The 72,089-nt window shown below is 43.6% G+C and overlaps 1 pseudogene; it reads right to left on the minus strand.

The window, feature by feature from the left end:
- Positions 1-10,046: 10,046 nt before the first annotated feature.
- LOC126543421 (tyrosine-protein phosphatase 10D-like) lies at positions 10,047-57,363 on the minus strand (annotated as a pseudogene).
- Between the last annotated feature and the right edge of the window lie 14,726 nt (positions 57,364-72,089).

Here is a 72,089-nt window from a genome sequence, read left to right on the forward strand (position 1 = left end):
CGCGATAAATAAACGAATGGGGACAGATTAATTTTCTCGAGAAAAATGGAAAAACACCAAGGCTATAGCCCATGAAATTATTCATTTTCGACGGGTAAAATGAGATCCCTCGAAAGACCCCGTAGTTCGTATATATCACTCCCCACGCATGTGCCGATGCGTATTTACGCGATAAATAAACGAATGGGGACAGATTAATTTTCTCGAGAAAAATGGAAAAACACCAAGGCTATAGGCCATGAAATTATTCATTTTCGACGGGTAAAATGAGATCCCTCGAAAGACCCCGTAGTTCGTATATATCACTCCCCACGCATGCGCCGATGCGTATTTACACGATAAATAAATGAATGGGGACAGATTAATTTTCTCGAGAAAAATGGAAAAACACCAAGGCATAGCCCATGAAATTATTCATTTTTGACGGGTAAAATGAAATCCCTCGAAAGACCTCGTTGTTCGCATATATCACTCCCCACGCATGTGCCGATGCGTATTTACGCGATAAATAAACGAATGGGGACAGAATAATTTCCCGAGATAAATGGAAAAACACCAAGGCTATAGCCCATGAAATTATTCATTTTCGACGGGTAAAATGAGATCCCTCGAAAGACCCCGTAGTTCGTATATATCACTCCCCACGCATGCGCCGATGCGTATTTACACGATAAATAAACGAATGGGGACAGATTAATTTTCTCGAGAAAAATGGAAAAACACCAAGGCATAGCCCATGAAATTATTCATTTTCGACGGGTAAAATGAGATCCCTCGAAAGACCCCGTAATTCGTATATATCACTCCCCACGCATGCGCCGATGCGTATTTACGCGATAAATAAAGGAAAGGGAACAGATTAATTTTCTCGAGAAAAATGGAAAAACACCAAGGCATAGCCCATGAAATTATTCATTTTCGACGGGTAAAATGAGATCCCTCGAAAGACCCCGTAGTTCGTATATATCACTCCCCACGCATGTGCCGATGCGTATTTACGCGATAAATAAACGAATGGGGACAGATTAATTTTCTCGAGAAAAATGGAAAAACACCAAGGCTATAAAATTATTCATTTTCGACAGGTAAATTGAGATCCCTCGAAAGACCCCGTAGTTCGTATATATCACTCCCCACGCATGCGCCGATGCGTATTTACGCGATAAATAAACGAATGGGGACAGATTAATTTTCTCGAGAAAAATGGAAAAACACCAAGGCTATAGCCCATGAAATTATTCATTTTCGACGGGTAAAATGAGATCCCTCGAAAGACCCCGTAGTTCGTATATATCACTCCCCACGCATGCGCCGATGCGTATTTACGCGATAAATAAACGAATGGGGACAGATTAATTTTCTCGAGAAAAATGGAAAAACACCAAGGCTATAGGCCATGAAATTATTCATTTTCGACGGGTAAAATGAGATCCCTCGAAAGACCCCGTAGTTCGTATATATCACTCCCCACGCATGTGCCGATGCGTATTTACGCGATAAATAAACGAATGGGGACAGATTAATTTCCCGAGATAAATGGAAAAACACCAAGGCTATAGCCCATGAAATTATTCATTTTCGACGGGTAAAATGAGATCCCTCGAAAGACCCCGTAGTTCGTATATATCACTCCCCACGCATGTGCCGATGCGTATTTACGCGATAAATAAACGAATGGGGACAGATTAATTTTCTCGAGAAAAATGGAAAAACACCAAGGCTATAGGCCATGAAATTATTCATTTTCGACGGGTAAAATGAGATCCCTCGAAAGACCCCGTAGTTCGTATATATCACTCCCCACGCATGCGCCGATGCGTATTTACACGATAAATAAATGAATGGGGACAGATTAATTTTCTCGAGAAAAATGGAAAAACACCAAGGCATAGCCCATGAAATTATTCATTTTTGACGGGTAAAATGAAATCCCTCGAAAGACCTCGTTGTTCGCATATATCACTCCCCACGCATGTGCCGATGCGTATTTACGCGATAAATAAACGAATGGGGACAGAATAATTTCCCGAGATAAATGGAAAAACACCAAGGCTATAGCCCATGAAATTATTCATTTTCGACGGGTAAATTGAGATCCCTCGAAAGACCCCGTAGTTCGTATATATCACTCCCCACGCATGCGCCGATGCGTATTTACACGATAAATAAACGAATGGGGACAGATTAATTTTCTCGAGAAAAATGGAAAAACACCAAGGCATAGCCCATGAAATTATTCATTTTCGACGGGTAAAATGAGATCCCTCGAAAGACCCCGTAGTTCGTATATATCACTCCCCACGCATGCGCCGATGCGTATTTACGCGATAAATAAAGGAAAGGGAACAGATTAATTTTCTCGAGAAAAATGGAAAAACACCAAGGCATAGCCCATGAAATTATTCATTTTCGACGGGTAAAATGAGATCCCTCGAAAGACCCCGTAGTTCGTATATATCACTCCCCACGCATGTGCCGATGCGTATTTACGCGATAAATAAACGAATGGGGACAGATTAATTTCCCGAGATAAATGGAAAAACACCAAGGCTATAGCCCATGAAATTATTCATTTTCGACGGGTAAAATGAGATCCCTCGAAAGACCCCGTAGTTCGTATATATCACTCCCCACGCATGCGCCGATGCGTATTTACACGATAAATTAACGAATGGGGACAGATTAATTTTCTCGAGAAAAATGGAAAAACACCAAGGCATAGCCAATGAAATTATTCATTTTCGACGGGTAAAATGAGATCCCTCGAAAGACCCCGTAGTTCGTATATATCACTCCCCACGCATGTGCCGATGCGTATTTACGCGATAAATAAACGAATGGGGACAGATTAATTTCCCGAGATAAATGGAAAAACACCAAGGCATAGCCCATGAAATTATTCATTTTCGACGGGTAAAGTGAGATCCCTCGAAAGACCCCGTAGTTCGTATATATCACTCCCCACGCATGTGCCGATGCGTATTTACGCGATAAATAAACGAATGGGGACAGATTAATTTCCCGAGATAAATGGAAAAACACCAAGGCTATAGCCCATGAAATTATTCATTTTCGACGGGTAAAATGAGATCCCTCGAAAGACCCCGTAGTTCGTATATATCACTCCCCACGCATGCGCCGATGCGTATTTACACGATAAATAAACGAATGGGGACAGATTAATTTTCTCGAGAAAAATGGAAAAACACCAAGGCATAGCCCATGAAATTATTCATTTTCGACGGGTAAAATGAGATCCCTCGAAAGACCCCGTAGTTCGTATATATCACTCCCCACGCATGTGCCGATGCGTATTTACGCGATAAATAAACGAATGGGGACAGATTAATTTCCCGAGATAAATGGAAAAACACCAAGGCTATAGCCCATGAAATTATTCATTTTCGACGGGTAAAATGAGATCCCTCGAAAGACCCCGTAGTTCGTATATATCACTCCCCACGCATGTGCCGATGCGTATATACGCGATAAATAAACGAATGGGGACAGATTAATTTCCCGAGATAAATGGAAAAACACCAAGGCATAGCCCATGAAATTATTCATTTTCGACGGGTAAAATGAGATCCCTCGAAAGACCCCGTAGTTCGTATATATCACTCCCCACGCATGCGCCGATGCGTATTTACACGATAAATAAACGAATGGGGACAGATTAATTTTCTCGAGAAAAATGGAAAAACACCAAGGCATAGCCCATGAAATTATTCATTTTCGACGGGTAAAATGAGATCCCTCGAAAGACCCCGTAGTTCGTATATATCACTCCCCACGCATGTGCCGATGCGTATTTACGCGATAAATAAACGAATGGGGACAGATTAATTTCCCGAGATAAATGGAAAAACACCAAGGCATAGCCCATGAAATTATTCATTTTCGACGGGTAAAATGAGATCCCTCGAAAGACCCCGTAGTTCGTATATATCACTCCCCACGCATGCGCCGATGCGTATTTACACGATAAATAAACGAATGGGGACAGATTAATTTTCTCGAGAAAAATGGAAAAACACCAAGGCATAGCCCATGAAATTATTCATTTTCGACGGGTAAAGTGAGATCCCTCGAAAGACCCCGTAGTTCGTATATATCACTCCCCACGCATGTGCCGATGCGTATTTACGCGATAAATAAACGAATGGGGACAGATTAATTTCCCGAGATAAATGGAAAAACACCAAGGCTATAGCCCATGAAATTATTCATTTTCGACAGGTAAAATGAGATCCCTCGAAAGACCCCGTAGTTCGTATATATCACTCCCCACGCATGCGCCGATGCGTATTTACACGATAAATAAACGAATGGGGACAGATTAATTTTCTCGAGAAAAATGGAAAAACACCAAGGCATAGCCCATGAAATTATTCATTTTCGACGGGTAAAATGAGATCCCTCGAAAGACCCCGTAGTTCGTATATATCACTCCCCACGCATGTGCCGATGCGTATTTACGCGATAAATAAACGAATGGGGACAGATTAATTTCCCGAGATAAATGGAAAAACACCAAGGCTATAGCCCATGAAATTATTCATTTTCGACGGGTAAAATGAGATCCCTCGAAGGACCCCGTAGTTCGTATATATCACTCCCCACGCATGTGCCGATGCGTATTTACGCGATAAATAAACGAATGGGGACAGATTAATTTCCCGAGATAAATGGAAAAACACCAAGGCATAGCCCATGAAATTATTCATTTTCGACGGGTAAAATGAGATCCCTCGAAAGACCCCGTAGTTCGTATATATCACTCCCCACGCATGCGCCGATGCGTATTTACACGATAAATAAACGAATGGGGACAGATTAATTTTCTCGAGAAAAATGGAAAAACACCAAGGCTATAGGCCATGAAATTATTCATTTTCGACGGGTAAAATGAGATCCCTCGAAAGACCCCGTAGTTCGTATATATCACTCCCCACGCATGCGCCGATGCGTATTTACACGATAAATAAATGAATGGGGACAGATTAATTTTCTCGAGAAAAATGGAAAAACACCAAGGCATAGCCCATGAAATTATTCATTTTTGACGGGTAAAATGAAATCCCTCGAAAGACCTCGTTGTTCGCATATATCACTCCCCACGCATGTGCCGATGCGTATTTACGCGATAAATAAACGAATGGGGACAGAATAATTTCCCGAGATAAATGGAAAAACACCAAGGCTATAGCCCATGAAATTATTCATTTTCGACGGGTAAAATGAGATCCCTCGAAAGACCCCGTAGTTCGTATATATCACTCCCCACGCATGCGCCGATGCGTATTTACACGATAAATAAACGAATGGGGACAGATTAATTTTCTCGAGAAAAATGGAAAAACACCAAGGCATAGCCCATGAAATTATTCATTTTCGACGGGTAAAATGAGATCCCTCGAAAGACCCCGTAATTCGTATATATCACTCCCCACGCATGCGCCGATGCGTATTTACGCGATAAATAAAGGAAAGGGAACAGATTAATTTTCTCGAGAAAAATGGAAAAACACCAAGGCATAGCCCATGAAATTATTCATTTTCGACGGGTAAAATGAGATCCCTCGAAAGACCCCGTAGTTCGTATATATCACTCCCCACGCATGTGCCGATGCGTATTTACGCGATAAATAAACGAATGGGGACAGATTAATTTTCTCGAGAAAAATGGAAAAACACCAAGGCTATAAAATTATTCATTTTCGACAGGTAAATTGAGATCCCTCGAAAGACCCCGTAGTTCGTATATATCACTCCCCACGCATGCGCCGATGCGTATTTACGCGATAAATAAACGAATGGGGACAGATTAATTTTCTCGAGAAAAATGGAAAAACACCAAGGCTATAGCCCATGAAATTATTCATTTTCGACGGGTAAAATGAGATCCCTCGAAAGACCCCGTAGTTCGTATATATCACTCCCCACGCATGCGCCGATGCGTATTTACGCGATAAATAAACGAATGGGGACAGATTAATTTTCTCGAGAAAAATGGAAAAACACCAAGGCTATAGGCCATGAAATTATTCATTTTCGACGGGTAAAATGAGATCCCTCGAAACACCCCGTAGTTCGTATATATCACTCCCCACGCATGTGCCGATGCGTATTTACGCGATAAATAAACGAATGGGGACAGATTAATTTCCCGAGATAAATGGAAAAACACCAAGGCTATAGCCCATGAAATTATTCATTTTCGACGGGTAAAATGAGATCCCTCGAAAGACCCCGTAGTTCGTATATATCACTCCCCACGCATGTGCCGATGCGTATTTACGCGATAAATAAACGAATGGGGACAGATTAATTTTCTCGAGAAAAATGGAAAAACACCAAGGCTATAGGCCATGAAATTATTCATTTTCGACGGGTAAAATGAGATCCCTCGAAAGACCCCGTAGTTCGTATATATCACTCCCCACGCATGCGCCGATGCGTATTTACACGATAAATAAATGAATGGGGACAGATTAATTTTCTCGAGAAAAATGGAAAAACACCAAGGCATAGCCCATGAAATTATTCATTTTTGACGGGTAAAATGAAATCCCTCGAAAGACCTCGTTGTTCGCATATATCACTCCCCACGCATGTGCCGATGCGTATTTACGCGATAAATAAACGAATGGGGACAGAATAATTTCCCGAGATAAATGGAAAAACACCAAGGCTATAGCCCATGAAATTATTCATTTTCGACGGGTAAATTGAGATCCCTCGAAAGACCCCGTAGTTCGTATATATCACTCCCCACGCATGCGCCGATGCGTATTTACACGATAAATAAACGAATGGGGACAGATTAATTTTCTCGAGAAAAATGGAAAAACACCAAGGCATAGCCCATGAAATTATTCATTTTCGACGGGTAAAATGAGATCCCTCGAAAGACCCCGTAGTTCGTATATATCACTCCCCACGCATGCGCCGATGCGTATTTACGCGATAAATAAAGGAAAGGGAACAGATTAATTTTCTCGAGAAAAATGGAAAAACACCAAGGCATAGCCCATGAAATTATTCATTTTCGACGGGTAAAATGAGATCCCTCGAAAGACCCCGTAGTTCGTATATATCACTCCCCACGCATGTGCCGATGCGTATTTACGCGATAAATAAACGAATGGGGACAGATTAATTTCCCGAGATAAATGGAAAAACACCAAGGCTATAGCCCATGAAATTATTCATTTTCGACGGGTAAAATGAGATCCCTCGAAAGACCCCGTAGTTCGTATATATCACTCCCCACGCATGCGCCGATGCGTATTTACACGATAAATAAACGAATGGGGACAGATTAATTTTCTCGAGAAAAATGGAAAAACACCAAGGCATAGCCCATGAAATTATTCATTTTCGACGGGTAAAGTGAGATCCCTCGAAAGACCCCGTAGTTCGTATATATCACTCCCCACGCATGCGCCGATGCGTATTTACGCGATAAATAAATGAATGGGGACAGATTAATTTTCTCGAGAAAAATGGAAAAACACCAAGGCATAGCCCATGAAATTATTCATTTTTGACGGGTAAAATGAAATCCCTCGAAAGACCTCGTTGTTCGCATATATCACTCCCCACGCATGTGCCGATGCGTATTTACGCGATAAATAAACGAATGGGGACAGAATAATTTCCCGAGATAAATGGAAAAACACCAAGGCTATAGCCCATGAAATTATTCATTTTCGACGGGTAAAATGAGATCCCTCGAAAGACCCCGTAGTTCGTATATATCACTCCCCACGCATGTGCCGATGCGTATTTACGCGATAAATAAACGAATGGGGACAGATTAATTTCCCGAGATAAATGGAAAGACACCAAGGCTATAGCCCATGAAATTATTCATTTTCGACGGGTAAAATGAGATCCCTCGAAAGACCCCGTAGTTCGTATATATCACTCCCCACGCATGTGCCGATGCGTATTTACGCGATAAATAAACGAATGGGGACAGATTAATTTCCCGAGATAAATGGAAAAACACCAAGGCATAGCCCATGAAATTATTCATTTTCGACGGGTAAAATGAGATCCCTCGAAAGACCCCGTAGTTCGTATATATCACTCCCCACGCATGCGCCGATGCGTATTTACACGATAAATAAACGAATGGGGACAGATTAATTTTCTCGAGAAAAATGGAAAAACACCAAGGCATAGCCCATGAAATTATTCATTTTCGACGGGTAAAATGAGATCCCTCGAAAGACCCCGTAGTTCGTATATATCACTCCCCACGCATGTGCCGATGCGTATTTACGCGATAAATAAACGAATGGGGACAGATTAATTTCCCGAGATAAATGGAAAAACACCAAGGCATAGCCCATGAAATTATTCATTTTCGACGGGTAAAATGAGATCCCTCGAAAGACCCCGTAGTTCGTATATATCACTCCCCACGCATGCGCCGATGCGTATTTACACGATAAATAAACGAATGGGGACAGATTAATTTTCTCGAGAAAAATGGAAAAACACCAAGGCATAGCCCATGAAATTATTCATTTTCGACGGGTAAAATGAGATCCCTCGAAAGACCTCGTTGTTCGCATATATCACTCCCCACGCATGCGCCGATGCGTATTTACGCGATAAATAAACGAATGGGGACAGAATAATTTCCTCGAGAAAACTGGAAAAACGCCAAGGCTATAGCCCATGAAATTATTCATTTTCGACAGGTAAATTGAGATCCCTCGAAAGACCCCGTTGTTCGTATATATCGTATTTACGCGATAAATATAGACGAATGGGGACAGATTAATTTTCTCGAGTAATGTGACAAATCGCCAAGGCATTGCCCATAAAATTAATCATTTTTTACCCACGCACGCGCCAATGCGTATTTACGAGGTAAATCCCAAACAGCCCCAAATAAATGGATTGACCAAATGCCTGTACAAAACGATCGCGGATATGCTATCAATGTATGTACCCATTGACCACAAGAACTGGGACGATGTCCTTCCTTACATTACTTTTGCGTACAATACTGCAATTTAAGAAAGAACAGAATTCACGCCTTTTCACTTAGTCGAGGGTTGTGGGATCACCACAATGCTCCATGCGCTGCTCCTGCCCGACAACTCGGGAATGTTTCAGACGGATGCTGCTATGTGCGCTCAGCGCGGCGAGGAGGCCGTCAACTCGAGCGCTGACGTATTCAGTTTTGCCAAACCGGACACGCATGCCGCTACAACCTTTTTGAGCACTATGTTACCTACAACCCTGACGATGAAGTGTTGGTGTGGACCCCCATCCAACAACGTGGCAGGTCCAAAAAGTTGCTGCGTCGGCACTTCGGTCTTTACAAGTTTGTAGAGCGACTCAGCGACGTTACCTAGGAGGTTCTCCCAGAAGGCGCCTCAAGAAACTCCCATCGGCTTCTTCAAACTAATGTTGTTCATATTTCAAAGCTCGAACTATATTTTTCGCGCTGTGACTCGATCGTCGAATGACTTTACTACATTGAAGACAAAACATAATTCTTTTTGTTGTTTTTTGTTTGCTTTTGTAGTGTCCTGTCTCTTTTTCTTATATTCCTTCTTTGACAGCTACGGATTGTTATTTCGCATGACGACACATTTCCTTCATTTTTTTTTCTTTTACCTTTATATACAGCATTGCGATGACGCTTCATTAGAAGGGGGGTCATGACACATGCCATGGCATAAGTGCCATCCACTGTGGCACATACACACTTCAGGGGTTGGAAGAGCAGAACGTTTTCGTTGTCTATTTTCTGTTAAAGACGTGAACTCCTGGCTGTCTCTGTTTCTCTTGTGACAATATGTATGTACTCTTGACTACGACCCAGTATGTATAGACTGTTGCGCTGGTGGGTGAAAGCCCTTTATCTTTAATGATATACTTACCTCTTGCTATCACACTTAATTTGCTGCTCACATTGGTCAACAAGACAAATAGAGGATGTTTATTGGGACACATGACAATTTCGCGTATGACATGCTTGTTTTCAGCTGATCCTTAAGAAGCAAAGGACAATGCAGGGTAATTCAGTGTAACTTTTATTGTTCATTCACTCCCATCACTTCTGATTGCATTCGCTAGTCAAAGCATTGAACGAGTAACGGGCAGTATCCAGGTCTTCATGCTTACAGAGGTCTACAGTGTAAAATTTACAGAAGAAATGAAGAAGCCAACATGCACAAAGAATGCGAAAGTGCACTGAATATGAACAAAGCTTAAAACTTAACAAAAATAGTCGACATCTGTTAGTACTAAATTTGAAACGCGAAGGACAACAATGCACATCTTTGAGATTTAGGTGAACTCCTGAATTCAACTAAAATAGTTTCCTAGTTGATAGTCCTTCAGATATAATTGCAAATAGAAGTTAAGGCTGTAAGAAGCATTATAGTTACATCATGGTGATCTGTTACAGCACTCATCCAGTAGCAGACGCTAAACTACTTTGTCATGAGCCTATTCTAAGCTGCCTCAACTGTCTAGTTTCCAGTTTACAAAAGAACAAAATTCTGAGCTCTCAGCAGTTATAGCAAAAGTTGCTGTTGGCACGTGACATTGACTCTCAGTCAAATGCTCTGTGACATCATCGGAAAACCTGCTTAAGGTCAATCTCACGAGGCTTTGTCACTCATTGAAAACACGTTTCATGATCATCAGTCAGTAATGCAAAATACATCCTCTGCAGATAGGTGCTGTCTGTGCGTGATCACTTAAAGCAAACAAGAACATCTCATAAAGATTTTTTCATTATTTCTTTCATTCATAACCCCAATCAATTTTCATATATTACACAGCAGTGACAACAAACTCATGATTTCTTGAATATTATGGTCAACAATAAGTATAAGGATTAGGAACATGCAATGAAAATTCTCTAAAATACCACCAATGCAATTTCAGCACTAAAGAACAGTGATAACGACAGTTTTGTATGAACACCTCAAATACAGCTATAAAGAGTTTTGCATATCATTATATTCGAAAAAAAAGAAACGATGTAATAAGGCTTGCAATAAGATTTTCTGCAGTTTAATTAAACGTGTCGCAAGTTTTTAAGCAAGCTCTCGATGCAGCAACTTACACATGCTTATAATCACTCTTCGAAGTTACAATACGAAGTTTCCGTCGAACCTCTCAGATGTGTCGAAAGTGCTCTAGCAGAGATTGGCGCCTGTGAGATTCGAAGTGGATGCTCTCAGCATGAGCATCTTAAAGCAATCATTTTCTCTAGATACGTACTTACCACCTCTCTAAGCACTTACATTGTTACATTATTTTAGAGACTACAGCTATAAATTATACGCAGCCTCAGTACGGAAATGTGAACTGATCCAAGGAAAATGTGCATATTTGATAAATTGTGAACCTTTTAAGACCTACTCCTACTCTAAGTTTACCTATACTATGGTAGCTTGGCAACATTGAAAATTATCTTACGACATGTCTAGAATAAACAGTGGTGTTCAGTTTTGAATTGCAAGACAATAAGCCAACATCAGTAGAATAGTCCCACTCAGTATATATATAAATACACACGCACCTGACTGACACATTTAGTTCGAAATACATGAACTTGAATAGAAAGTGGTAATATACTGAATTATGTGTCCTCATATGAACAGATATGCCCAAAAAACAATGTACTGTGTAATCTATTATTAAAGGGAACATCCAATTTATATTTGAATACCAACTACAGCTGAATCTTGGCATGACAGCATGTAAACTATTTATTAATGCACCTATTAATAATGCACCTATTCAAGAATGCACCATTAATGCAACTATTCATTAATGCACCTGTCATTATTGTACTATTCTCTCCTTACAATGTTTAATGCTGCACTCAACAGGACTTTGAAAACTGCGAATGTTTTTAGAAGAAACATTGTTAAAAGCACTAAGTATCTCGACACTATATGTCCACGCAATCATCAGACTTTCCAGTAGCCTTCAAGCTTCATGCAGGCTCCCAGTCACAATACTGTTACGCACACAAAGTTCTGGCACGTCCGAGATAAAGTTCAGCGATAAATTACTCGTTGTATTTACACGCACACACTTGAACACACGCACAAAAAGTCTGCCTTGAAGGTTGCGAAGGGTTCGTTTTTTTCTTTCTTCTTCCACATCACCTCCCCACCACACCACTGTAGAAACCATAGGTTTCTTTGTTGTTTGTACCACGCACAGCCCTGTTTGGCGTTTTCCTTGGCTTGGATACTAATGAACACGTCTTAAGGAATAAAAAGGGGAGGATGAAGGAGTGGTCGTTATTGCTCCCGAGTCAACTGCAACATGGCAGCCAAGGGTCTATAGGCCAGGAAGTGAGTGAAGTCCACAAGGAGACGACGTCTTGGCTTGCGTAGATCGCACGAACAAGTCGCTTTGCGGGCATCCTAGTGGGGCGCTTTAAGGTCATATTCCAGATTCGGCTATCCCTTCGTCATCTGCAGAAAGAAAAGAATCAAAAAGGCAAACTGAATTTTCTTTTGCTTTTTCTGGGGCCAAACAGATTCTAAATCACAAATGTTGCCACTCGTAAGCATGCAGGTGAAGTTACAGTCTAGACCAGCGACAGAGGACCTGTAACTGAAAATTGATAATAAGCTATTTATACAAAGGTTCCCGAGTTACATAATCAGAAACCAAGTGTCGAAGCCAAATTTCTTTTTTATTATTATTTTCAATGTTACTATCTGCGAATATATTTGCATTGACAAACAATGCACTTCGGCACTGTCAGGGCTTTCTTTTTTTTTGCAAGATTACAGCTATTTGGCACTTACAATATTGTCACGTGGTGGTGACGTTAAGAACACAGTGGCGATACTGTGAAAGGCAAAACTAGATTTTATTGGGCGAACCTGTGCCCACAAAACAGGCTACACTTATAGCACAACGAAAGCGGCGAACACAGTCGGCGATCGTCGAAAATCTGATCAGCGGGTCAAGCGCGTCGGCTTTTACACAGAATCATCGAATGTTCCAGACTAATCGTTAGGACCCGCGTGCCTTCCACAAAGTTCTACAGCATTCGCGTTAGGCGAATAAATCAGATAACACAAGGTTGGGCGACAACAGACTGCGGATAGAAGCACCGATAACTTTCCAGAAACTTCGGATACATGCAAGCGCGTCCCGCGCTGTGCGATAAGATTTGTTAGGCGGCGAAACGGGGTCGCCCGATAAAGATAAGTACACGTGTCAATACCCCCCTCTTAAAAAGCATCGTCCCGATGCTACAAATGTACGAGAGCGAAACACAAAAGGACACTTATTAAACATAAGTAACAAAACAACGAAAAGAATTCAAATCCAAAGGGCAGTTACGCGAAGTCCCAAAGTTCGTCAACGCTGGTGGTACGGCTTGAGTCGCACAACGTGGACAATTTCAGGTCGTGAGCGGCGCCGCTGTGACAGCGAAATGCCGTCTGGCACGACCTCATAGTCCAGTGCGCCAATACGTCGGATGATCTTGTACGGTCCGAAATAGCGACGCAAGAGCTTCTCGCTCAGTCCTCGTCGGCGTATAGGGGTCCAAACCCAAACACGGTCACCGGGCTGGTACTCGACAAAGCGTCGTCGGAGGTTGTAGTGTCGGCTGTCGGTCTTCTGCTGGTTCTTGATCCACAGGCGGGCGAGCTGTCGGGCTTCTTCGGCGCGCTGGAGATAGCTAGCGACGTCAAGATTTTCCTCGTCAGTGACGTGCGGCAGCATGGCGTCGAGCGTCGTCGTCGGGTTCCTGCCGTAGACCAGCTTGAACGGCGTGATCTGTGTTGTTTCTTGTACCGCCGTGTTGTACGCATAGGTTACGTACGGCAGGACCGCGTCCCACGTCTTGTGTTCGACGTCGACGTACATTGCTAGCATGTCGGCGAGGGTCTTGTTCAGGCGCTCCGTGAGACCATTCGTCTGCGGATGGTAGGCAGTTGTCCTCCTGTGGCTTGTCTGGCTGTACTGCAGAATGGCTTGGGTGAGCTCTGCTGTAAAAGCCGTTCCTCTGTCGGTGATGAGGACTTCTGGGGCACCATGTCGCAGCAGGATGTTTTCGACGAAAAATTTCGCCACTTCGGCTGCGCTGCCTTTTGGTAGAGCTTTAGTTTCAGCAAAGCGGGTGAGATAGTCCGTCGCCACGACGATCCACTTATTCCCGGATGTTGACATCGGAAACGGCCCCAACAAATCCATCCCAATCTGCTGGAATGGTCGGCGAGGAGGTTCGATCGGCTGTAGTAATCCTGCTGGCCTTGTCGGTGGTGTCTTGCGTCGTTGACAATCTCGGCATGTCTTGACGTAACGGGCGACGTCGGCGGTCAGACGCGGCCAGTAATACCTTTCCTGTATTCTCGACAGCGTCCGGGAGAATCCGAGGTGCCCAGCGGTTGGATCGTCGTGTAGGGCGTGCAGTATCTCTGGACGCAGCGCTGACGGTACAACAAGAAGGTAGCTGGCGCGGACTGGTGAGAAGTTCTTCTTCACGAGTAGGTTGTTTTGAAGCGTGAACGAAGATAATCCACGCTTAAATGCCCTAGGGACAACGTCGGTGTGCCCTTCCAAATACTCGACGAGGCCTTTTAGCTCCGGGTCCCCTCGTTGTTGTTCGGCGAAGTCTTCCGCGCTTATTATGCCAAGGAAGGCGTCGTCATCCTCGTCATCTTGCGGCGGTGGGTCAATGGGGGCGCGTGATAGGCAATCGGCATCTGAGTGTTTTCTTCCGGACTTGTATGTTACAGTGATGTCGTATTCTTGTAGTCTGAGGCTCCACCGCGCCAGCCGTCCTGAAGGGTCCTTTAAGTTAGCTAGCCAACACAACGCGTGATGGTCGCTGACCACTTTGAATGGCCTGCCGTAGAGGTAAGGGCGAAATTTTGCCGTAGCCCAAACGATGGCGAGGCATTCCTTTTCGGTTGTAGAATAATTGCCTTCCGCTTTTGACAACGACCGGCTAGCGTAAGCTATCACGTGTTCATGTCCATCTTTTCTCTGGACTAGGACGGCACCGAGGCCTAGGCTACTGGCGTCAGTGTGTATTTCGGTATCGGCGTGCTCGTCGAAGTGCGCAAGTACGGGCGGCGACTGCATGCGTCGTTTGAGTTCTTGAAATGCGTCAGCCTGCGGCGTTTCCCACTTGAACTCGACGTCACATTTAGTTAGCTTTGTCAGCGGCTCAGCGATGTGTGAAAAGTTCTTGACAAAGCGCCTATAGTAGGCACACATGCCAAGGAATCTGCGCACTGCCTTCTTGTCGGTTGGCTGCGGGAACTTTGCGATGGCAGCTGTCTTCTGTGGGTAGGGGCGTACTCCTGATTTGCTGATCACGTGGCCTAGGAACAAAAGTTCATCGTAAGCGAAACGGCACTTTTCCGGCTTCAGAGTGAGCCCTGATGACTTGATGGCTTCTAACACTGTCGCAAGCCGCCTAAGGTGATCGTCGAAATTTCCGGCGAAGACAACGACGTCATCCAGGTAAACAAGGCACGTCTGCCACTTCAGTCCGGCTAACACCGTGTCCATGACGCGCTGAAACGTTGCAGGCGCCGAGCACAGTCCGAATGGCATGACCTTGAACTCGTAGAGGCCGTCTGGCGTGATGAAGGCAGTCTTTTCGCGATCTCTCTCGTCGACTTCTATTTGCCAGTAGCCAGACTTGAGGTCCATCGACGAGAAGTATTTAGCGTTGCAGAGCCGATCCAATGCGTCGTCTATCCGTGGAAGGGGGTACACATCCTTCTTCGTGATCTTGTTCAGTCGACGATAATCGACGCAGAAGCGTAGGGTTCCGTCCTTTTTCTTTACCAGGACTACAGGAGAGGCCCACGGGCTTTTTGACGGCTGGATGATGTCGTCGCGCAGCATTTCGTCGACTTGTTGCCTAATAGCTTCACGTTCTCGCGTCGAAACTCGGTAAGGGCTCTGGCGTAGTGGTCGAGCGCACTCTTCGGTTATTATGCGATGCTTTGCGACTGGTGTTTGTCGAATCCTCGATGACGTCGAAAAGCAGTCTTTGTATCGTCGAAGCAGACTTCTGAGCTGTTGCTGCTTAATCACGGGGAGACTTGGATTTATGTCGAAGTCTGGCTCGGGAACTACGGTCGTCGGGGTAGATGCAACAGAATCCGAGAGGACAAAGGCATCGCTGGTTTCCTGAATTTCCTCGATGTATGCGATCGTCGTGCCCTTGTTGATGTGCTTGAACTCCTGGCTGAAGTTTGTCAGCAACACTTTCGTGTTTCCTCCGTGCAGTCGAGCGATCCCTCTTGCGACGCAAATTTCACGGTCTAGCAGTAGACGTTGGTCACCTTCGATGACGCCTTCTACGTCAGCGGGTGTTTCGGTGCCGACCGAAATAACAATGCTGGAGCGAGGCGGGATGCTCACTTGATGTTCGAGCACACTCAAGGCGTGGTGACTACGAGGGCTCTCCGGCGGTATCGCATGATCTTCCGACAGCGTTATTGACTTCGACTTCAGGTCGATGACTGCGCCGTGTTGGTTGAGGAAGTCCATGCCAAGAATGACGTCTCGTGAACACTGTTGGAGGATAACGAAGGTGACAGGGTAAGTCCGGTCGTGAATGGTAATTCTTGCCGTGCACATTCCTGTCGGCGTAATCAGGTGTCCTCCAGCGGTCCGAATTTGAGGGCCTTCCCATGCAGTCTTAACCTTCTTCAACTGGACGGCGATGTGTCCACTCATGACTGAGTAATCGGCGCCTGTGTCGACTAAGGCGGTGACTGCGTGGCCGTCTAGAAGCACGTCGAGGTCGGTGGTTCTTTGTCTTGCGTTGCAGTTGGGTCTTGGCGTCGGATCACGGCTGCGTCGTGTTGAACTGAAGCTGTTACGTCGCGTCGTGAAGTCGTCTTTCGTCGGTGTAGTCTTGGCTTCCTGACTTCCTCGGGACGGCGGTGTGTCGTTATTATGTCGTCGAGATGGTTTCTTCGGCGTCTTCGTCGGCGGCGGAGGATCTTCGTCAGTTCGACGAACAGCAACCGCACCTCCATCGGTTGCTGCTTTTAGTTTTCCGGATATGGGCTCGCTGACCGGCCCCGGGCTGGGCCAGTGTATGGTCGACGCTGCGGCGACAGGTAGCGGCCTGGTGATGGTGAACGCGACGGTCGTCGAGAGCTCCACTGAGTAGCGGCGAGGTAGTCGGCGATATCCCGAGGGCGTTCACCTTGCTGCGGGCGCGGAGCGTTCACGGCGAAACCTCGCAGTCCCATCTCCCGGTATGGGCATCGTCGGTAGACGTGACCCGCTTCTCCGCAGTGGTAGCAGAGCGGGCGGTGGTCAGGAGCGCGCCAAACGTCTGTCTTCCTCGGGTAGCTGCGCTGGCCGACGGGTGGGCGTGCTGGCGGCGGCGGTGGTGGTCGACGGAATTGCGGCGTTACAGGGCCCTGGCGCGGTCGTGGAGGGGGACCCTGACGGCGGGCGACGGCGGCGTAAGTCATCGCTTCTGGCTGGGGCTGCGGTAATTGTGGTTGCAGCTCGGGAACTCCAAGTGATCGGTGCACCTCTTCTTTGACGATGTCGGCGATCGAAGCCACTTGGGGCTGCGATGAAGGCAGGACCTTGCGCAATTCTTCGCGCACAATGGCCCTGATGGTCTCCTGAAGGTCGCCGGAATCCAGTCCTTGGATGGCGTACTGCGGCGTGAGCCCCTGGCGGTTATATTGCCGGGTGCGCATCTCCAGAGTTTTCTCGATCGTCGATGCCTCTGCCGAAAACTCAGCTACGGTCTTCGGCGGGTTACGAATAAGTCCTGCGAAAAGTTCTTGCTTGACGCCCCGCATCAGGAAGCGGACTTTTTTCTCTTCTGACATTTCCGGGTCGGCGTGCCGGAAAAGACGGGCCATCTCTTCCGTGAAGATCGCGATCGTCTCGTTTGGCAGCTGCACTCTGGTTTCTAGTAGTGCTTGGGCTCGCTCTTTTCGCACGACGCTTGTAAACGTTTGCAAGAAGCCGCTTCGGAACAGGTCCCACGTCGTTAAGGTGGCTTCTCGATTCTCGAACCAGGTCCTGGCGGCGTCTTCCAGTGCGAAATAGACATGCCGCAGCTTGTCGTCGCTGTCCCAACTGTTAAACCTAGCCACCCTCTCATACGTCTCGAGCCAGGTTTCCGGGTCCTCAAATGTTGATCCGCGGAACGTCGGAGGTTCCCTGGGCTGCTGAAGCACGATGGGGGATGCTGGGGCTGCCATTGGGGTTGCCTTGTCCACAATCTTCTTGGTCTTCTCAGGTAGAAGTCCGTGCTCCGGGGGCAGCTGTTGAAGACGGCGGCTTCCTCGATGCTCCGGGACTACGTTGGTGTTCTCTTTGCGGTCCGGGCTTGGATCACGGCTTGTCGGGGGCGTCCGGTACATGAACGAAAAGCACCTCCACCAGATGTCACGTGGTGGTGACGTTAAGAACACAGTGGCGATACTGTGAAAGGCAAAACTAGATTTTATTGGGCGAACCTGTGCCCACAAAACAGGCTACACTTATAGCACAACGAAAGCGGCGAACACAGTCGGCGATCGTCGAAAATCTGATCAGCGGGTCAAGCGCGTCGGCTTTTATACAGAATCATCGAATGTTCCAGACTAATCGTTAGGACCTGCGTGCCTTCCACAAAGTTCTACAGCATTCGCGTTAGGCGAATAAATCAGATAACACAAGGTTGGGCGACAACAGACTGCGGATAGAAGCACCGATAACTTTCCAGAAACTTCGGATACATGCAAGCGCGTCCCGCGCTGTGCCATAAGATTTGTTAGGCGGCGAAACGTGGTCGCCCGATAAAGATAAGTACACGTGTAAATATTTGCATTAAATTTCGCTTACCTAACAGTAGAAGTACGAAAAGTTGTCGCAAAGAAATCTTTACAGTTGCGAAACTTTATGCTCATTTAGGCTGTAGTGTCATAAACTGGTCATCATTCAAACAGGAATTTTTTTTGGTCTTGAGAAAAATTTTGCGCTAACCAATGTTTGCACACTGAAACAGTGGCGCAAATGTTCCGACATATATCACAAACAGAAACTTGCAGACATTGCGGGAATGGGGAAAACAAAACGGGGAACATTGGGTTTTCGGTAGTACGAAAAAATACCGTGTAGTCCATGTACACTGACGAAGAAAACTATATGAAAAATCAGACTGCTACAACATGGTCTGAGCAAGCAAAAGAAAAGACATACGATTGCTAGCTGTGGCGTCTCGATGCTACCATTACCTCCCCTATAAATAAACACCATTCACCCATAGCAATATCATTAAAGCTAAATAGAGAGGGATACTTGACCATATTATCTCTCCCATTATGAGAGCAGTTTAACCTAAATAATAAATGTGGAATGACAAATTATCGGATATAACAAAATAAACATAAAACATTGCTAAACGATAGCAGTGCGTAACAGATAAGTGCTAATACGAATGTCAGATATAATTAAGGTATTTTCAATTTGGAAGCTACTTCATAATGAGTTTCAGCTGTATTGCAATAGAGCATTAGTAATTGTCTGTAGCAGACAGTGTCCTTCGTTATGATTAACTGGTGATCATTATAGTTTGCATTGCTACAAGTGGACTGCACGGTATTGTAACAGACAAACATTGAAGCACGAAACAGCAGAACTGGCTCAAGCTGCAGTGTTTCAATAGAAAACCGTGCAAGGGTACAAAGCCCCAACAGCAATATCCAAGGAAGCATGCAACCAATAGCACATAGATAGGGTTACGCACATGTTTACTATGCTGTAAACAGAAGTTGCAGCTATGTGAGTAAAATATGCTATAATATTTCTCTGAGAGCTCCTGATTTTAGTAACATTCAATAAGCTGATGAAATTTTACAAAAGTTGTAAGCGGGGAGTATGTAACTTTCACCATGGAAACAGTGTAGGAAAAACACTGAATTAGAGAAGCAAGGACAATGGTGCTTTGTGCTCTCCCTTTTCTTTGGCTGTGTTTTCCTAGCAGTGGTTTTCGCGATGAAGCAAATGATATACCAACCTCCATAACGTGTCTCATACACTAACCGCCTTTTATTAATGCCGCTCTGTTCTATACGTGTGGTCTACATTTCAGCTATGTGAGTGGTGTACGACACTGTTGGGACACATTAACACTGCTTTGTCCCAATGTGTGGCCTGCATATTGATTACTTATATTGTTTACATATTGATTGCTCTGAGACATTACGATCCCATTGTTCAGAATGTGTGGTCTATATTTCAGTTACCTAAGCTGTTTACGGTACTTTTGTAATACATTAATGCTGCTCTTTCTTAGTGCTCTGCATATAATGTCTGCATATAATTTACCCTAAAGGTTATGATATTACTGTGACACATTAACATCACTCTGATGAGAATGCGTGGCCTACATTTCTGTCACCTTAGAGGTTTATTGCATTGTTACAAGGCATCGATGCTGCTCTGCTCCATAATTGCAGTCTTATTTTCAATTACATAAGCAGTTTACATAAGCATAATTATCCATATATGCACAAATAACATCAGTACTGGTCCCATGGTGAGTTATCAAGACTAGGTTATCAAGGCATTCAGATGTGCCACAAGTATACAGAGAACATAAGTTATAGGTGCTATACTTGAATGATGACTTATCAAAAGAAATAACTTAGCTGCAAGTCAGCCATAATGTAATCAACTATGTGCATCTCCTACCCACATTCATCATCAAACTGCACGATGCTGAGGTTATAGCGAATATAGCTCTGGTAAAAGCATTTTACCCAAACTTAACTCCAGCCAGCTACTGCAATGCAGATCAAACATGCTTCTTGCATCATGCTTCACTTGATACGTTTCAGGTGGTAGGAACGTAAAGGAGACAGTCTGGGGCAGTATTGTAACACAGTCCCTTATGGCGATACTTGAGCGTGACACTCATACAGCACACTGTCTCAGAGCTACAGAAATTAATCAACATCCCTATATTCCCGCAGCATATGTTACCAGTGCACTCGACAGTGATATGAGAAAATGCCGATAAAGGTCTACCTTCCTACAAGTTTCTTCCATCACATATGTGCCTCCGCTGGTCTAGCCAACCGATGTTTGCCGATAATATTATCCCCAGAAGTTGCCCCAAAATGCAACCCTAAGAATCATACACCTGATAATTTTCGGGCATATTTTGCTCTTAAATGGACAAACTGATTGGCTAAACTATCAGACACGGATATGAGAAAGCAAGCTTGCAGACAGGTGCACTTGCATTTCTAACCTCGTGACTGAACGCTTCAGTAAAGTGCGCAGCAGGAACACAATGACGTTGAGAAATATCCGTTGTCACAACGATGAATTGCTCTGTGTTAAAACATGCAAATGTAAAAAAAAGCATCGCCAGGGTGAATACCGCGCCCAGATTCAAGCATTTGTGGGATGCAGGTACGGGAAACTAAGCTCGCAGGTATTTGGGAGATCACAGTCCAGAAGGATCACCAGAATAGGTACCGTGTTTTGCAGAGTTACAGAGCGGCAGGCTAATAGCTTCGGGCTGAAAATAGAGAGGGAGAGAGAAAAAGACAGCAATAACGCTACAAAACCTAAGTGTAAGTAAAGCTGATGTAGAATGTGTAAAGCTGCTGTCTGCCAGCATTTTTCCATATATGCACAACACTTTTGTACCATTGGGAAATAGCTACACGTGTGAGACCCACTGTCCTGCTGCTTTAGAACCAATGAATTGCCTATAGAATCATTAACCACGCAGTTAAAAAAATAAGGTGCAGCTTTAGAGGCTATCATGCACGTGGTACTTCTTAGGTTAAATGTGGAAAGGTATTTAGAAAGTCAAAGGTTATCAGGGTACTAATATGGGTGAGTTGGGTGAGGTTCATTATTAAAAAGCCACACGAAGTGCAGAAAAGCAAAAGTATCTGGTTATCAGCTCAAAAAATTACAGACGTAAGTGCTAACTAGCTAGTACTGACAACTGGTTCGTTAATATTGGTAGTCGGCACTATAGTCAGAGCACGTGCTTGTCAAAGCTTGTTCAAATTTGGACACGAATTGGATTTATGCAAATTCAGATAAATCTGAATTGATGTTTCAGTTTTATCGGAACAGCTCTGTATTTTGGGGCTCCCAGTTGTGATCATGTGACAAGGCCACGACGGCAAGCGGAAAGAAAAGTGAGGGGACGCGATGTCTTTCATCAGGACAACAAACCCCTCGTTTGCATCCTGCTCATCAAGCTGCAGAGGATTCACAGCTACTATATATCACAGTGCAGACTGGTGCATGAGCAAGCACTTATGTCTGTAATTTCTGTATTTTTGTAATCAGCGCTAGTCAGCTCATGTGCCTATAATTCTTAAGAAAATAATTAAGACATTTGGTTAAATGAAAAAAATACAGACACAACAGACGATTGTTGATTACCAACACAATAATTTTCGACACAAGTGCTTACTACCAACCAATTGGTAGTCATCACTTGCATCTGCAAATCATTTAGCCAGATAACTTCTCTTCCCACACTTTGTGCTTCACATGGCTTTTCAATAATGCACCTCGACCAACTCGCCAAAGTTGTTTGTAATATTTGAGAAGAGGAGGTAAGTGGTTAAATGAAAGGATTTCAGGCACAAGTGTTAGTTGGTAGCCAGCAATTGCCTCATTGGTTTCTTTAACCACACACCTTCTCTTCCTGCACTTGTGCTTTCCATGGCTTTACAGCTATACAAATTATTATACTCAATTTAACCTTTATATTAAGCATAGCTGGTTCTATAGCTATCTGCAAAAGACTGTCACATCTATTCGTAAAATTAAAGCATATATAATTTTGTGCTTCATTTGGTTCTATAAGCGGTCTTGTGCAAACGACAAAACGACATAAGCCCTGAAGTTAACGCATCATACTTTTGCATTTCAGACACTTCAGACTAGTGGTATTCGTTTTAGAAGCAATGTTGCCAATCTGTAAACTTGAGGCTGCAACCTTCCAGAAATGTACAGATCTTCATCAGTGTTTTGTAGAAAGTCCTTGTTTAGCTTCTAACAGTCACCAGTTCTTTCTGAAATTTAATAGGCTTCATCCACAGCAGTTCGGTGGTTTCCTCAGAAGATCAGTGATGGCTGGTAGTTTGGCTCATGCATCTGTTAAGTGACCACACACCAGGCATGGTATGTTCATTTAATTTTGTAGCCAATAAAAGCCTGTGTTTATACTATTTCCTATAAGATAATTAAGTGGCCTATAGTAGAAAGAAGTCATTGCACAATTAATTTAGCAGATGGAGTATAAGTAGCCTGTTTTATGGGTAAGTAGTGCAAAAGGCTGCAGACAGGGATGTAATACATAACAGCACACAAGTGTTAGGAAAGGAAGAATGCTTCTCACGTCATAAAGTTACCAAAATCAATAAAAAGCCACAACTGACATCGATACCACCTTTTCACACAAGGAGTTTCATAGCTAAATAAAAAAAAACTATGACTGTAGGCATATAACATTTTGGAAACTCATATGCAGCAGGCATATACCCAGAGGACAACCGCTTGATCCTTGAAGCAAATTATTTTTTTTAATTGTGAGCTTCTCGTTCTAACCACCGTATAATACCTCCCATACTGCATGGCACATATATAAAACAGCATCAACCTTAAGAGCTAAATTACAAGCGGGCTACTTAATGCTTTTTTTATGCATGTCAAGACAGCCTGATAGTACAATTTGTGGTGCCGTACAAATTCCCAGTGAAACAGCGACTATGTGGTACCTGTAAGTGAAAAGAACAGCCAGTGCCGAGCTTTGCTCAAATTGTTGTGAAAATTGGATAGTATAGCACACCGTTTATCTCCAATTCTAGTTTTCCCATTTAATAAAATTTTTCATTCAGTTCCAGATATTTCTAACTATGATAAAACAAGCTGTTGTCTATACTGAACAGTCATAATATCCCTTTTGAAAATCCCATGCAATAGTACAATGATGTACTACCCTAACATCGAACTCCCGTTCACAGCCACATTAGGTATATCGAACACCGCACCGCGCCCCTGCAAATGCGCTCATCTTAATGGCCATATGATCACTTACCGGATCGTCAGAAATATTTTATGCTGACAAATTTGAGACAGCACTGTCTTCGCAAGTGCTGTCGTACAAAAGATTGAATCCGATGGGCAGTACATGCCATGGAGGAAAAATAAGCAAGGTGCCCCCAGTTTTGCCCGCTGCACATATAGATATGGCTTGGGCTAAGTGCGGCCGTTCATTATCAGCAGGAGCAGATCTACACTCTGCTTCGAAAACGCTAAAGGCCTCCCGGTCAGACACGCATTGCACAAGACGCGAGACGCGCACGTAGTGCACCGCGGTTTCGCGTCTGAGCGACGTGGGAGTTCAAGGCTACCATTCCGAAAACCTTTCCACAGTGCAATCGACTTGCAAACTTCAAGAGAAAAAAAAATAAGTCAACTTCTGTGTGTTGGATCAGTCCTTGGAGAAACAAATCTGTAAATTCCCGTTGACGGTCTGGGGAATGTGTCCGAGACGCGCAGAGATCTCAGATAAGCTTCAAATTGGTCTATACTACATTTCGAATGATTGATATATCGGACAATTTTGCGATTTCCTTTGAGTTCAAGATATCTGGGATTGAGTTTTCTATTGTGAAGTCAGGACAAGTATACATCAACAATGCTAACAAACATAACATGCATTATAGTATATGTTTTGTGGAGTCAATGAACAACTGGAAAGAATTTCAATGTTTATATAAAAGCTATTTGTGCCCAAACAGCCCGGCAATAGATAACGTGTGCACTACGGCACTCCTTGTTGAGGACTGCCGTAGTGAACACATTAACAACATCCTTAACAACATTCTGCAGGTTTTCTTATTGGTTTGAAAGAATGACAAGCCGAAGTTTTGTTTTGGTAGAGGCAATATCTGATTCATTCATTTTTTACCAATTAGTTTTCACTATGATAATTTTACACTTTATCAAACTTGAATAACGATGCTGCTTTGGATGTCATTCTGGTGAGAGCAATAATCTGTGGCACTACATGATTTCAGAAGAATAAAACTACAACACTTGTTTTTTTGTTATGTGGGGCTTATAAACAGAAAAAAGTATACTGTTTTTTTTCTTACAACTAACTTTATGCTCAGAGATACTGCACTACGCCCTCTATAGCCCATGCAATTTTAAATGGTATGCTTGTATGGACTACAAATTACTCACCCTCAAAACCTTGGTTGTCTTGCGCTTCAGGTTTTGGAGAGTCTAAAACGTCTTTTCCTTCAAGAACGCACATCAGGCACTGATGGATGCAGATGTACTGTTGCTGCAAAGTGACAAAGCAAAAAATCGAAATTTTTATTTTCAGCTGAGCCCTTATGCGAAAACAAGCAAATAATTTCGCTATTAGTTGGTCTGAGATGGCACAAGCTAGGATTAGAAAAAACATGAAATAAATTCAAGGAGAAACACTGTTTACTTTCAAAAGGACAAGAGTTCAGTGTGTACAGTTATGATGACATACAAAGGAGTGACCTTATATGCACTCATGTGCATGCTTGAAAAGAATTTCTATATTAAAAAACAAATTACTTTTGCAAAACGAAAAAGTTAAGCAGTAAAACAAAACATGAATTTTTCTCTGAAGCAATTCATGCAATGTAGTTCCTAGCAATTTAAAGTTCTGGCTTTCCTTAACTATGGGCAGTTTTGTTTCGCACACAGTACCATTTCAATGCTGCAGGTTTCATTACACTGCAGTTTCATTATAAAGAAAAAGACGGGTAGCAGACTACTAACCTTTGAATTATTAGTTATGCGCAAGGGACCTATGCAATGAGTGTGACATGAATGAAAACCGTGATATGCTGTGCCATGTCATATTGAGGTGCATGTGTTCTGGTGATCACTTTCACTGAATTATCACTGTCACTATGTTATCGTACTTGCAATGGACATACTTGCTATATTGGAAACTTTGAAAGCATTGTCACCAATTTCATAGTGACACAGGCCTCTGTACTTATTCAGAAAGCACGTGCTACGAACATACATTCTGAAATCTATGCAGGAACCAACAAGTGTTCCAGAATTATGTCTACGGACGTACGAAATATTGCATCGACTCAATAAGTGCGACTTGATTCGATGGAATTTGGCTATGTTTACCGCTGTAGTAATTAATACATCCACTGCAATATAGGTGGTCACATGGGTTATGGTGGTATTTCCCTCTGTGGCTATGCAGGGCTTTCCTGTAGCGCTCAAGCAACATCTTTGCTCTAAAGCTTCAGAAAGCTTCAAAGGAGCATGACTCACTGTTGGGTCACGGCACACCTCAAGGATATGATGTGTGACCCACCGGTGGGTCATGATGCACAGGGATCAGCACCTCAACAAGGACTGCCGTAGTGAACACGTTATTTATTGCTGGGCTGTTTGGGCACCAATAGCTTTTATATAAACATTGAAATTCTTTCCACTCAAAATTTCTGCCGTTACTTCTGTCTGTCCACCATCACTATCTTGTGATAACAAACAATGATAAAGGCTCCTTACCTCATTCTGGGCCATCCAGACCCGCTCGCGACGCATCTCGTACACAATGCCAAAAATGTCCGCCGTGTCATACTTGCGCAGGCCTTGTAGGATTCGGTCCAGCGCAATAAATGTGCCAGAACGACCGACACCGGCACTAGAGAAAAAAAAGGTGCCATGAACATCAATGTCGAGCTTCAACCCGCACTACATTCACTCACATGTCACCGGCCCTAGGCCGCTTAAAGAAATTCACGTATGTGTCCACTAAGCACCACATTTGTGTTTTTATAATTGCCAACCCAATGGTACAGGGCAAGTGAAGAGAGGAAAAATGATCTGTCTGAAAGACGTGTTCTAAAAATAGCTGTGTTCGTTCAAAGACTTGAAAAAGAAACTCGGCTCAATTGTACATATACCAAGCAAACCTTCAAATACATTGTTTTTCTATTGAGATATCACTGGTTTTGTCCCCGCTCTCTGTTGATGCATGCTGCTGAGAAGCAATCTCCATTTGCATCAACATCATTTTAAAAAAATTCACAGGACAGTTATGACTGAAATTGAAATGTTTATGCGTTAGCTATAGTATGGGCTAGGCATTTTTGCTCCCTATTTCAAGCTCGTTGAATCGCTTAGGGATTTGAAGGCACAGTTTCTTCCATGACATTTTGCTATACAGCGAGTATTATAGCGCTCTCGTTTAAACTACAATGCTCTTCTCCAATGCTCGAGCCCTCGCTGTCTTTCTAAGCATACACTGGCACAGCCAAAGGTGCTATGATGATGACGGCATGGCATTGGTATGACGATACTGAAATGATGAGGATAGCATAATAATGACAGCATGACAATGACGGCAACGGTGTGACAATGACGGCGTGACGAGAGTCGAATGATGAGGCTGGAATGACAACAACGGAATAAGCATGACAGCATCACTATGACTGTTTGGTGATTCTATAACAATGACTGTATGACAACAACGCAATGATGACAATGATATGAAAATATCAGCACAATCGTGATTGTATGACAGCATGGTTACAGTGGAGCAGGAATGATGTCAATAAAACGATGACGGAATTATGACAACGGGATGACAATGATTGTAGGATGATGGCAGCGTGATAAAGACTGTGTGATGAGAATTGGATGAAGATAACAGTGCAATGACTGTATGGCGACGATAGCTTGATGATGACAGCATGACAACAACAGCAAGATGATGATGGTGTGATGACGATGGCACATACTGATGATATACCCGGTGGCACAACCTGTGGGAAGTGTACGCTGTACTATCTCCGGGACGGCCCACCAATGCGGATTATGACAAAGTGCTAAACTGAGCTGCGAGCTAAGGAAAGCTATTGAAAGTGCATATAGTTCACCTCATGAAGGGCACAACGTGGGTGAATGACATGGAAATTTGCAGATGCCACAGCTGGTAATCGGCTGGCCAGCCATAGAAGGAATCATGGCCACTCCAGATGTCAACCACATTAAAGCAGGAAAGTGCAACATGGTTTACTCTATCCCTTTACTCCTTTCACGTGTGATAGAAACAAATAAACTTCAAACATTATGTCAGTCGACAATTTGAGATACAATTATTGGAATAACTATTTTGGCACACAATGGCAGTAAAGAAATTGAACAAAATGGAGTGCCCTGGGGGAATACCAGCCATTGACACTACTACATAAATGTACAAACAATTGAGTGTGAATTAATTAGCAAACGGACCATTGTGGTTCGCCACATGATCTGTCAGCCGTTTGTAATAATTTCACCGTAGAAGCAGAAATCTACTGTACGCCATGAGCGATATTTTAAAAAGAATCTGTTAAGGCTAAAAAAATCCTGTATAGATATATAAGCAAGTTATCAACATTTCTTTGATTCATATATCATTTGAGAAATTTAGTAACTTATTGGCATAATATGCAAATGCCTAATCAAATAACGGACGTGCACCGTTCCTTTCACACAAAAAGATTTCTGTCACAGAATACACTTGCACAATAAAATTTATGCATTACCTGCAATGGACGACAATGGGCTTGGTGTCAGGGATGACTCGCTCCCTGAATGCTCGGACAAATTTCAGCAGCGTTTGCGGCGGATCAGGCACCCTGAAGTCCGGCCACGTCGTGAAATGAAAATGCCTGACTATTCGGGATTGGTCTCCCTGTAAAGGAAGTGCAAATGAGCAGTGTTCTTTGAGTGGGAAAAGAAGAATATGTACGACCTTGAAGAAGGAATGAACACAATGGCTATTCCCGCACATATTCCTGAATATATTCCCTCACTGTTTCAGCAGGCTGATCACCACTTCGCAAACTAGATCTTACAGATTGGTGTTCCAAGCAATCTGCATGCCCAATTGAGGCACTGAGAGACAGCGCGAAACTAATTTTTTGCATAGCTCGCACACAGCACTCCCCTGTCAAACATGAGGCACTATGGTGGAGCACTGACACGTGAATGCAGGATACAAAAAAATTACTTTGCAGCAAGGGCAACGCTTCATGAGGTGTTGGCCATAGCATACCTGATGGTATATAAACATAGGTGCATAAAAAGAATACACAACGTGTATCTCGACTCCTTGTGAGGTGAGGCAGGAGACTAACTGTGTAGTGCATTGCGACATGCCCACACTTCACAGCATTCACATGCCGCATGGCATTAACAAATACACCTAACCAATAACTGTACTTAGCAGTATATATCAGTCGATATGCCGACAAGATATTACTTGGCTTTGACCATCCCCCTCCGATTAGTTCTGCTCCATTTTCTTGTGCAAATTACCCTTCAGCATCTTGGCTCAGGTCCTCGTTCATTTGTTCCAAGTCAAACTGCTTCAGGTTCAACAATGCCATTTGCCACCAATGCTATAGCAGCCACAGGATACGGGAGACAGCGTCTACTCACCCGGGAAACCTTGAATTCTTAGATGGTCCAGTCGGCGTATTGCGACTCATTGAGAATGGTGACCTGGATATCACCGTAGTAGACGAACTGCGTGTCGAAAGGCCAGTAGTGGTCGCACTTCTCGCGGCCTTTCTCTATGCAGCGTGTCAGCATGACAATGGCACGGCAGTTCTGTTCCCAGACCATGCGCCACATGTCGTCACGTGTGCTGTGTAGTGGGCCCTGGGTCACGATGAACTCACGGGGAGAGTTGAAGCCCTGGAGCAGTCAGGGAAAGAAAACATCATTAGGTGTTAGAAAGACATAGGATGGAAAGCTGGTAAGACCAGCGCATTCCAAATGAAAAAAAAGAACTAAATATACATACAAATAAACAAGAACCGGGAATGAACAGATAAGTGCATGAGTGCATAGAGATGGACAAGTAATGATGAACACCTCATGTTTTATCACATAAGGCTAACGCGCTTAAGGCTAAAAATGCAGAAAATGAAATGGTTAACAACACAAAAGTCAGAAAAAATGGTCAGAAAACTAGGCAACAGCAAAAAGGATACAGCAAGAAGTGGAGAATCACTAACAGAGGTTGCATTACTTAAAGATAATTACCTATTTACATGGTGTTTCTTCCAGCGGTTTGTCTGTATTCCTGCCATTCATTGGCATGTTCTGTGTTTTTTTCTGTTGCAAGTACTTCTACCTAAATATAGGCTGGCTTTTCACGACAATAGTTGAGCTATGAGTCGGTGTGTTTCTTTGCCTACTTATTTGTGAAGTCGCCCCTTTTTCATTGGAATATCACCATTGTACAACACAAGATCTGTTCAGCATTGATATCGTCCCAGCATCAGTGTAATCGGCTGCTAATGTCGCATCGATAACCATTCCTCTTGTTCTAATACAGCCAAATGCGGGCAAATGATTTTCTAGCCGAGATTAAGAAATGGTCGCATTATCCTGGAGTAACCTGCGTCAACCAAACCTGCTCTATAACCACCGATTTCCTAATTTTTAGTTATCTTTCCATCAGACTTACTGCTACCCTTGGCAGCATTCCCTTCCCTTGGTACTCGTTCTGTTGCTCTAATAGACTGCTGTTTATATGATCTGCAAATCATGTGACCAGACCCAAACCCACACGTTCCTCCAATTCTTCACTAGAGGGTATGCTTTGCCTACTTGCATTTTATTCCTATTATGTATTGCCATCTTTATGTCATATGAAATTACACTTGTCATTTCCTTTTAGATCACTCACCTAGTTTTTAACATTCGTTTAAAATTTCTCCGTTATTCTATCCCAGACTTACAGATTGTCATGACAGTAGAACACATTGTTTATCCTTCTTTATCTAAGGACAATAGCGGACTATTTGGGATGAATGTGGCTAGACTTCAGCTATTTACTACCAGTAAATATACTGTGACTAAACAAATAAAATATTTTATTAAAAATATGAGGTTTATTGTCCTAAGCCAGCCTGCAGGCTTTGGTAGACACTGTCGTAGGGGGCCACGGATTAATTTAGGCAACTTCCGATTCTTTATTGCAGCAATTAAATTTCAAACACATGACCATTTTTGCTTTCTGCCTCCAGTGATGTGCAGCTGTCAAGGACGAGAATCGAACCCAGAACCTTTTTGCTCAATAGCAGGACACCATAGCCACTGAGCCAATGTGGCGGGTCACTGATGAAATCAAAGCACCAATTCAGAGTAAGCAGTGATTAAAGAGTTAAGCACCGATGGAAAAGCTCACTGGAATATAGTTGGCATTGATGTAGTCCGTACCGTCCTCGTCATCAGTGGGGAGCAGCTTGACGCGCGAGTGGTCATACGGCAGGGTGTTCGTGAACCGGTTTTTGGGCCGGTTCACCGGTAAGTCGGCTGCACCGCACGGCTTGTCTCTGCCGACATGCTTGAGAAGCTCGAATTCCTTGGAGAAACGGAAGTCCGAGTCCGCCGACATGATGCGGTAGTGCTCGAGGAAGTCCTTGAGTTTCACTGGACGACTGGTTATCTGTATTCACAGCGGACACACCGTCAAGTCAGCGAGTACCTTGTGAACTCCGTGCAGTCCCCTAAATGATTGTTTTACTGAGATGTATTGGTATAAATAGGCTGTAATTAGATTTTCCTTTGTGAGTAGTCATAACCTACATAAGCCAGCAAGAACCTACTGCTACTATTTATAAGTAGGCTGGCAAGCCAACTAAAGTCATCACCAATCCTGAAGTGGTCATGTTCTGAATAAATGCAGATATTGAACGTAATGTTCAATTTCATCTATATGCTGCAAGGCAGGGCATAATGAAAGCCAAGACCCATACTTCTGCTCTAGCAGTTCTTCTTAATGACTTTATCAAGCACACAGGTGACAAATGAACTTTCCGGCACAATAGTGCTTGGGCTAGTATTTACGTGTCATCAATATTTCAGCACTTCTTGTATATGAACAATACACCTGTGTTTTTATTCTACCAACTTGGTAGTAAGTTTTCCTGTTTAATGCTGTCTTCTCTTCACTCAGACAGTGCCACATTATTTTAAATTCTGTTCCACAACAACCACTAGCAATAGAAACTAGCCGTCCACCACCAAGTCACACGATAAAAGAGCTTACGAGAGATTTGTTGGAGTTGACAAGATTCTGCATAGTCATCTTGGGATGGCAGTTGCAAACCTAATCACAAATCCTTGATTATTTGTGCTATGTGTAATACTAATGGAACAAGGTGAGCTCTGAAAATTAATCAGCAGTTCCTGCAGCAATCAAGCTAGATAAAATTCGAACTCAGTTCAAAGCCTTGGCACATTTTGTCCTTCAGGATATGGTACTTACCATTTCACTTTCAGCTATGGAAGCGATGTCATGGTCCTTGGAATGAGGGTCACCTCTGGAGTGGGGTGCGAAAGGTCCTAGACGCCGGCGCCTCAGGAAAACCAATAAGACGGCGAGTATAACCAATAAGGAGAGGGGAACTAGGATGCCAACAATCAGGGGAGTGTTGTCTGGGTCTGAAAAAAGGTACAACAGAGAAACTGCAGTCGTCAAATGATGAATTCGCACTAATGTTGTTCTTGTGGCCACAAAACATTGCTCATACCCAACCTCCACTGTGAAAATTATGATGATGGACTTCCTTTATGGCTTGTACCCACTAAGGGGGACAGGCCAGGAATCGGGTGGCAGGAGGTAACTCAAGAAAATTCTTATTTGAAAAGTCATAAATGCAAATGAAAAGAAAGAAAACCAAAAAAAAAGATATTGCAATACCTAGACTAGTATGCAAATGAGCAGTCAGACTAACCGAAGGGTGAACATTAAAAGAGGTTACAATCAAGGGGCGCATAAATACAATCTTAATAAAAATCGGGAAAAATAATTTCAGTCAAATAAATGCTGATCCAATATGTAGAATAAAGTTAGGCTCAGAAATGAAGTTGTCTTCTTTGTCATCACTATAACACCATTCATTGTCTGTACCTATATGTAGTCGCTAAACACTACTGTTATTTATTTATGTACTCAGTTATCACACAATCTTATCAACGTACTTGTCATGAGTTCTTGCACTAAAGGGAGGAGGGGGGGAAGATATACATAATCACGCAGGAGCAAATGTTTCCAACACAGCATTTATAAGTCATTTGCAACAAAGAAGTAAATTAATCACCGGGCATAAATCACTGGCAATAACGGTCATGACATCATAGGGTAGTCTATCATCGCATTGTCAATGACTATAGGATATTGGTTTTACAGGAGTCAGAATGCCGACTGTGTCTGTTTAGATGTACAGTTAAACCTCCATATAACGAAGTCAGTAAATCCCGCAATTTGCTTCGTTGTATCGAAATTTCGTTGTATTGAAATTCGACCTTTTATGCAAATAAGTACAGTCGCCACTCGATTCATCTTAAACGCAAAGGGGCCGCATAACTTTCTGAATTATTGCAAAATCAAAAAAAGTAAATTTGAATGACAAAACAATTCATTGATAAATTCGCGAGTCGGCGACGAATGATACGGTTTCATGCCACGTACGTCGACGATATCGTCACATCGAATGCCCGAATTAAGCGAAGCCAGCCACGCTTTCGCTGGCACTCCACCCCCGTGGTTAATAGCGTCACCCGCACTGGCACGACGCTATCAGGGAAGGCGCCGGCCGCGAATGCTTCGTCTGCCTCTCGTTCCCACGGATAACCGGAACTTCAGATAATGCAACCTCCGATACTAAACGCGCGGAAAGACGGCTTACATGGTGCCACGCAGTCTCGGCGCGCCCGCTCTTTGCACACGCGGCAGATGACCTCTAAAGCTGGGTGCGCAGCTGCGTATGAGCTCAGCCACACACAGCCACGCACAGACACTGACGAGACGCGCTCTAACTTGCTCCCTCCCCCCTTCATCCCCGCCCCGCACCCTCATGTGCGCTTGATCGCGTTACCTTTGCTAGCGCGGGAAAGCGTCATTCGTGAAGCCACCATGTTGTTTGACTCTCGCAGACGTTCAATCGCAACTAAGCACACAGTGGGCGCGACGCGATAGCATCTTATCGCACTTAGACTTTATACGGAATATGATGCGGCTCCACTTCGGTGGTCACTGATTTGACAGGTGCATTTGCAAGCAGCCGCTTGTCCATCTGCATCCGCGGAAGTTTCCATTTATTGTCTCGTCATTCCTTTGCGGCGGTAGTGAAATTTAATTATACTGAAATCGCATACAAACACACATGATTATGTTGTGGTTCTAAATACGTGGTGTTCATGGGCAAGAGCTCGTTGAGATTTTGTTGTAATTTTCTAGTGTTCATCTACAATTTAGGCTACTTCAACACGAAAATAATCTCACCTGTCTGGATTGGGTACGAGTAGACAGTGTCGGTAAACTTGTCCGGCGCGGTGTACGCACGCACTTTGACCCTGTAGGTCGAGCCAGGTTTTAAGGGCCCATTGCAGTAACCCTTGTCTCTCTTGCAGTCTTCAGAACCAATCACGAAGTCATCGATGAGAGTGCCATCGAATGGGTAGTACGGCTCTGTCACCTGCATCATGATCAATCGCCCAGTTAATAATGACCTCTCCTGCCATCGTAAACTACGAGATGTGCGAAATACTGTCAATGTAAGTGGCGCGTACCGCACAGGCAGTCGCATTACATGTTTGCGTTAGCCAGCTGGGAGCATAATACCCCGGTCACACGGGGCAGTTCAGATCACGATCAAGCATGTTTGGGATTGAATTTCTCGATCGAGATAGGCTCTTTACCACAGCTTTGGCAAAGGAGCCAATCATGATTGAGGAGTTTGATCTCATTCGAGCACGACTGGAAATGCGCATGTGACACCAGTATTAGTCAGCACCTCATGGCCATGGTGATAAATGTGCAACATATCCTTTCAACCACAGGCTTCATAGTATACTGAGATGCTGGCTTGCACAGGCAGTGATTTACTTTTTATTCCACTTTCATTTCTAGGTTTCTTAATAATTCTACATTTGCAGTTAATTTCCCATTTGGTTTCTCTGGTTTCATTTGGTAAATCATAGTGTTGAAACACAAAAGAAGTTTAAGAGACCAGGCAAGCAAATGACTGATGTAAAAAAATTACAAAGAAGATCATCTAGGCCCTGAGCACGAGCTAGTTTCTGCCTTGGTCTCCGGCTTGCCTCCTCTTGTAAATACAATACAATGCTTATAGTCGGTTTTTTCTGTGTGCATCCCATGTAACGTTTTTAACGTTTTATTGAAGTTGCGGGGTAATGAACAACTTGCAATATGTTTGTTGGCTTGCCTCTTCTAATGAAACTATGATTGTTTCCCCAAACAATAGGATTGTTACTGTGCAATAAGCTTCAGCCATCCTAAGTTTAGAACGCTGCTTGGTTCAGAAGTATTCGATATCTTAGCCTTTCAAGCAACATTAAACATTGCTTTAGGTGTATCGTACCTGGTATGGAGGCCAACTATGAAGCTTTGCACTTCTGACCACGTTGGCAGGTTCGCGCTGGCCGCATCCTTTGAAACATCTTCGGCCACAATAAGCGTGTATGCGTGAATCAGACCGTGGCTATTGGCAAAGAAGTTCTTGCGGAAGCTGACCCGGATCGTCGCTGTCGTGTGGGTCACCGACTTCGGGAAGACAGAGTCTCTGGGCTTCGGTGGGGCTGCGTTATAAGGTCACGGTTATGTCATGTGTCAGTGTGGTTTAGCATTTGAGTATGCAGGACAGGTTTAGGTGATTAGACATTGCATATGCAAGATACGCTCACATCAACACAGGTGCTTCGAGAAATGCCATGATATGAAGGGCACTAGAATAATTCTATCTTGGGGTTTTTAATGTTCAATGAAATCTCAGTAAATGAGCTTTTTTTCGACATTCATTGATGACCAGAATGTGGTTGCTGCAACCAGGAGTTTTACCCGCAACCTCACACTGAGAAGCAGATCACCACAAATACCGAGCTGCTACAGAGGGAAACTAGATCAAAGTCCAGAATGTAGAGATGGAATACGTCCTCTAAGAAGGTTTCAGGGAGCATATATATATATATATATATATATATATATAGAGAGAGAGAGAGAGAGAGAGAGCGAGAGAGAGAGAGAGAATATTGTGATATTACTGGGAATATTCTCTTCCAATAAAATATTGTGGGAAATTGTGAGCTCTCTGTCCCATTGTTGCTACCTTTTGTATTGTCTTTCACGCTGTTCCAACATGTTCGCACACCTCTTACACTGGTAATATCGTAAGATTGTATTTTAGCACATAGACGTGTGCCCTTTTTGTACTGCTTACACCACCGAAACACCTTGGTGCGAGTCATAAAATCCTTCAAGCTAAAAATGCAACGTCACTAATTCGAGTGCCTCATATATGTTTATATAAAAGCCAATGATGATCATTAACCTTCTTCATCAGCACAGACAAAAAAGCAAGTAATAAATCATTTTCATTACATACTCCAGATGGGCGTTGTCTGTTCCCATCTCCCTTTTCCACCAGGGCCAATGTTTGTGTGGGCTTGAATCTGAAATAGTAAATTTATTTTTATTTATTTATTTATTTACAAATACTGCAGCCAGGAAGGGCTATTGCAGGAGTGGGTGAATACAAAATGTGGAAACAAAACAAATAACTATGCAAAAGAAGCATATGTAACATGGCTAAGGGGAGCACTCAATAGCATCCCCAAATTCTCTATTTGGTAAACAACGGATGGAAGCAGGCAGGTCATTTCAGAGTTCAATAGTCCTAGGAAAAAAACTGTATTTACAAGTGTTGGTGCGAGCAAAAAAGACAGATAGGTTTAAGTCATTGCTGTTTCTCGTGATTAGGGGCTTTGCACGGGTCAGATATCTGTTAGGGGAAGCATAATGCGGAGAATAAAATAGAGAGTGTGGAAGTTTCAGAGAATTAATGTGACGGCGGTGAGAAAGAGGGGTTAAGCCGAGCCCATTCAGATGAGATGACGGTGTAAACTTTGTCATAACGGCGGTAAATGAAACGAATCGCCTTTTTCTGAACATGTTCAATTTTGTGGATGTCCGAAATTTCGTAAGGGTTCCATATGGTAGCCGCATATTCAAGAATAGGTCTTACAAGTGTTTTGTATGTAATGAGTTTAGTTTCTTTGGGGGCAGCACGTAGGGTTCGGGTTAGGTAACAAAGTTTTTTTTAGTCCTTCGTTGCAAGTTGTTTGAATATTTTCTGACCAGGATAACCTTGGAGTGAAAAGGAGGCCTAAATACTTATATTCATATGCGCGCTGCAGAAAAGTGGATTTATAGGAGTAATTGAAATATGCGCAATTAGCATGCTTGTGAAAGGACATGGCGACTGTTTTTTTAAGTTATAGTTCATTTGACAGAGTTCGCCCCATTCACAAAACTTATAAAAGATTGATTCAAAGTGTTATGATCGTTAGGCGAAGAAATGACATTGTAGAGAACGCAGTCGTCAGCGTAAAGCCGAATTTTTACTGAAACAGAGCTTGCAATGTCGTTAATATAAAGCAAAAAAGCAATGGCCGTAAAATAGAACCTTGGGGCACACCGGAAGATACTGATGCGTCAGGAGAGTTAAATGAATTAAACATACTGTGAACGATCATAAAGAAAACTACGGATCCAGTCAACGAGAAGAGGGTTATTAAGGATAAGGCTTAGTTTATGTAATAGTTCAGGATGTGGTACAGTATCAAATGCTTTGGAGAAATCAATGAAGAGCACATCTACTTGATGACCTAAATCAAGAGCAAAACTGATGTCATGTGTGAATTCAGTTAATTGAGTCACTGTGCTAAAACCACTACGAAATCCATGCTGAGCGCTGCATAAAATGTTATTAGACTCGAGAAAAGTGATAACGTGTTTATAAATTATGTGTTCAACGAGTTTGCATGTATGAGAAGTTAAAGAAATGGGTCTATAATTTAGAAGAGATTGTTTCTGTCCAGATTTGAACAGTGGAATGACTCTAGCGCGTTTCCATGAACAAGGAACTGTACAAGTAGAAACTGATTTCTCAAAGATCAATGTGAGGTATTGACACGTCCAAGGCGCATAACGATGAAGGAACACATTGTTGACATTGTCTGGACTGTTTTTGGTGTCAAGATTTAAAATGAGGTTGAGGACTCCTTGCTTAGATATTGTAACATTGTTAATTGCACAGGACATGTTAGTTGTCGTGGAGCAGGAAGGAATTAGGCCATTTTCCTGTGTGAATACAGATTTAAAATATTCATTGAATGCTTTAGCAATATGTCCAGGATCACTTATTTCGGAATAATCTAATAGAAATGTCTGGGTGGCGTTTTTCATTCGCGCAATTGGGCTCGAAAATTTTTGTGGGTTATTTTTAATTAAATTAGGTAGAGTGAACTGATAATAAAAATTCTTAGCTGCATCAATTTTTTGACGGAGTTCTTCCTTCATAAAGCGGAACTGGTAATGTGTTTCGGCATTCATGTGGCGCTTCCGACGTGCTCTGGCTACTCGGCGCTTCAAATGCAGTATTTCCCTTGTCATCCAAGGAAGGTCAAGATTTTTCTTTTTTGTTTTTAATGGCACATAGCGATCTATGCAAGTATGAACAATGTTTTCAAAATGGGATACTATAGCATTGATATCACTGGTAGTGCATAACCGGTAGAATCTGCCGAATGAAATGCCTAATGTATCAAGTATGGACGTATCATCTGCATGAGTATAATCGTAAAAATTGGTACATTCATAATGGCGCCTTGAAACTGAAAGATTAATAGTAGCAATAACAGCTTTGTGATCGGAAATACCGTCCGTAATCTCACATTCAAAGCCACATGTAAAGAGCGGTGCATTTAGAAAAATCAAATCTAGTATGGAGGACTCTCTAGTAGGGTTAGACACAATTTGTTTCAATCCAAGGGATAGTGAAAATTTAAGCAACTCTCTAGAAAGAGGGACGTTATCACCAGTTGCCGATAATGAAGCCCACGAGACGTTAGGTACATTGAAGTCCCCCATGCAGATTAAATTTGAAGAGCCATAACCGCGCTCTTGGATGAACGCGTTAAGGATCGTTATTTCATTTGAGGCATGTCTGGGAGGTCGATAAAACACACCAATGATTATATTTGTTTTATTAATGTAAACCTTACAACAGATCGTCTCGATTTCAAGTGGGGATTGAAGTACAGAAAGCTGTAGGTCAGAGCGCAAAAACAAGGCAACGCCTCCGCCTCTGCCCGCTTCCCTGTCTACTCTTATGACGTTATATCCTGGGGGAGTTACTTCGCAGTCAAAGATGTCGCTATGCAACCAGGTCTCAGTAACACCGATAACATGCGGGGAATGCAATGTCACCAAAGAGGAAAAGCTTGAATATTTGTTAGATAGGCTTCTTTCGTTAAGATGTAATATACAAAGTTTATCCTGCTCATTAAGTCAAGGATTGTTATCCTGGGAGTGCGGTAAATGATGGTGAGTGGTGCGATCAGGAGCCTTCAACGAGAGTTGGAAACAACATCCCAATTGTAGAGCTGATTATCAACAAACGCATGGTCGAACCTGAGGTGTACCACTGAACCATTGTTACGGAATTGTGCTGTAGCGTCCCATAGTTTTTTACGGATGGAGCGCACGTTTGAAGAAAAATCTTCGGATAAGCGCCACTGAGACCCTTTTAGCTTATAGCCATTCTTTAGAGCACTAATCTTTTCAGGAAAATATAGGAGCTTCATAATTATGGGACGAGGTCTCCCACCTCTAGGTCTACCAAGCCTATGCAATCGCTCAATTTGAGGAAAATCAAGCTTTAGTACGTCAGCAAAAAAATTCTTAACTTGAGATTGCAGCGATTCATTAGTTTTATGCTCAGATTCAGTGAGACCATAAAGAATAAGGTTGTTGCGACGCGAGCGATTTTCTAAATCATTTTGGGAAGAAAGTGTGTTAATAGTGGATGATATTTTCTGAATTTGGCTCTGTAGGTTATCGTAGTGTGCTGTGCTAAACGTGGGTGCCTGCTGCTGAAGATCAACTCTGCGTTTTCAATGGCCTCAAATCGAGCGTCGATAGATTTTCGCATGTCTGCTATATCCTTTGTTACCTTATTTTGCCCGGCAAGAAGCTGAGCGAACATTTCGGATACCATAGAGCCAGAATCATCTGTTTGAGTGGCGGAAAGTTTTGTAGGGCCCGGGTTTGTTTTAATATCGTCACTCAGTAAGAGGCTGCTCATGCAGTAAACAAGATCAGCACATACAGAAATACATGCAGAAAGACATTCGTGTGGGCAAGGCATCAGCAATAAGAAGCGGTTGTCAGATCGAGTACAATAGGCGTTCTTGAGGTAACATACCTGCGTGAAGAAGAGACAACGTTTGAACATCTGGCCTGTGTTGCTGCAGCCTTGCCCACTGAAGCGATGAAGCTGCGGCGTGGCTTTTATACTGAACGGAGCCAGCCTCGTGACTCGCATTAGCGCGCCATCCAGGCTGACGTCACCGGTGGCAGAGGTCAGTATCTTGTCGAATGCAGCGGTGGACAGACCATGACTATCTTCCAGGGCGGAGATAGGGCAGTCATCGCGCTCATGCGGGAACATCTGAGCGTGATGACATGTGAGCGGTGATGCATCCAGGAAGGCCTTTGTAGTATACTCCGGGAAAGCAGCCAAGCCGGTGAAAAGCTGCGTGAAGAAGAGAACGTTTGAACATCTGGCCTGTATTGCTGCTGCCTTGCCCACTTAAGCGATGAAGCTGCGGCGTGGCTTTTATACTGAACGGAGCCAGCCTCGTGACTCGATTTAGCGCGCCATCCAGGCTGACGTCACCGGTGGCAGAGGTCAGTATCTTGCCGAATGCAGCGGGGAACAGACCATGACTATCTTCCAGGGCGGAGATAGGGCAGTCATCGCGCTCATGCGGGAACATCTGAGCGTGATGACATGTGAGCGGTGATGCATCCAGGAAGGCCTTCGTAGTATACTCCGGGAAAGCAGCCAAGCCGGTGAAAAGCTGCGTGAAGAAGAGACAACGTTTGAACATCTGGCCTGTATTGCTGCTGCCTTGCCCACTGAAGCGATGAAGCTGCGGCGTGGCTTTTATACTGAACGGAGCCAGCCTCGTGACTCGCATTAGCGCGCCATCCAGGCTGACGTCACCGGTGGCAGAGGTCAGTATCTTGTCGAATGCAGCGGGGAACAGACCATGACTATCTTCCAGGGCGGAGATAGGGCAGTCATCGCGCGCATGCGGGAACATCAGAGCGTGATGACATGTGGGCGGTGATGCATCCAGGAAGGCCTTTGTAGTATACTCCGGGAAAGCAGCCAAGCCGGTGAAAAGCTGCGTGAAGAAGAGACGACGTTTGAACATCTGGCCTGTATTGCTGCTGCCTTGCCCACTGTATTCAACTATGCCCACAGTATTCAACTATGCGAGCCGTGACAATCATGGTTATAAATAGCTGATTTATTTATTTCTGTTGATTTAAAAGAATTAACCAGATATGGCGTCTTCATATGAGTGACGGATCTGGTTAAAAAATCTGGAATTGGTAAAGCACTGGCAGGGAAGGCTATCTAAATGTAAGCAAAAAGCAGGTGTTCTCCTTCAAGAGAATGTCATGCTAACCGAAAACCTTGTTGTGCACAAACATAACTTTGCGTTCTGTATATTAAAGTGAAAAGAAACCTGGTAATTTATCAAGTCCATGGATGTCATTTAAGTTTGCACCCTATGTCCGCCAAGACACAATCATCTGCACCAATTGGTGCCATGCAGCATTTCGGTTATAAAAATTCATGCCACTGTTTGGTAATTCTCAATAGGTTGCATTGTCTGTTTTATATCAAATTATTCTCTGACAATTTAAAAATTCCACTACAGCTTGCTTCAGTTCTTCTTCGCCTTTGGCAGAGTTTCGAGCATATCTTTTTTATTACCTCAAAGACATAGGTTCGTCCAGCAATAAGTTTTGAGATGACTCCCTTTGATTCAGTTGGTTCAAACAGTTTGTGGCGATAGGTCGAGGAACCCTCAAACAAAAAACAAGGACAACAACAAAACTCCTTTTTAGTCTTCACACGGTTCACATCAATGATTTCGATTGAAGTAGAATGAATTACAGTCACTAATGCATGCTAAATGAGACTCTGCCATTCCATCAGAGTAAGCAGTTACAATGACTTTAAAAAATGTAATTGTCCAAAATCATCATTGTCCCATGTGAGTGATTAAACAATTACAAAAGAATAATGGATTAATGTTATGTTGTCGTGGATAAATGTGCTGTTTTTCACATAACTTTAAAACTTGGCATAAATTTTAGATATAAAGTTCTCCAGCTATAAAATGAAATGCAATTCCGCGCCCTCAAAGCTTGATAAATGGCGTGTGGCGATTTTTTGCCTAATGCAATGTATAAAGAAATCTTGCTTCCATAAGGCTGCACAAAGTCTACTTGTTCAAGCAGAAAGACTAAAGAATAGCCAGTTCCCTAACAGCCTAATTGCGTCAATTGCTAAAAAAATTTTAAGGACAATGAATGAGACATACTGACGATTATAGAAATGGTAGAGCATGACCTATGGCAATGCCATTGATACATAAAGTTTCGTGCAAGCTAAAAAGAGCCAACAAGCACGACGTAGAAATAATTCTCTGCCCTGGACAAGCTGATTGAAATGTGTAAAAGGGTGAATAGTTGCAATGGAACAACTCATAGAATAAAAAAAAAGATTATATTATGGGGTTTTACGTGCCAAAACCACTTTCTGATTATGAGGCACGCCGTAGTGGAGGACTCCGGAAATTTCGACCACCTGGGGTTCTTTAACGTGCCCTTAAATCTAAGTACACGGGTGTCTTCGCATTTCGCCCCCATCGAAATGCGACCGCCGTGGCCGCGATTCGATCCCGCGACCTCGTGCTCAGCAGCCTAACACCCTAACCACTGAGCAACTGCGGCGGGTAACGCAAAGAATGAGGAATTGCAATGTAAACTACGTGCAAAAATTTGCAGAGAGCAAAAAACAAGGTTTTGCTAATATAACTTTCACCTGCAGAACAACGTACATTGGACATATCAAAAGAAGTTTAACCCACTGCAAAGAGAGCATTGAAATGACTGCCAACAGATAAAGCATCCAGGTTACCTAGCATCCTATGTGTAACGGCGTACAAGTACACCACAGTTCGAAAAAACAAAAACAAACTAAACACAAAATAAACAGTTGCTAGTCTTTTCGTGGTGTGTTTCATTCAGTATTATAGTAGTTGAGCGCAAAACGGCGTGTTTATCCAAGAAAATGCACAAACAACTGCCTCTCGCTTCAACGCCAACGAAGCGGCGAGAACACAGCGCTGACGGTGCTCTCAGCACATGCCTGACTGTGCCACTTTCGCACATCGCTTTCAAGATGCGGGCGTGCGCGTCTCTTCAACAAGTAAGCGGCGAGAACACAGCGCGCGAAGCTGTGAGCAATCGGCACTCTTTGTGGGCAATGCAGATCGCTTTCAAGGTGCTGCACGCGCAGCGGTGCCATACGAAGCCGCCGCCTAAGTACGTTCACGGTTCATAATGGTTCGACGCGGATGGATAAGGCGCTAAAGAGCGATAACGGCTTATAGCAATCGGAACGTCATCAGCGCACCCGGCGCCTCCACCTACAATACTTTGCTTGCGTCATCAATGCTCCTTGCGCCGCCGTCAGCACCAGTTCGTGTCGCCACTGCGCTGTTGTTAGTACTCGCCTAATCAAGTTACATGACATTGGTAATGACACCGGGCTACGTGGAGACGGGCAATTGGCACAATGCTTACGCAAGCTTAGAGAACGCCCAGAGGACGAGTTCTTGTGTGACTTCTTTTGTTCTTGGACATCGCGCGATAGTTTGTTTAATATGCGTCGTGTGTGGCGCCTGCGCCTAGCTACTGTTTCGGCTGGAAGAGAGGCAATGACATAAAGAAGCAAAGGAAGCTTGATAGCAGCGATGGTATGGCTCATGGTGCGACAAACCCTCCATGCCCCACGATTATCCCAGCTTTTTTAGACCGAAGCGCTTCGCATATACCACGTCCAATTTCTTATCACGTCTCTCTATCGCCTTATCCAGACTGAAAAAATTTTGTCCAATGTTACTTCAGCTTCCGCCCGCAACATTTATTTTGAAATAGCCTAGGCGGCGTGTTTTGAAAAATCTATTCTCTCTTAGCGACAGCTGACTGAGCAGATTATGCGCCCAGGCATAACATCTCCCTAGTCCCACCAAATATCTAGAAGGATCTAGGGCGCACGCCGTGGCGGTTCGGGGAAAGAAAGTACCTAAAGACGTGGTACACGCGAGCGCCGCATGGTGGTGCAGCGGTCGAGCACTGGGCTTCGGCGTCAATAGAAACACGTAACCGAATCCACACTATTTGCAATAGCCTATAGTAACTCAGACAATTTTTTTTTTTTGTTTTCCCTATAACATGCTAATAATCAAGTTTAATAACCCAACTTTTTAACTATTGGCAGAGGACCCCGAGTATGATACGCAGATTTGTAGAGCACCTTCTGAAACCCCAGATCGAGTTGTTTCCTTTATGATACGTCTCACGTAGACATTTTTTCCGGATTGCAGAGAAAGCCCGCGAAATATGAAAAAGCCACGTGACGGAGCGCTTGCGCAGTGGTATCCTGCTGCTCTCAAGCGTGTGTTCGGTGAACAAGGTCGGCTCCTGTCGGATGACGGAGAAAATGCGTGCTTCTGGCTCAGAGCTGCCAATAAGATAAAGAATGCCCTGCCGCTTCCTTGTCGCCAGTCACGATGCAGCAGACCTTCTTCACCGAACGCACACTTGAGAACCGCACGATACAACTGCGCAAACAGTCAATCACATGGTTCTTTCATATTTCGCGGGCTTTCTTTGCAACCAGGAAAAAAGGACTACGTGCGACGTGTCGTAAAGGAAACAACTCGACCAGTCGTTTCTGAGGGTGGTCTACAAATCTGCGTATCACACTTGGGGTCCTCAACCATTAATAAATATCTTCGTAATTAAACTTAATTGGTGAGTTAAGGGGAAAACAAAGATTTGTCTGAGTTACTACAGGCTATTGCGAATAGTACGCGTTCGGTTCAATTCGCTTCCGACTCATTTATAAGTCCTTGGCTCAAGTTATGTGGGACACCCTGTATAGTGTTGTTGGACGCGCTTGCCACATTCCATCGGTGAACAGACAATGTGTGCTATTCTGGCGCCATCTCGTAGCTATCATCGCCGCAGAGCGGCACTAGGCTTCTCACACTTTCGCCATACACTTCTCCACTTTCCGTCTCATGCTTTCACTCTAGCCTCCTCCTCCTCAGCTTTCCTCCTCACGCTCTCTTCGCTTTTCATACCCACTGCGCTCCACGTTCGCTCGTTCATGATGATGATATGTGGTGTTTAATGGCGCAAGGGCCAAGTATGACCAAAGAGCGCCATGCCAAAAGGTAATTTTAACAATGTATTGTGAATGCATTGGATAGTGGATTTATCATGGTAAATGTGACATGGCTGTAAAAAGCCTAAAAACTGTCGCTGTAAATGACGTAAAATAAATAGGTACTAAAATGATGACACTGATTAGGGCATGGACGATGGCAATTGGGTTTCGTTAAAAAAAAAAAAAAACATGATGGAACAAGGCAACACATAACAGTGATAGTAGAACCTCAAGAGAGCCCTTTTATTGGAAGGGTTGTTAGTCGTGTGCTAAAAATTTCCTGTCCAAATGATTTTGAGAGTATCTGTTTCCAATAAAAACTGTAAGACTAATTTCATGTTAAAAAGCGGTTCATCACTAAGAAAAAATGCAGGGTGAAGAGGTGTATTTTCACGATATGCAGAAGGAAAATACTTTTTCCTCTCTGTTTCTATTGCACGGCATTGAATAAGAACATGGAGTACTGTGAGACTATTGCCGCACTTACAAGTCGGGGGATCGCCTCCAATCAAGAGATAAGAGTGAGTACCGTATGTGTGGCCTATCCTTAGTCGGCAAAGAGTTACTTCCTTGTAACGTGCTGTTTTCCCACTGATCCAGTTCCCCAGTTTTGGTTTTATTATGTGAAGCTTATTCATTACTTGTGTATCCCACTTGCCTTGCCAATGATTCCTTAATTTACGGCGTAGAAAAGGCTTTAGGTCTGTCGCAGGGATGGGAATATTTCCATCTCTGTCGCTAGAAGTTACGGATGTAGCGCTTTCGTCAGCTGCTTCGTTCCCTTTTATACCTTTGTGACCGGGTACCCAGCATATGACAATCACTTGATTGCACAATATAGGGCGCACAATAAGTTATACAACTCATTCAAAACGGAATTCTTATGTTTTTGTAAACTAATTAGTGCTCTCACGACACTTAACGAGTCTGTGAAGAGAACAGCCTTAGCGATGTTTGTGAGCCTGATGTGTTTAATAGCCGAGAGTATAGCGTATGCTTCCGCTGTAAAGATGCTTGTGTGTGGGTTTAGTGTCCCAGATATTGAAAATGATGGTCCAAGAGCTGCGTAAGCAACACCATCAGCAGACTTCGAAGCATCCGTGTAGAATTCAGCACAGGAATACTTCTCTTTTAGTTCAAGAAAATGTGATTTTATGTGAGCCTCAGGCGCTCGTTTCGATATTTCTAGGAAAGATATGTCACATTGGATAGTTTGCCACTCCCAAGGCGGTGGGAACCGAATAGGAGCCATTGGGATATTTTCTACAAAAGGGACGCCTGTTTCTTCTGACAGTGCTTCCACTCGGAGGGACAGAGGAGGCCTGATGGCTAGGCGATTACGGAATAGCCTGGCAGTGGACAAGTCGCTAATTGCAAAATGACATGTATGCTGAATATCTGATTTAACTTTCAAGGCGTAAGAGAAAGATAAATATGCTCTTTGTAGATGAAGAGACCATTCGTTGGATTCAACGTACAGGCTCTCTACAGGGCTAGTCCTGAAGGCACCTGTAGCAAGACGGATACCCAAGTGGTGAATCGAATCTAACATCTTCAAGGCACTAGGCGTAGCAGAACTATACACTATAGCACCATAGTCAAGGCGTGACCTTATCAGACTTTTATACAGGCTCAAAAGGCATCTTCTGTCACTTCCCCAGGATGTACGGGACAAGAGCTTCAGAAGATTCATTGTCTTCATGCACTTCGCCTTCAGATATTTCAAGTGGGGGATAAATGTTAATTTAGTGTCTAATATGAGGCCCAAAAATTTATGTTCATGGCTCACTGGGAGCTGTTGTCGATTAAGATAAATAGCGGGTTCAGGTAATATACCTCTTTTGTTCGAGAAGAGAACACACGTGCTTTTTTGCGGGTTTAATTTAAACCCATTCTCGTCAGCCCACATTGACAATTTGTTTAGCCCAAGCTGCACATGTCGCTCACAGATGGAAAGACTAAATGATTTAAAACCTATTTGTACGTCATCTACATACACAGAATAAAACATTGTACGTGGTATGATAGTATAAAGTGAGTTCATTTTTATAACGAATAGAGTGCAGCTAAGCACGCCACCTTGTGGTACACCTGTTTCCTGTGTAAATAGACGAGATAGCACATTACCAACTCTGACGCGGAACGTGCGGTTAGACAGGTAACTTTCGATGACATTCAGCAAATAACCTCGGACTCCCATTTCGGCCAGATCACGGAGAATTCCGAACCGCCACGTCGTGTCGTAAGCCTTCTCCATGTCAATAAATACTGACAAAAAGAACTGCTTATGTACAAAAGCATCGCGAATATTCGTCTCGATGCGGACAAGGTGATCAGTTGTGGATCTACCTTCCCTGAAACCACACTGTAGGGGATCTAATAGTTTGTTACTTTCAAGAAAATGAAGGAGACGCCGGTTAACCATTTTTTCAAAGAGTTTACATAGGCAACTTGTCAACGCTATAGGCCTATAGCTGTTGACTGAAGTTGAGTCCTTGCCGTCTTTTAATATTGGAACAATTATTGCTTCCTTCCAGGCGGATGGAATGTACCCGGCAGAGAACACAGAGTTGAAGAGTGACAGTAGTGTTTTGTGGGTTTCAGGGTGTAGGTGTTTGATCATTATATACAATATTCTGTCACTTCCTGGAGCGGACTTGTTACAGCCATTCAGCGCAACCTTAAATTCCGCCATGTTAAATGGGCGGTTGTAAGGTTCGTTGCTATTTCCTTTCCGACTCAGAGGCAGTCGTTCCGCTTGTTGCCGGTATCTCAGAAATGTGTCTGAATAGTGGGATGAGCTAGAAATCCTTTCAAAATGTACCCCTAGAGAGTCGGCTTGGTCAATGAGTGTGTCTCCTTGTGTATTTACCAATGGTAGAGGATGAGTTTCGCGGCCTTTTATTTTGTTTACCCTGTTCCAGGCTTTTCCCTCGTCTGTATAAGAATTAATACTAGAGAAGTATTTTTGCCAGCTTTCCCTTTTGGCAAGGCGGCGCGTTTTTCTACCTTCTGATTTTATTTTCTTGAAGCTAATCAAGTTCTCTGTAGTTGGGCAGTCGCGAAGGCGACTCCAAGCCTTATTTTGATTTTTGCGGGCTTCCTTCCACTGCTCATTCCACCAAGGAATACGCCGTTCAGAGGGTGATCCATTCGTTTGAGGGATACATATTGATGCAGCATCAGTTATAAATGCCGTCAAATAAGATACTATATCATCGATTGAGAGAGTACAGATCTCATCCCAGGTCAAATGTGTGAGCTCTCTGTATCGTTTCCAGTCAGCACCGTCGACCTTCCAACGTGGCAGATGTGGGGAGCACTTATCGCCTTTTGTTAATCTTAGGATAATTGGGAAATGGTAACTCCCATATGGATTTTTAATAACGTCCCACTCCAGGTATGGGACTAGTGTACTTGATGTTATACTTAAGTCAATGGATGAGAACGTGTTGTTAGCCACGCTGTAGAATGTGGGTTCTTTTTTGTTTAGTAAGCATGCATTGGAGGATAAAAGGAACTTTTCTAATAAGCGCCCTCTCGTATCACAACGAGAATCTCCCCAGAGGGTGTTATGTGCGTTTAAATCACCTACTACAATGTAAGGTTCGGGGAGTTCTGCGATAAAGCTCTGGAATTCTATTGTGGAAAGTTTATGGCATGGAGGAATGTACAGAGAGCTAACTGTTACTAACTTATCAAATAGCACGGCTCTGAATGCCACTGCCTCAAGGGACGTTTGCAGATGTAAATGTTGGCAGGCGATACTCTTATCAACGATAATAGCAACACCGCCTGATGAGGCGAGAGCGTCACTGCGATCTTTGCGGTAAATGGCATATTGTTTGAGAAAGTTATTATGTGAAGGATTGAGGTGTGTCTCTTGCACACACAGCACCCTTGGATTAAACCTGCGCAGGAGTTCCTTAATATCATCAAGATTATGTAATAAACCTCTCACATTCCAATGCATTATCTGTGTGTCCATATTGGAAGTGTTTTATGGTGTGTGTCAAGAGATCAATTAGGTTGGCTCAAGGGACCTTTTCAGGCCCCTTCATGCGGGGTATTTCTTTTTTCTTGGCGCGCTCCAGGGAGCCACGCCGTTCCTTCGGCGTCTGAGACGCCGGAGAAATTTTCGTGACATCCATCGCCTCGTCAGAGGCGCTGGATGATGCCCACTCAGCGGGCACACGCGGGGGTTTTTCGGGCCTGTCTGCACGAGCAGTGGCCCTGGGACCAGCAGGCTCGGAAGTCTGCTGGCCCTTCGTGGTAGGGGGCGGAAGAGCAGTGACTGCTCCCGCCAGGGGGGCTGATGGCGTAACCGCCGTCACACTCCGTGTGACTTGCGCGGCCGTCAGAAGATGTGGCACTGCCCCCCGGCGCGTCACATCACTGTAGGACGGATTCGATTGGTTGTTGACACTAAAACGCTTGCGCGCTTCTGGAAACGAGATGTTTAGTTTTACCTTCACTTCGATTATTTGTTTTTCTTCCTTCAATGACGGGCACGATCGCGAATAGGCGGGGTGGTCTCCGTCACAGTTAGCGCAGTGGGTTGTGGAAGAACAGTTGTCTGAAGAGTGGTCTATAGATGCACATTTTGCACAAGTGGCACGCCCTCGGCAGCTCTGAGACCCATGCCCAAAACGCTGACACTTGAAGCATCGGCGCGGATTGGGGATGTACGGTCGTACGCGTAGTTTACAATATCCTGTCTCTAATGAATCAGGTAGTTCACTTGTTCCAAATGTTATTATTAGATGCTTTGTTGGAATTTCCTTGTCGTCACGCCTTAACTTAATTCGTTGCACCTTTACCACGTTTTGGTCTTGCCATCATTCCAACAGCTCGCTCTCACTATGATCAGGGAGGTCGTCATCAGAAATGACATCACGCACAGTGTTCATAGACCGGTGGGGGCCCACAGATACAGGAATGTCACCAAACGCAACAAGTTTCGTTAGTTTGCTGTATTGGAGCTTGTCACGCACCTCCAGAAGAAGGTCGCCGTTTCCCATCTTAGTTACTTTGTAACCAGAACCGATTGCTTCTGTCAGGCATTTTGCGACCACAAACGGGGATATTGTACGGACTGTCTTGGTTTCGTGTTGACTATGTATTACGTGGTACTTGGGAAATATTTCTTTTGGTTTGAAGAGAAAGTTGAAGGTTTCATCGGTGCGCCCCCTCTTCAGGGAGCGATCAGGGAGTGTGGGGAAATTTGAAGCCATATATAGGATTACTGTATTCGGAAGGAATGCCCGCCGCCCACCCCGGAGCCCAACCTGGGGACGTCACAGGATTAGAAAAATTCTATTCTGCGTACGCCAGCGGTACGTTCCCACTATAACCTAATATATATATACCCAAGACTGGATATATTACACAAGGTTAACCCTTGCCGCCCGGAAATATGGAAGTAATTAGAAGTGGAGAGAACACAGGAAAGATGGAAAAGTGGGAGAGAAAGACGAAGAATGGAGAGGAGGACAGGAAAAGGCGACTGCCGATTTCCTCCAGGTGGGTCAGCCTGGAGGTGCCGTCTATGTGAAGCCGAGGCCGAAGAGGTGTGTTGCCTCCGCCGGGGGGCCTTAAAGGTCCAAACACCCAGCATCGGCTCAACCTCCAGGATCCCCCTTTCCCCAGACACGGCTAAGCCGCGCACGGCTACACGCGGGAGGGTCCAACCCTCGTGTGCTCGGGTACGTGGTGTCGCAACACACCAAACGCCTGCTGACGCAGACGCCCCTGCGGGGTTCGCTCGTTCATCCTTCGCTCTGCTCATTTGCTCCGTTACGCCGCCGACGCTCAACTTAGGAACGGGCGCTTGAAAGAGCTAGCTGCGCTCTAAAAAATTTATACAATTACCAGCACTGCGGCTTTGCTAAGATTGCTTGAGTGGTATATACTACACATTCACAACAAATTGTGCAACGAGCGAAATATCGTTGCAGTTCGGTTAACGTGTCTACCGGCCCACAGTGATGCAGTACCAGCGCTTCGCGACTTGGCTATCTTCAGTGGTAAATGTAGTGTTGTGACATTGGCTACGTTCAAAAGACGTTTAAGTTTCGGTTTTGGTGTGACACTCATAACAAGTGACATGATCCCGAAAGGTATGTTGGTCGACAGTGATTCAAAACGGGACTCGTGTTGTATTGTGTGCGCTGTTAATCAAATGTCATCTTTTGAATAAATAGTGTAAAGACCCTACGATGGCGACGAGGATGGGATTCGAACCCACGCAGTCAAAGCCCAATCGAGGTAGCCCAACGAGGCGCCGACGCATAAAGATTTCGATTCGACGGCTACTTCGCAAGCCGTCGGGTTACCGTAGAGACGCTCTGGATGTACGAGCATTCACCAACATTTGCAGTAGAAAGTACGGAAACGCACAAATTCGGCGAATTATCCGATATATCGAATAAACCAATGGGTTTTATCGATGCTATTTATATACATGCTGTGAATCACTATAGGCACTCACCTTCATATAGTAGGTGATTTTGAAGCCCGTCAGCACGCCGTTCTGTTCGCTGGATGGAAGCTACCACTGCAGCTCGATTTCGCTTGGTTTCAGCTCGAATGGTTGGAAGTTCTGGACTTTCCCTGGCACTGTTAAGTTACAATATAAAGACAAGCCTATCAGCATGAAAAGCTGGGCAAGTTGGCATCAATACACAATTTAATGAGACTGAAAACAACGTCGAACGACCGAACAGGACACACAAGCACATACATGAAGCTGTCAGTGCACTTGCGACAGTGTGCTCTCTATAGCTAGTGCTTTCATAGTAATAGACACCCTGCAATGAAGCTCCCCACACAATGATGACAGAAGAGACAGAAAACCAACATACTGAAGAATGTAGGCTACTGTTGGTTCGTTAGGCATATGATGACCTTTTACGTCTACGACATTGGTACACGGTGGTAGTCTATGTACACTGATGACATAACAATCTTGTCGTTGTGAGCTGAATGCTTATGATTGGTCACTAAATTACCCTGTCAATTCCCAACTCGACCTTGGAGTGCCGCCGGTAACATAATCCATCTTTGTTTCCATTCAAGCCCACCAATCTAATTCAGTTGAGCTTGTCGCCACGTGGTAGAGTACGAAAAGTGGTCACGCACGACGTGGCCTCCAAGATCGGCACCCAATGTCCTTTGATTGTCAGCAACTTTATTATGCTTTCATATCAAGGACAACAACGAACAGTCACGTGCTGTTTATCCTCAGATATTCGGACCACGTACACGATCTCGGGAGCCATGTCGCACATGAACCGTTGTGTACTGCTGCGCGTGAAAGGTAACGGAAAGAAATCATATTCAATGGGCGCGGCCTCCTTAGTAAATTGTGCTCCTCTTCATGTATATCATGCTCCGCTATGAAGGCAAGTTATATCCCTGCCAACATTGGCCTTCAAAAAGGAGGTGTGGCAGATCTGGACCTATTAACCACTGAACGAGCGGGGTGGCACTTTTGTGCGATCAATAGCTTTAGCGCAACATTGTGCTTGCGACCAAAACGTAGTACATGCATACAAAAAGCACAAAGGTGCCCAATTAACACATAATTTGGCGTAACTTTACGCCCAGAGCTCCATACTTGTAAACTGTAATATACACCTGTATGAAACAGCTATTTCGTGATACACGTTGCAGACCGAGAAGAACTGCACTGCAAAGCACGCGGAGCGAGAATTTAATCACCACACTACTTGGCTAGCGTCCACAGTGTTTGCTGCCTGGTATAAGTATGAACGTTCTTGACAACCCATGACACTATATATGTTCACGAAGGGTGCAAATGTGACAGTCTGTGGATTCAGTGCCGTAACGATCGACCGCACTGGGACCTACCGGACTCGAGGGTCTGCAAGGTGCGGGACATGGGCAGACTGCGGCGCACGCTTGACGTGTCGTACCCGCTCATGACGGCAACCACGAAGGTGTAGTTGTGGTGGGGCCGCAGGTGCTCGTACGCGATACGTTCGCCAAGGGTGAAGTTCTGCACGAGCACGCCCCGGTGGTCCAGGTACTGCACCTCGTAGCCGTCGCGGTCGCCCGTGGCACTTTCCCAGACCAGCGAAATGACCGTGTCCGTCACCGTCAGCGCCTTGATCTCCTTCACCGGGTCCGGGACCGCGCGTCCACAGTACGTGTGGAAATTGGCTGTTTATTGAAATCAATAAAGGATACGGAAGGGAAGGAAATAACAGCTGACCACAATGTAACTGTCTAGCACAGTCTGGGTGCAGGGAAGTCAAAGGAAGGTCATGGAGAGAAAAGGCAGGGAGAGAGGATAGGGTAATAGAAGGAAACTACTTACCAATGAGAGCAGTGCGTAAAAAATCAATCTGTTCACATTTTTAGAAAAAAATAGAGAGAGTTTCTAATGAGCTTTCTAGATAGCTGCAGTGGTTCCTGAAAAAAATAAGATTTATTCATTCCCATGTATGTACACAAGAGTTCCCTAGCTATAGCTTTCCATGGACTGGATTTTAACTGTCAATTTATGTACATTTAATGACTATTCTTAAAGATGTAAACAACACATGATCTGCAATGCAACTTACACAGCCTGGTGTGTCGGTCAATGGGCACGCTGTAGACTCCGCCACTGATTGTCCAAATGCTGATGTTGTAGAGTCTTCCGGGAACAAGATTGTCGAAGAGTACCGGCCAGTTGGTGTCATTCGACAGCTTTTCCTGCCCTGCTATACCGGTATCGCTAAGCTGGAACCGGTACCAGTCAAAGACCACGTGCCGCTGAGGCGTGGGCGTGTACTTGATGCCCAGTGTTGGAGTCTCATGTTCGTCAGCAACAATGTTAATGACAGAGTCGACGACAGGCACTGGAAGAAAAAAAGTTGTGTTCGTTTAACTTAGAGTTAGCTAACGATTCCTCAAGTAACTGCAGTCATGTCATTTACAAGTACAAACATCTGTCAAGCTGCAGAAGAGTCGACATTTGGGTAAGTTGGTACTGGTTCGATATCTTAATGGCGCAGCGCAAACGACGAAGACATGGGAAAGGAAAAATACAGGATAGAGTTGTGGGTTGGATAGGTCGTAGTTGTTAGGACGAATAACTCTCCTACAACTACGACCTGTTGTTAAAAACTATCAGCGCTGTTCTGTATTTTTTCTTCCTTGTGTCTTCGTCGTTTCCGCTGCCCCATCAAGAAGTTCAATATTTCACGCTCTATTTTAAGTACTGAACTGAACAAAAGCAAAAAAAATCAATGTAGCCACAGCCAATACCTAGAAGCCATCATAGTTTTGAGGAAATTGATACAAAAGTACTTCTTACTTGTTCGCAATGGCAAAACTCTGGAATGGCACATGAATAAATCTATGTGCTGCTGATGCAGTACTTTTGCCAAGAGAAATGAAATAGAATGAAATATTTCTAAGGAAACAAAAAAGTTCTCACTGGTTCTAGTCTGGACGCCGAAACCTTCACTTCTGACATCATGGCTGACGCCGTAAAGGCGGAAGGAGTACAACTCTCCAGGCTTCAGGCTTTCAATCACGACATTTACGTTGTCTCCTGGACGTGTTATATTAAGTGGAACCTGCAATGCGGGAATAGCAGACCGAGACAATAAGTCGCGGCATCCAGAATGACTCCAAAAAGCATAGGCAATAGAATCTTACTGAATGTTTCAAAGGGTACCAACATGATATTTTCGACTGTTCATATTTATTTTGCGTTAGATGAAGCTGCTAGACCTGGAATCCTTAGAAAAAAGTGACAAACGTCAGAGCACCGCAAACAGTTTATACCATAATAGCGCTTCAACAGCCGATTTCAGTTTAGTTTCCCAGGAGGATAATGTGCTGTGACGCCATGACACAGTATCCTCCCGGAAAACTATACCGAAAGTGGCTGTGGAAAAGCTATTATAATAAACATTTAGGGCGGTACGAGGCCTAACAGCATTTTTTCTGAGATCTAGAGGTGCCGGTCCTTCTCTAGAAATAAACAGACTCGAAAATATCGGGTTATTAGGCCTATTTGTTTCAATCAATTCTATAAAACTTAAACATTATTCTCGCTATAGCAACACAGCAGGAGGCCAAATACCACACAGGAAAGTAGGTCACATGGAAATTTAGCTTTAATAAAGCAAACACAAAAACAGCTTCGCCACTATACAGCGTCCTCATTAAGCACGCTACTTGTGCGTACAATTGTCAATGCACTAATGTCCGCAACGTGATTGACACATTGTGAAAGGTGGTGTCGATCGCACTGTAAAAGCACATCCTCAAAAACTGTTTGGGTTACAGTATTCTAGCTCACAGAAGTTTATTTCACGGCCAACGTATTCTAAGCGCTGTTACGCCATCTGCAAGATAAAAACAGATGCGATTTCGCGACAACGGGGGTATTGTTGGGCATAATCACACGAGGACGGACAAGTGATGTCAGTCATAATGATTGACACAACCGCTAATTATAGGTTGCGCACGGCGTGAAAGCTTTCTAAAGAAAAAAAACATACTATTAGGGGTGTGTGAATAATGGTTCTTGAGACCGAATCGAATATCGTCCGAAGCGAATTGAAATCGAATACGAATCTAATAATTCTCGAAAAGTTTCCGAGCAATGCACAGCCTTCTCACCCTTCATATTAAACATTTTCCACAGCTTGCTGTTCACACAATTACGAAGTTTCAATCATCACATAGTACATTATAAAGCCTGTTTTATTAAGAGCATAAACCGAGTATCGGGAACACCCAAGCAGTTTGTTTGCTAAGTGGTGGCTCTTCGGACCATGCACGGTCATGCGCTATCATGCAGAGCGTAGAAAAGCATCATTTATGGCCTAGTTGATATGTGTATAGCTTTGCAGCCAAATCGGATATGGATGGTGTCTGCTGCATCTACAAATAGCACCAAGCACTACCCAATGCCGAATGCCGTGCCGAAACAAAATTCTATTGCGAGTGATCGCGTTTTGTCGGAAAGGTCTGGCTGTTCGAGCGACACCGCGTGCGTTAGTACGTTATGTCCACTGTTGATGCGATTAAAGTTATCGCATTTTAGCTTAAATTTCATGCCTGAACGTGCAGAGTGAGAAATATAAGAAAAACATAATCGAAAAATATTCGAGACGCATTCATATTTTCGAGCAGTTACTATTCAATTTGACTTCGAAATCTAACAGTGACTACTTGACCCGAGGACTGAATCGAATAGAACAAATTTGATTCGTTATCCAAATTTTTCGAATATTTGCGCATCTCTACCTTTTATTTATCGCCTGGGCGCCGCCATCTTATGCTAGCTCCACAAAGTCCACAACCAAAACGCGCAGATGCCTAATCCGCAAAGCTGTCCACTGTGCTCTGTGCGTGCGTCAGAGGCTCTATGTGCTCTATACTGAAACTCTCTATTTAAATCAGTATATTGCGTCAGGGAGCTAGACACCCGCCGCTGTAAAAGAGGTGTGGTTACCGAAGGTTCGTACAAGTATGGTTTTATGTGTAATTATGCGTATGCGTGCATATGTTAGGTTTATGTAAAAGCTTCAAATAAAAGTGAATACAAAATCGTTAATACATCGGGAGCCTCAAAAGAACTGTCACAGGGACTCCCGTGCAATGTAGAGACACACGTACATACTTATTTGTGTACGCATAAATTATTATGATGATTAATATTATGAACAGTAGAAAACTAGACGTTTACCTGCTGCGATTTCTGCTTCTTCTGTTCGTTGAGGGGGTTGTAAACAATGATGTAATAATCGACGCGTCCCGGAGGTGCTGTCCACTCGAAGGTGATGTTATGGGAGTCAAGGAAGTGAGTTACGTGTTCGATAGAGTTGGGGTCTGAAAAAAATTGTGCAAAGAGGGGTCAGAAGTGCCACTCTACTACAAAGCAAAATGCCTAGCCTATTCCGGGGCAGGAAAGCGTAAGCAATGAATGCCACGAAGTAGCACGCCTGTGCACACACTGCCTGAATATATACGTCGTTTGTGCTTGCTGAAGAATCGTACTCTTTACTTAAATTATAAGTTTTCTAGTGTCCATACTAAGTTGTGTGCTACTGTTGATTTGGTACTCGAATGTAATGCATGATTCACGACTTGAACACCAAACGATAAAATTAAAATAGGTGAACCGGCCAATACCAGTGCACATACACTCGGCAAGTGATAAACAGGAGATGTACACAAATGACTAAATATGAATATATATTGAACAAAATAATAGCATTTAGGCGAGTAATTTCCTACTCTAATAATTGGCGACAGTCAAACACAGTGCCCATGTGCAAATCTTCACTACACTCGGCGGCTAGTTTAATGTGCATTCATTTACTGAATATGCGCAATAAGTGAGCATGATCTAGGATTAATCTTGAAGATCACTCGAAGACACACTAACAGCTTCAAAATTTCGCCGGGTATAGGACTTGCAAAAGAGCTGAATTAATTAACTAGGGCACATAGCCAGGAACTGAGACTCGCAGTCCATGTTAGCACATACGATAAAAAGAGGTTTCCTTTCATTCTACATCTGCACACCCAAACCAAGAAGAAAGTAAGCGTTTCCGCCAAATTCACGGCCTGTAAACCTTTTACACAGCCTGCCTGTATACGTATTGCCATTTACGGAGTAAAGGTTACCAGAGCCGCAGACGTAAGCGACTAAATGTTTTTTTTGTTTTGTTTTATCCGCTGAAGTACAGATTGTGTGGAAACGTAATTATCAACGTTCAGTTTTCTTTGTTCCTGCGACAATAACACGCGTAACGCGCACACACACAAAAAAGCACACAGTGCGTAGTGGTTGAAAAAGCGTCGCATGATGTCGCTACCAGCATTGTTACTGCTCGACAACAAGATTTATTTTTAATTTTTTTTATTTATGAATACTGCGATCTTGTACACAAGATCATAGCAGGTGGGAAACATTGTGTGAAGATACAGAATTACAGACACAAAGAAAAGAAAATTGCACATAGAAATTCAACAAGAGAATACAGTGACAAGGTCTATTAACAACAATCAATTCAAATGCTCTTGAAATGAATGTAATGATGTCTGTCTGACAACATCATCCTTGAGCTTATTCCAATCAGTGATGGTCCTTGGAAAAAAGGAATATTTAAAACAATTAACTCGCGGATTTAATGGTGTTATAGAAGGAGAATGGTGATTTCTAGTTTGGTACCCCGAGGAATAGGTAAGGATATTGGAGGTGTCAACTCTGAAATTATTATTAATTCATTGATAGAAAAACTTTAAGCGACATATGCGATTTCTGTTAGGAATAAAGGGTAAACCGCTTTGTTTGAGGAGGTCACTGACTGATGCTCGCCCGTAAGTGTTATATATAAACCTTACTGCTTTCTTTTAGATTCTTTCAAGTTTATTTATGTTTACTTTTGTAAAAGGGTCCCAGATAATTACTGCATATTCTAAGGCTGGTCTAATAATAGTGTTGTAGGCAAGGAGGCGTGTACCAGGGGTTGCTAGCTTAAGCGAGCGTCGGAAGAAAAAAAAGCTTTCGGAGAGCGTTTGCTGAAACATAGTCGACATGCCTGGTCCAAGAAAGGTTATCAGTGATCCATAGACCTAGATACTTATATTCTGTGACTTCATGAACAAAATTATTATTAGCAGTGTAGTAATATAGAAGAGGGATCTTTTTAAGCGTTATTCTCATAAACACGGTTTTTTTCAAAGTTAATTGACATTTGCCACTTCTCACGCCAAGAAACTACTTTTGCAAAATCATTATTCAGCCTAATTTGATCGTCAGTCGAACTTATTTTCTCATACAGCACGCAGTCGTCCGCATATAACTTAATACGTACTGACAGGTTTTTAACAATATCATTAATAAACATTAAAAACAGTAGGGGGCCGAGGACGGATCCCTGGGGAACACCAGAATCAACAGGAATGTAATTGGAGCAAGTTTTATGCAGTTCGACAAACTGACGGCGATCAGATAGGTACGATTGTATCCATGTTAATATCTGTTTATTATTTATAATAAAAATGAGTTTATGAAGTAGTTTCTTGCGCGAAACCTTATCGAAAGTTTTTCGAAAGTCCATAAAGATAACATCTGTTTGTTTTCCTTCGTTGATTGCTGTCGCAAAATCATGGATTGTTTCGACCAGCTGAGTGCATGTGGAATATCCTCGGCTGAACCCGTGTTGAACAGCTGCCAGTACATTATGCTCGTCGAGGAAATTAGTTAGATGCTTATGAATGATGTGTTCCAATAATTTGCACGTTGTCGAAGTTAATGAAATAGGACGACAATTTTCAATACACGTCTTCTCTTCACTTTTATGCAAAGGCTTAATTCTAGCAGTTTTCCAATCACACGTAGAACACCTTCTTTCAATGATCGAGTGAATAGGACGCACAAATACTTTGAACACCACTCTGCATACTGTTTAAGGAAGGCATTTGGGATATCATCTGGTCCAGGTGATTTCTTAATGTGCAGTTTTAACAATAGATTAAAAACGCCCTCTTCAGAAATTATAACATCAGGCATGGAAAGAAGGGGCATGCTAAAGGGTGGGAGACGCCCGTCATCTTTCGTGAAAACTTTCTTAAAGGTGTTATTAAGTGCTGCTGAAACCTGGACATTGTCACTTACATGTTGTCCATTTATATTAAATGCATCGGTAGAACGAGAAACTGGTGCAATTGACGCCAAAACTTTTCAGGTGCAGTTTTTATAAAAGAAGGGAGTTGCTTATTGTAGTATTTTTCTTTATCTTTCAGAATGCACTGTTTTAATTTCTCTGAAACCATGCATTTTTGCCTCTGAAAAGGCTGAGCTTGATTTTTTTATTCTTTTTTTCAACCGCTTTAGCTTGCGCTGCAATTGCAAAGTTTCTCGCGTAATCCAGGGATTGGTATTGTCTGACTTCTTGCATATCACTGGTACAAAACGCTGAATGCAGCCACAGGTCATCCACGCTACAATTGCTGTGCAGAAAGCTATAATAATGAAGATCTAAAATATCAATGATCGATTCATTGTCAGCACGGGCAAAATTCGAAAAGTGGCGAGTATCACCCTTTCGGTCCAATAATATGTCTTCTATTACCAAGATTACGGCTTGATGATCAGAAATACCGGCCACTTCATTACATGAAAGTTTTTCTTTGATATTGCCTCGTACCAAGAATAAATCCAATATTGATGAATCTTGTTGGATTCTAGTAGGGTTCTTCACAATTTGTAAGAGGTCGAAATGAAATATGATATCAAGCAGAGCCTCTCCTACAGCGTGCGGAGATTGAACAGAAAAAGTAGCCCAGTTTATGTTTGGTAAGTTAAAATCTCCAGCTAAAATTAACTTATCGTCTGGTTTCGTGTAGCAATAAAGATTTCTTATTTCATCTAAGACAGCGACAGAGGAACCGGAAGGCCTATAGATAGCACCAAGGATATATTGGAAATTGTTAGCATATACTTTACAAAAGACAGCTTCAACTGTAGCAACATCAGGCAGTTTTAAAATCCGAAATGTGCTTTTGAACAATATAGCCACTCCGCCACCTCTTCTCTCGCGGTCTTTCCCAAAGACTTTGTAATTTCTTGGCACAAACTCGGAATCAAATATTTCTTCATCTAACCATGTCTCTGTTAGCACAGCTATGTCCGGATTATGCGTTAACAGCATACCTTCCAGATGGGAAACTTTGTTCACAACGCTACGACAATTAATACTAATTATTGTTAATGTCCTCCTATCTTCCTTTTGTGGTCATTTCTTTGTTTCAGAAATTTTGCAGCGAGCATTGTTCGCTGAGTCCCAAGCAAGCATCATACCATCTACACACAGCTAGTTAAAAAAAAAAGCTTGACCCTTGCTCCGTTTGATCTCTCTTCCGCTGAGCTTTCCCATAACTTCTTTCTAATATTTCGAACGGCGAAAAAAAGTCTTCCGTGATCGAAAACTCCGTTCCCTTGAGCTTATAGCAAGCTTTTAGGACGGAATGTTTTTCGCGGTAGTCTAAAAACTTAATGATTACTGGGCGACCATTTTTGCTCTTTCTTCCAAGCCTGTGGCATCTTTCTATGCCTTTAGCAGTAACATATAGTTTTTCTTGGAACACCGTCTCGTTCACCTTCGTGATAAGAGATTCAGCAGTTTCATCGCGCTCTTCTTTTATTCCGAAAATAATCAAGTTATTCCTCCGGCTCCTGTTTTCTAGTTCATCAACCCTGTCTTGCAGGTATGTCACTTTATCTTCCAGCTCAGTCGTTGTTGATTTTAACTCGCAAATTCGCTCTTTTAGTTCATTTAAGGACGCCAACTGAACCTCTAACAACTTCATCTTTTCATTCAGTCTTGCGATATCTGCTTCAATCTTTCCTTGATTTGTCAAAATGTTGTTGATGGAAGCTGTCATATTACTCTGGCCCGAAAGAATCATCTCCAACATTTCCTTATCAGTAGGACCTGGATTTGACTCGATGTCGCCACAGCTCAAAAGGCTCTTCCTAAATGAACACACATCCAAAAGTAAATTTCTTATACTAAGTGGGCAAGGCAGCAGCAGTAGGAAACGGTCATCACTGCGATAACATTTGGCATGTAAGTATGCACTAACCTGCAGGACAAAGCAGAATGGTTTAACCATTGTGTCCGATGTGCTGCTGCCGAGCCCACTCTGAAGCATGTGTCTGCTGCAGCAAAACACCTAGAGAGCACCTAGCACAATAGAATGCGAAGATATTCAACCAGCGAGACCCGCAGCTAACGTACACCTTCCAGAAGCACTCGGATTTAAAGTAGACGGAAGCCTCAACTGCTTGGCAGTCAAGATAAGCAGAGACGTTTCCAGTATTTGAAGAAAATAAAGCAGGGAAGATATTGATAGGACTGGATCCATTACAGGCATAAGCAGTAGTACAAGTAGATACATGAGTTTTAAGGAGAGGAAGAAAGACTAAGGGAATGTATCCAAAAATCTTAAAATGAAAGGCATCTATAGCATACCTGATTAACTCAAGCAGGCTAGGTGACCATTTGTCACCGCCCTATTTCAAAGGGGATGTCAGTAAGTCATAACCATTATCTGTCGTCCATCTATCTGGTAACCCGATATTCCGTGAAGAGTAATACGTTTAGGCACAAGTCAAATCTCTCTCTCACCATTCCTGCCCAGTTTCTTTTATTCTTCCTTACACTGATCAATAACGTCACATTAGTGTTCGCCACCCTATTCCAGATCATTATTGTATGCATGAGACCCACTCTACTTGCATTCGGTCAATATTCCTCACTGATACTGAGTGTTGTTGATCATGGAAGACTCTTCTGACCTTGACACTTAAAACAGATCACAAAAGAACGAACATTTACACAGCGTTTGCTCCACGTCTTGGGCGTCAGTGCTTTCCACTTTGTTGCTGACTGTTGCCACGCGAACTACATACCGCTCTCCGGCGATCAAGTCATCGATTTCAGCCCACGTTGAGTTGACAACACCTAAACAGAGAGAGAGAGAGACATGGGGGAGAGAAAAAAATGACGCTAACATTTTGTCCATTTCCTCGTACGTGATCACCTACCACCTGTCAAGATCACGTAATTTAATTTAATGAGAAAGGTCTAACGGGCTTCTTCGGCGAGACTTTGTGTCTCGCCGAAGAAGCCCGTCGAATAGCTCGTCTTCGTACTCTGGCCTCGCAAAGTCGTTCGAAAGAGCGATACGACGACCGTCACGTACAAGTATCGGTGGAAAAAGGTGACTTGGTTCTTCTTTGGACACCGCAACGCTAGCGTGGACTGTGCCAAAAGTTCTTGTCATAATATTGAGGCCCACTTGTAGTCGTGGACCGCCTGAGCGAACTCACTTACGCCATAGCTCGCCTCGTGTGCAATGGTCGGCGAAATCAAGCAGAACTCAACTGACTCATATTGCTCACCTGAAGCCTTTCTACACTGCTTGTCCATCCTGACTCGCCCCACGGGCTTCGTCTGCTTGCGGGGAAATGTAACGGATACGAAAGGCGCGGACAAGAAGAGAGAAGAGAAGACAAAGAGAACGAAGAGTTTGAGAGGCCGGGCTGCGCAACGATCAGGCAACGATCATCATCCATTGCCTGTAAATAAAACCATTTCTTCGCAACTCTTCGTAACAATATCTTTTATGAAAAGCAACTTATGTCTGCCACGTTTATCACAGCGCAGAAAGGCTTTTCGCTTTTTCGTAAAGTATTCCATCATCATATCCTTAGCCGTGAGCTCATTCTGGCACCTACTTATATGTCCTCTAGAGTTGTCAAATTACGGTGTTTCACGTGCCAAAACCACTTTCTAATTATGAGGCACGCCGTAGTGGAAGACTCCAAAAATTTTCACCACCTGGGGTTCTTTAATGGGCACCTAAATCTAAGTACACGGGTGTTTTCGCATTTCGCCCCCATGGAAATGCGGTCGCCGTGGCCGGCATTCGATCGCGCGACCTCGTGCTCAGCAGCCTAACACCATAGCCACTGAGCAGCCACGGCGGGTTCATCTAGAGTTTATCATCGTCATTAGGTAAGAGGCACTTCATGTTAGAAAAAAATTTTTACATTAATTTGTTGCCCGCAGTAAGAACGACTGGAACCACCTTCCCGATGATATCCTGTCAATCGAAGACAGCGCACTTTTCCGCCGAATCTTGTTTGCTTGTTGTTGTTTTTTTCAACTGTGACCACGTGACCACATGCGCTGTATTTGCACATGCGCTCTAGCGCAGTGTTATTGCATTTTCCTTTTGCACAGTTGAGATGTCCCTAAGTTTGTATAATCTGAATTTCATATTATATTTGTTATTTGATTTTTAATGACTACGTCCACTGCACATTCCGTTTGCATTCTATATGTTTGCTGTAATTGTGGTCACTGTTTTACGCATGCACCCGACTATCCTCTGTGATGCCTTAGCGCTTGCGGCTATGTGAAATAGATAAATAAAAAAATCAATAGTTGACTTGTTGATTAGTATAGTTCCACCGTTAAGTTTGACTCCCGCGTTTGGAAAGTTTCCATGAGTGCGGGCAACTGAAAGGGGCAAAATTGATCACGCAGGCTCTATAGATACCTTAATTAAGATACCAGGCTGAGACCCACCATCTTTGTTAGGTCAGAGGAAAGTCTAGGTGACGTTGAGCGAAGGGGGCAACGAAAAACGAGGCGAAATGCCGCGTAGGATGAAGGCAGGCGGAAGCGCGCTCTGTTAACCTCCTCTGGCAGTTGCTACAGCTGGCGTTACAGCCGTACCAGGTTCGTCACGCGGCAACATCCTCTTCGCGCGCCATACGCAGTGCATGCGATTGAAAGCGTGCGAGGTGAACCGACGGTGGCGGCTCTATCTCCCGCGCCAAAAAGGGGGAAAGGCGGAGGAAGTGCAGCGTCTTCCGTTGCGCGCATGGCGCCGGGGGAGGGTAGAGAGGGTGCGTTGTACGTCGGGCACACGTGGCCGCCTGGGCTTTATCTTGAAGTCGATGCGCTTTGGGGCCACAGTTTAGGTGGGCTGATGACTCGTAGCTTTGCGTGCGTTGTGTTCTTGCCGCTCAGTTTTCGTTGAAGCGATAGACAGCACGAAGGTCAGTTTTCATCGCTGCTTCTGCCACGATTCCTTATGCCAGCGTTTTGAGAGCGTCCGCGGTCATCAAGTGTGATGTGCTCATGTTTGCCTCAGCGCGCTGACACCATGCTTGTTAATTTAGTTAGTAAGGAAACCTTCCAAGGGGGCGTTCTACTCCGGCGGCTGCTTCGTATGGCGCGACCGCACGGACCCGGTCTTGCAGACGATCTGCGATGCGGACAGTGTAGTCATCAAGGAGTACGGAGGGCCGGTACCTTCACGTGGGCTATAGCACCCATAAGCTTGCACGTCACCCGAGTTGGCAAAGTGAAACGTCACTGTAACTTTTTTCTATGTCGTCATCAATCGCGTATTTTGAAAGTAGAGTTGCTCACTGCTCAGTACGTGTGGAGTTGAACGGTGGAGGCATTCTACATTCGCTTCAACTAGTCGCTACCGTTATGCTACTAACAGTGCACGTGATACGTGACGTGGATTCGCCACATTTGGTTTATGTTATGGGCAACAGAAGTTAAAAGGAGTGCTTCTTGGAGACATGCCATTGCAAGGCTGGATCCGCATGCATTTACCATCATCCTTGTGTCCAGGTAGTGGTACCTGTAATGGCAATTCAACGCGCCGCGACTTCGGAAACTTATTGCCTTCGCAACTTAGCAGTGCCATCCGCATGCATCGAGAGTGGCTGCTGCGAATTTCGCATTTTTGAGCATCTACTACAAGATTGAGTTATTTTTGTCGTAAGCTTATTCCACCCACTTCCGCGAAAACAAAGTAAAACAAACTAGGAACTATTTTTCGTAAACGTTTTTCAGGCTTTAGGTTCGGTATGCTACAAGAAACTAAAGAAATACAGATTCAAGGTGGCCTGTTTGCCGATCCACGTTTCATTGTTTCACCATTCACGCTACATGTGAAGTTTCAATGAAAAAATTCCATTCCTTAGAAAAAACATTCCCGAGTGAAGAGCGCGAATGTCAGGTTAGCCAATTTCTCAAATTATCATGTATAATCGCACCGTATGAAACAGGCTTATAATACAATAAACATTTAGGCCGACACATAAAGATGCCTACATTAAATGTTTATGTTACGTCGATGTGCGCAAAATACGCCACGAATAGGGTTAGTAAACGAAAATAAAAATATTTCACTGAAACTTGTCCAACAATAGGTTTCCTTTTATTGTGCCTCACTCAGACGTTCTTGAAGGAAATGGGTAAAAAATATTATAAATATGGTTGGGCGGCAAAAGTAACCAAGTAAACATTGGCAAGAAAGTACCAGAAGAAAAAAACAAGAACAATATCCTCACAATGTCATCAGAGCTTCGCACTATGAGAGAATGCATACTGGCTATGCCAAGCCGCTAAAACTACGTGCTAACATTCAAACTAAACTTTTATCACAAGTGATTAGACTAAACGTCCTATACATAATCTTTCTTTATGAAATCAACTCTCTATACGTCTGGCTCCACGTATGGCTCCAAGGGCAAATATCAGTTTCACAAAACTTTTTTTAGTCAGTGATAACTCAGTGGTTAACATAACTAGTTAACTACTGAGATTAGAATCGAAATACGCATGTGTTAGCCAGCCGCCCGTGTATCTTTCTAAGCGAGATAGTCATTGCCTTAGGAAGTCCATTATACCAATGGACTTCCTCGATTAGTCATACATACGCCTTGTTCTAGTTGGATTTTTTAGCATATTCCCGGACAAACATACATTACCCTTGAAACAGTAAATCTTGATTTATAATTTGAGAATGTTTTTCCTTTTATCTTCCACACTATTTTATTTTCCTACATGAGTTGCGCATTGCGTAAACTTGGCTTTATTGTGGGAAGCTGGATAGCTCTTTTGTAAGTCAATGTACTGTTCCATGCGGCATATTTCACATTTTCGATTTATAGGAACATTCCACATTGAAAAAATAAACTCACTATAGTGATGTTCTCGCTACATTTGCTGCTGTATTCGAACATTTATCGCGGCCTACTATACTGCGAAGTAATAGTGAACAAACGACTTATTGTGAGCAAAGCACAAGGTTTGGGGCAATTAACAAGACAATAAATGCTGCACACTTTTTGTTTCATCTTGCGTAAACAATTTCGAACTGGTTATTGTGCCGTTTCCGTTTTCTTGGAATTTATCACTGCATATTATGGGTTCATTACAAGGGCACTTTTTTACGGCATGTCGAAGAGTGCAACGACATAGTTGAAACTTCTGCGTAAGGCTACAACGAGCTGTGTCATGACAGATATTTAAAACGTCCGCTGTAATAAAACGGAATATTTCGTGTTGTTTTTTCTCAAGCAAGTCAAAGTGCGCTCTTTCCATTTCTGAATGTACGACGACTTCATATACCTATCCTACAGAAATATTAAACAATATACCCTCCGTCACACTGGTAACCGCATGCATCAGTTATTAAAGTAATGCCAAACGCCTACAGAGTTCTTCCGAAAGTCATGGAAATATTGAGCGCGAGCCTACTGAACTGTGTGGCCGTAACTGAAGTATGACAAAAAACATTTAAGTAACCTTCAGTCCGTGCAGCAAGCCATCCTTCAGACAAAGATAGGCGTGACAATGAAGCACAGTAACAAGGTAACATGAATTAGACAAGAAACGTGTGTAGTTTATATCCTATAGTTTAAATACGGGGAAAGAAATTTAGCCAATATTTATGGCGTGCACCAAATCACCGTTCGTCTATATCGTAACATGAATTAGCATCACAGGAAAGGAGGCGTTGCTGATGGTCACTCAGGATGAAGTCAACTGACGTCATTAGCATTCACAAACATAATACGTGATCATTTTACACACCAGCATTAGAAGCTCACTGAAAGAGGTCTTCGTTGTGCAATCAACATATGAATACTGATAATATCGCATCAAAAGCGCAATAACAAGCCAAATGAGTGCGGCAACTTAAAGCAGATATACACATTTCACTGCGTTATTTCATTACCTAATGAAATATTCGTAACAAGACGCATAGAAAGCAACATGTAGGTGAAAGCAAACAAATTAAGCTGTCGAATGTAAATAATATTTCTGGTTGCTAATTAGGGATGTGAATTTGTGACTGAATGTCTAACCAGTCCAGATTCCAAGTTAAACAATCAACGACGTCAAACTGCTATGCTGCTGAACAATTAGTTCATGAACATTGCCGACGACACTTCGGAAAAGAGCAGACCATTTTGTATTTATAATTTGTTAAAATCTTTCACAACTCAGCTCACTTCTGCACTTGTACGATTGACTGATCAGCTCTAGAATTGGCAATGGTTTACCTAAAATAGACTGAACCATTAGTCTAATGGATGATATAATAACATGTAATTGCGTATTGCTCAAAAAGATGTAAAATTCAAAAGCTCAATTGACAGGAAGCTGTATCAGTTTACTGTTAATTCTGTGTATGAATGCGTTAACACAAAAAAATTATGTTTAAATGACTCGAGGAAGTCAATAGTCATGATATGAATAAAAAATGTCTAACAAAATAGTCAGACCACCGATCTTCGTAAAGAACTTATCACCGTCAACCCAAAAGCTCACAAGTATTTGCATGCTTGCCAAAAGCAAACAGTGCTGACTTCTGAAAGCGGAAAAACTCAGGCCAGTCTTGCCCAGACAGTTGAAATTGAAATGGAGGCCACAATTATATGCCACGCCCTTAACAGACGACCATAACTGATGTGTAATGAGCAAAGGCGAGCGAGCTGACCGCTTAACAGTGGAACTCTCTTTCGACCTGCTGGAGCTGCCACCTGTGAGTGACCTGACAGTCTGCGCCACACAAACGGCGAACACATGCGAGCCAGACAGCGGCTACGTAACGACGCTAGCAGACACGTGCAATACCTGTCGCTCATGCAGTAGCGTGACAGCTGCTGCCTCGCCTTCAGGTGATATTCTGACTTCGTAACGGCACTCGCTACGTGCTCGCTTTCCCCCCCCCCCTCCCCTCTTCTTCAACGGTGACACCGAAACTGTCACGTCAGTCATAACGTCTCCTGAGGGCGTCCCAGCGGTGGTTCTGGATATTGCAGTTTCAGATATCAGCGTAAAATTGGGCAATACATTATTATTACACTTCCTAGGTGAGGAAATTAGGCTTCTTTTTTTGCAAATCAGCAACCACTTGCAGACTCCTAGGGAATGTGAGCATCATCTTGAAGTAGGGTGGGCCATGTACCCATTTCGCTGATAGTGGTAATTGTGTAAAATTGAGAACGACTGATTTAATTGCTGCCACCAGTAATTTTAAAATATATACGTAATTGCCGCGCTCTCTGCTTCGTATATATTGTACAGGCGGAATTGAGAAGCTATTCATTGAAGCTTCCGGTATATTTGCCCTGCATTTATAAGTCTGTTCAGTTGTATTATAAGCGTACATGTGCCCCCGTAATAGGCAGCCACTGTAACTCAAGATAGATATTCAGAAAAAAAAAGGTGCCTAGTACTGGTGCATGCAGTTGTATTTGCATTGAATGTATAAACGTATACCGTGCGTCACAGCTAAAGTTAGCCGAGTTGTAAACACAAAAATGAAGAAAACGACAGGGTGCAAGATAAAAAAAAATCCTGCGGTGTTCATAAGTCACGAGTCTTATGACCAAACACCGTAAGTCTTATAACCGTATCTGGCACCGTGCTTTAACCGTTTGCTGGTCAATGTTCCTAAAATGGAACGTCAACTGAGATAGCTTTATGTTTATTCCAAGTCTACTATAATTGCGCATTATCCCCGTAATTAATTCGCTTGGGGAGATCGTGCGAAGCCACATAAATATCGAGTATTAACATTCTTATGAAAAATGCTTTTAAACTTGGACACGAATACATCAAATTTCCAGCCTTAGTAGAGGCCATAGTTCAGAGCACCACCACTTAGCACGTAGTATGTTATAAGTGCTACGAAATGAGGTTAAAACATTATAGCTGGAACATGGTTGTTGTCCTCTGTTTCGCACTTCATTTAGAACTATTGCTGGGACAACGCTTCCCATTTGGAACATTGGCGTTCAGGGGCGTCAGCTGTACTGCACCTTTCTACTTCACAATCATTTTCACGTCGTAGATAACAGCCTATAGAAAGCAAACGGTAGGATCTATACGTGCTCCACAAGCATTTTTTTCCTAGCCTACCAGCCTGAGCTTGCGAAAAGTGGGGTGCAAGTGTTCCTGCGATATTCTTGTGTTTTCCGAGCTTCTTGAACACTTGGAAACAAACTTTTAGGCAGCATATATTGTGCAACAGAAAAATGGATCGGCAATTTTTTCATGATGGCCTACTGTTTTCGGAATGGCGAGTTTGCTCTCGTGATAACATTTGAGAACGTAATTTAGCACAAGTTGCGTCGAACAGCGTGTACATGCATGCACATGCACACATACACGATCTTCTAGATTTTTCCATCCCTTGCTTAATTACGTGCATGAGCTATTTATGTTATCAACAGCTAGCCTGTATATATGTGGATCTGAGGCAATTAATATGAGGATATGAGGCTTGTTCACACGCACACGCACACACACACACACACACATACACACACTCCTTTCTAAGCTCTGTCCCTTCTCCCTACCTCTAACAGGTGACGGGCTTTCCACACTTTATACACGTACATTCTTTTACTCTTTGACACTGCGAACGCTAACTCAATAAAAAACAAAGAAACTATTACAATCTGGGTTTTTAGGTGCCGAAACCACGATCTCATTATGGGGCACGCTGTAGTGTGGGACACCGGTAGTTTGGACCACCGGGGGTTCTTTAACGCACACCAAAATTTAAGTACACGGGTGTTTACGCATTTCACCCCCATCAAAATGTGGCCGCCACGACTGGGATTCGATCCCGTGACCTGGTGCTTATCATCCCAACACCAGAGCCACTAACCAGCCGCAGCGTGCTGCATTTAAAAAAAAATGAAAGAACAGGCCGTTTTGTCAAAGCTTTGAAATGGATAGCAGGGTTTAGCACTTCGCAAAAGCTCACCAGACAGTGTTCTGAGAACACGCGGTGCCTACTTGACGGTGGGACACAGCACGCGAACCAACTCCTTCGGCGCAACAGAAACAGCTCCGCCACAATTGTTATTAGGCGTCTCGTAACGCCGGCGGGGTGAAGAGCGCCGCCACCTGTGTTCCAGGAGCATCACCTGTTGCACGTACGATGACCTCATAGGAAATCTATAAGCGTTTCTAATTTGAAACGCACCTTCAGTTCCGCTGAGACCCCTATGGGCGCCGTGGTGCGGTGTTCAAGCAGCTGCTCCGCAGGAACCCTTGTGATAGCGAACGCTTATGGCAGCAGTGGGAGGCGGAACGCTGCCTGGCTCCGGCACAGAAGCGAGCATAATACCAGTGTCACACGAGGACTGTCACATTGAGCGAGTGCATTTCGGGCACTGAATGTCACCTTGGTGGTGCTCCGCTAAACGAGTAAGAAAAGTTTCGCTTATAATTGATGGCACTGGCTATGACAGAATCAGGGGCACAGCGCACATTTTGTGTAAGCATTGTTTACAAAACAGCAGTGTGTCGTAGGTAAAAACAGCATGCACAATAAGCTTTCGTTCGAATGAAGTAATTCATTGCAACCGTCGTAACATTATTGCCCATCTCGAGCCAATACAGAGAAGCGTCGCATCCAAGGCGAGTAGAGGAAACATGGCGACTGGACCCTAGAAGATTGGAGCGTTTCGTGGGAGCGCTTGTTTGTCGCTTCCAGACATCTGTGAGGCTCAGATCGCTTTTCATTCACTCAGACTATCGAGAGAATTGCGTCAATTTTACGCAGTAAAGAGCGTGCCTGTCAACGACGCCAACAACACGCAGTCAGCTTGGCTGCAACACCACTAAGAAGCGAAATGGCCACACCATCACGCCTTGCTCGAGTTGTTCGGCAGCACGAGCAGGGGAATTCTTCCATCTTTACGTACGCACGCCGAAAGATTGC

Source organism: Dermacentor andersoni, chromosome 10 (assembly GCF_023375885.2).
Source record: "Dermacentor andersoni chromosome 10, qqDerAnde1_hic_scaffold, whole genome shotgun sequence".
Lineage (NCBI taxonomy): Eukaryota > Metazoa > Arthropoda > Arachnida > Ixodida > Ixodidae > Dermacentor > Dermacentor andersoni.